The sequence below is a fragment of the Ammodytes marinus genome (genome assembly GCF_949987685.1).
Source record: "Ammodytes marinus genome assembly, chromosome: 3".
Classification (NCBI taxonomy): Eukaryota; Metazoa; Chordata; class Actinopteri; order Uranoscopiformes; family Ammodytidae; genus Ammodytes; species Ammodytes marinus.
In genome coordinates, this window is record NC_137232.1 from 1,183 (window position 1) to 73,271 (window position 72,089).

A 72,089-nucleotide genomic window follows, 5' to 3' on the forward strand; every position below is an offset into this window, starting at 1 on the left:
GACCACATAATTATCACGGCTTACAAGAAAAACAACAATATACAGGATATACTCATCAAAGCCAAATTAGTACCGTTGACTCAGAAGATTGAGGCGGCCCGCACGGAGTTTTATAAATTTGAACCCTGGGCCTACAACAGACACACCAACCAGGTGTTTACAACCCAAAAAAATACAAACACTAAAACTAAAAACTGCATATATCTGATAAGCTGTCTCACGTGCTCGATGCAATATGTAGGTGAAACTGGTAATACACTACTTACACGGTTCACTCAACATAGATACAACATCAGCCGGAAAAAAGACACTCACCTGCCCTTAGTCAGCCATTTCATTGAGCACGGGTGGAATAATCTGACCACTACAATCCTAGAGGCAAATCCCAATTGGTCCAAGAAACAGAGGCAATATCTGGAAAGACAATGGATTCACAAGTTGGACACCCGTCTCCCCTTAGGCCTCAATGAGAAATAACTCTATAACATAATAACATAATATAATAATATAATAATAATCATATAAAATATGATAATATATAGGGGAAGGTGGGGTGATTTGTGCATTTTGGAAGTTGCAAAACCCCTTGTTTCTAGAAAACCGTGGAAGAAATTGGAAATGTGACCACATATTTAAGAAGAGCCATCCATTTGACTCATCCTGTAAAGAAGGGAGACACAAGGAATAAGATATAAGCACATTTAAGCTCAAAAAACTGTGTTTTGCCTTTCAAAGTAAAATTTCCATGATCAAGGTTTTTTGATTATTGTGTCTGAACAATTATAGACACGTTTGAAAACATTTGACACATGTTTTAGTGCTTTGGTATGCTACACTTTGAGTCTATATAGTTAGCACAATGTCAACCCTAAATTGCTGCATCATGCCTATTATCCAAAATTCTGGGGATGGGGTGATTTGTGCGCAAGGGCCTGGGTGAGTTATAAGTAAGTAAGTAAGTAAAATGTATTTATAAAAGCACATTTATGACAGTTTGCACTGTCCAAAGTGCTGTACATAGTGCATTCAGTAGGTAAACAATGAAGGTAAAATAACAATAACCAAAATAAAAGACGTAAAGCCCATACATCCACATAAACACAGATAGTAGTGCAGAGGTAAGTAAGTAGTGCAGAGGTTAATGGGGAGGAAACACCAGGGTGTACATATGGGTTTTGAGCCTTGATTTAAAGGCAGAAATGTAGGGGGAATCACATTTGTCAGGTGGCAGTTGGTTCCACAAGCACGGAGCAACTAGTGCAAAGTACATTTCTGAGAGTTGTGCCAGTGGCATGGCTGTATACGCTGGTCACCAAAAGAAAGTGATAGTCTACAGTAGCTCAGGAGAGAGTGACATCTCAATTCCACTTAACGACACCACTGATGAGAGTTCAGATGGCCAGAAAGATGATGATGGTGACTTTACGTGGGGTGATTTGTGCGACAAGACAACTTTTTTTCCGAAAGCTATATTTCTTAAACAGTTTATTCCAGATCCAAAGTTTTTATTGCCAGGGATGCACAACATCCTGAAATATATGTACATATTTGAGTTGGAGACATAACTGTCAAGGCCTCACTTTAAAATCACTTTGAGTAAAAAGTTGCACAAATCACCCCACCTTCCCCTATATAAAAAAAACATTATAATCATCATTCCTACTCTAATACCACCAGGCCTTGATAGGAGATAGATATCATTACATACATAGACTCTAGCGAGTACACTAACCAGTGGACAGTCTTTGGCTGTCTGTTGTCCTCTCTTAACCTAACCCTAACCCTAACCCTAACCCTAACCCTAACCCTAACCCTAACCCTAACCCTTGCCAAGCAGAACTCAGCATGCTAAACTAGTTATATATAGTATTTGCATTAAAATATTAAGTCAATTTTATCATCAGCTTTCAGTGAAATTTTATTGCTTCTTTCTGCAGCTCTCACTGAAATAAGGCTAATTTTCAACTTTGTTCAAATGTGCTGTAACTTTTGTTCCAAATGGTTTTCAAGAGTCTTTCATGGCTTGCCAAGCAGAACTCAGCATGCTAAACTAGTTATATATAGTATTTGCATTGAAATATTAAGTCAATTTTATCATCAGCTTTCAGTGAAATTTTATTGCTTCTTTCTGCAACTCTCACTGAAATAAGGCTAATTTTCAACTTTGTTCAAATGTAGTGTAACTTTTGTTCCAAATGGTTTTCAAGAGTCTTTCATGGCTTGCCAAGCAGAACTCAGCATGCTAAACTAGTTATATATAGTATTTGCATTGAAATCTTAAGTCAATTTTATCATCAGCTTTCAGTGAAATTTTATTGCTTCTTTCTGCAGCTCTCACTGAAATAAGGCTAATTTTCAACTTTGTTCAAATGTGCTGTAACTTTTGTTCCAAATGGTTTTCAAGAGTCTTTCATGGCTTGCCAAGCAGAACTCAGCATGCTAAACTAGTTATATATAGTATTTGCATTGAAATATTAAGTCAATTTTATCATCAGCTTTCAGTGAAATTTTATTGCTTCTTTCTGCAGCTCTCACTGAAATAAGGCTAATTTTCAACTTTGTTCAAATGTGCTGTAACTTTTGTTCCAAATGGTTTTCAAGAGTCTTTCATGGCTTGCCAAGCAGAACTCAGCATGCTAAACTAGTTATATATAGTATTTGCATTGAAATATTAAGTCAATTTTATCATCAGCTTTCAGTGAAATTTTATTGCTTCTTTCTGCAGCTCTCACTGAAATAAGGCTAATTTTCAACTTTGTTCAAATGTGCTGTAACTTTTGTTCCAAATGGTTTTCAAGAGTTTTTCATGGCTTGCCAAGCAGAACTCAGCATGCTAAACTAGTTATATATAGTATTTGCATTGAAATATTAAGTCAATTTTATCATCAGCTTTCAGTGAAATTTTATTGCTTCTTTCTGCAGCTCTCACTGAAATAAGGCTAATTATCAACTTTGTTCAAATGTGCTGTAACTTTTGTTCCAAATGGTTTTCAAGAGTCTTTCATGGCTTGCCAAGCAGAACTCAGCATGCTAAACTAGTTATATATAGTATTTGCATTGAAATATTAAGTCAATTTTATCATCAGCTTTCAGTGAAATTTTATTGCTTCTTTCTGCAGCTCTCACTGAAATAAGGCTAATTTTCAACTTTGTTCAAATGTGCTGTAACTTTTGTTCCAAATGGTTTTCAAGAGTCTTTCATGGCTTGCCAAGCAGAACTCAGCATGCTAAACTAGTTAAATATAGTATTTGCATTGAAATCTTAAGTCAATTTTATCATCAGCTTTCAGTGAAATTTTATTGCTTCTTTCTGCAGCTCTCACTGAAATAAGGCTAATTATCAACTTTGTTCAAATGTGCTGTAACTTTTGTTCCAAATGGTTTTCAAGAGTCTTTCATGGCTTGCCAAGCAGAACTCAGCATGCTAAACTAGTTATATATAGTATTTGCATTGAAATATTAAGTCAATTTTATCATCAGCTTTCAGTGAAATTTTATTGCTTCTTTCTGCAGCTCTCACTGAAATAAGGCTAATTTTCAACTTTGTTCAAATGTGCTGTAACTTTTGTCCCAAATGGTTTTCAAGAGTCTTTCATGGCTTGCCAAGCAGAACTCAGCATGCTAAACTAGTTATATATAGTATTTGCATTGAAATATTAAGTCAATTTTATCATCAGCTTTCAGTGAAATTTTATTGCTTCTTTCTGCAGCTCTCACTGAAATAAGGCTAATTTTCAACTTTGTTCAAATGTGCTGTAACTTTTGTTCCAAATGGTTTTCAAGAGTTTTTCATGGCTTGCCAAGCAGAACTCAGCATGCTAAACTAGTTATATATAGTATTTGCATTGAAATCTTAAGTCAATTTTATCATCAGCTTTCAGTGAAATTTTATTGCTTCTTTCTGCAGCTCTCACTGAAATAAGGCTAATTTTCAACTTTGATCAAATGTGCTGTAACTTTTGTTCCAAATGGTTTTCAAGAGTTTTTCATGGCTTGCCAAGCAGAACTCAGCATGCTAAACTAGTTATATATAGTATTTGCATTGAAATATTAAGTCAATTTTATCATCAGCTTTCAGTGAAATTTTATTGCTTCTTTCTGCAACTCTCACTGAAATAAGGCTAATTTTCAACTTTGTTCAAATGTAGTGTAACTTTTGTTCCAAATGGTTTTCAAGAGTCTTTCATGGCTTGCCAAGCAGAACTCAGCATGCTAAACTAGTTATATATAGTATTTGCATTGAAATCTTAAGTCAATTTTATCATCAGCTTTCAGTGAAATTTTATTGCTTCTTTCTGCAGCTCTCACTGAAATAAGGCTAATTTTCAACTTTGTTCAAATGTGCTGTAACTTTTGTTCCAAATGGTTTTCAAGAGTCTTTCATGGCTTGCCAAGCAGAACTCAGCATGCTAAACTAGTTATATATAGTATTTGCATTGAAATATTAAGTCAATTTTATCATCAGCTTTCAGTGAAATTTTATTGCTTCTTTCTGCAGCTCTCACTGAAATAAGGCTAATTTTCAACTTTGTTCAAATGTGCTGTAACTTTTGTTCCAAATGGTTTTCAAGAGTCTTTCATGGCTTGCCAAGCAGAACTCAGCATGCTAAACTAGTTATATATAGTATTTGCATTGAAATATTAAGTCAATTTTATCATCAGCTTTCAGTGAAATTTTATTGCTTCTTTCTGCAGCTCTCACTGAAATAAGGCTAATTTTCAACTTTGTTCAAATGTGCTGTAACTTTTGTTCCAAATGGTTTTCAAGAGTCTTTCATGGCTTGCCAAGCAGAACCCAGCATGCTAAACTAGTTATATATAGTATTTGCATTGAAATATTAAGTCAATTTTATCATCAGCTTTCAGTGAAATTTTATTGCTTCTTTCTGCAGCTCTCACTGAAATAAGGCTAATTTTCAACTTTGTTCAAATGTGCTGTAACTTTTGTTCCAAATGGTTTTCAAGAGTCTTTCATGGCTTGCCAAGCAGAACTCAGCATGCTAAACTAGTTATATATAGTATTTGCATTGAAATATTAAGTCAATTTTATCATCAGCTTTCAGTAAAATTTTATTGCTTCTTTCTGCAGCTCTCACTGAAATAAGGCTAATTTTCAACTTTGTTCAAATGTGCTGTAACTTTTGTTCCAAATGGTTTTCAAGAGTCTTTCATGGCTTGCCAAGCAGAACTCAGCATGCTAAACTAGTTATATATAGTATTTGCATTGAAATATTAAGTCAATTTTATCATCAGCTTTCAGTGAAATTTTATTGCTTCTTTCTGCAGCTCTCACTGAAATAAGGCTAATTTTCAACTTTGTTCAAATGTGCTGTAACTTTTGTTCCAAATGGTTTTCAAGAGTCTTTCATGGCTTGCCAAGCAGAACTCAGCATGCTAAACTAGTTATATATAGTATTTGCATTGAAATATTAAGTCAATTTTATCATCAGCTTTCAGTGAAATTTTATTGCTTCTTTCAGCAGCTCTCACTGAAATAAGGCTAATTTTCAACTTTGTTCAAATGTGCTGTAACTTTTGTTCCAAATGGTTTTCAAGAGTCTTTCATGGCTTGCCAAGCAGAACTCAGCATGCTAAACTAGTTATATATAGTATTTGCATTGAAATCTTAAGTCAATTTTATCATCAGCTTTCAGTGAAATTTTATTGCTTCTTTCTGCAGCTCTCACTGAAATAAGGCTAATTATCAACTTTGTTCAAATGTGCTGTAACTTTTGTTCCAAATGGTTTTCAAGAGTCTTTCATGGCTTGCCAAGCAGAACTCAGCATGCTAAACTAGTTATATATAGTATTTGCATTGAAATATTAAGTCAATTTTATCATCAGCTTTCAGTGAAATTTTATTGCTTCTTTCTGCAGCTCTCACTGAAATAAGGCTAATTTTCAACTTTGTTCAAATGTGCTGTAACTTTTGTCCCAAATGGTTTTCAAGAGTCTTTCATGGCTTGCCAAGCAGAACTCAGCATGCTAAACTAGTTATATATAGTATTTGCATTGAAATATTAAGTCAATTTTATCATCAGCTTTCAGTGAAATTTTATTGCTTCTTTCTGCAGCTCTCACTGAAATAAGGCTAATTTTCAACTTTGTTCAAATGTGCTGTAACTTTTGTTCCAAATGGTTTTCAAGAGTTTTTCATGGCTTGCCAAGCAGAACTCAGCATGCTAAACTAGTTATATATAGTATTTGCATTGAAATCTTAAGTCAATTTTATCATCAGCTTTCAGTGAAATTTTATTGCTTCTTTCTGCAGCTCTCACTGAAATAAGGCTAATTTTCAACTTTGATCAAATGTGCTGTAACTTTTGTTCCAAATGGTTTTCAAGAGTTTTTCATGGCTTGCCAAGCAGAACTCAGCATGCTAAACTAGTTATATATAGTATTTGCATTGAAATATTAAGTCAATTTTATCATCAGCTTTCAGTGAAATTTTATTGCTTCTTTCTGCAACTCTCACTGAAATAAGGCTAATTTTCAACTTTGTTCAAATGTAGTGTAACTTTTGTTCCAAATGGTTTTCAAGAGTCTTTCATGGCTTGCCAAGCAGAACTCAGCATGCTAAACTAGTTATATATAGTATTTGCATTGAAATCTTAAGTCAATTTTATCATCAGCTTTCAGTGAAATTTTATTGCTTCTTTCTGCAGCTCTCACTGAAATAAGGCTAATTTTCAACTTTGTTCAAATGTGCTGTAACTTTTGTTCCAAATGGTTTTCAAGAGTCTTTCATGGCTTGCCAAGCAGAACTCAGCATGCTAAACTAGTTATATATAGTATTTGCATTGAAATATTAAGTCAATTTTATCATCAGCTTTCAGTGAAATTTTATTGCTTCTTTCTGCAGCTCTCACTGAAATAAGGCTAATTTTCAACTTTGTTCAAATGTGCTGTAACTTTTGTTCCAAATGGTTTTCAAGAGTCTTTCATGGCTTGCCAAGCAGAACTCAGCATGCTAAACTAGTTATATATAGTATTTGCATTGAAATATTAAGTCAATTTTATCATCAGCTTTCAGTGAAATTTTATTGCTTCTTTCTGCAGCTCTCACTGAAATAAGGCTAATTTTCAACTTTGTTCAAATGTGCTGTAACTTTTGTTCCAAATGGTTTTCAAGAGTCTTTCATGGCTTGCCAAGCAGAACCCAGCATGCTAAACTAGTTATATATAGTATTTGCATTGAAATATTAAGTCAATTTTATCATCAGCTTTCAGTGAAATTTTATTGCTTCTTTCTGCAGCTCTCACTGAAATAAGGCTAATTTTCAACTTTGTTCAAATGTGCTGTAACTTTTGTTCCAAATGGTTTTCAAGAGTCTTTCATGGCTTGCCAAGCAGAACTCAGCATGCTAAACTAGTTATATATAGTATTTGCATTGAAATATTAAGTCAATTTTATCATCAGCTTTCAGTAAAATTTTATTGCTTCTTTCTGCAGCTCTCACTGAAATAAGGCTAATTTTCAACTTTGTTCAAATGTGCTGTAACTTTTGTTCCAAATGGTTTTCAAGAGTCTTTCATGGCTTGCCAAGCAGAACTCAGCATGCTAAACTAGTTATATATAGTATTTGCATTGAAATATTAAGTCAATTTTATCATCAGCTTTCAGTGAAATTTTATTGCTTCTTTCTGCAGCTCTCACTGAAATAAGGCTAATTTTCAACTTTGTTCAAATGTGCTGTAACTTTTGTTCCAAATGGTTTTCAAGAGTCTTTCATGGCTTGCCAAGCAGAACTCAGCATGCTAAACTAGTTATATATAGTATTTGCATTGAAATATTAAGTCAATTTTATCATCAGCTTTCAGTGAAATTTTATTGCTTCTTTCAGCAGCTCTCACTGAAATAAGGCTAATTTTCAACTTTGTTCAAATGTGCTGTAACTTTTGTTCCAAATGGTTTTCAAGAGTCTTTCATGGCTTGCCAAGCAGAACTCAGCATGCTAAACTAGTTATATATAGTATTTGCATTGAAATCTTAAGTCAATTTTATCATCAGCTTTCAGTGAAATTGAAACACTTGTACATAGTGTTTGTATTGAAATATTAAGAACTTTTTGGAAGCAGTTTTCATTTGCCTTTGAAAAAAAAAAGTTCCCCACAACATTCATCTCAAAAAAATTCTTCCTTCAGAAAAAAAAAATTCGTAAAAAAATTCTTCCTATGTTATAAAAAAATCTTCCTCTCAAAATGTAATCTTTCACCAAAAAGAAACATTTTGCCCAAACTTTTTTTCCAAATGGTTTTCAAGAGTCTTTCACAGATTGCCAAGCTGAACTCAGGATGCCAAACAAGTTGTACATAGTGTTTGTATTGAAATATTAAGAACACATATGCCATTGAAAAGAAAAAAGTTCCCCACAACAGTCACCTCAAAAAAATTCATCCTTGAGAAAAAAAAAAATTCGTAAAAAAAATTCTTCCTTTGTTAAAAAAAATCTTCCTCTCAAAATATAATCTTCCACCAAAAAGAAAAATTTTGCTCAAACTTTTTTTCCAAATGGTTGTCTAGAGTCTTTCACAGCTTGCCAAGCTGAACTCAGGATGCCAAACAAGTTGTACATAGTGTTTGTATTGAAATATTAAGAACATTTTGGAAGCAGTTTTCATTTGCCTTTGAAAAAAAAAAAGTTCCCCACAACAGTCACATCAAAAAAATTCTTCCTTCAGAAAAAAAAAATCGTAAAAAAATTCTTCCTATGTTAAAAAAAATCTTCCTCTCAAAATGTAATCTTCCACCAAAAAGAAAAATTTTGCCCAAACTTTTTATCCAAATGGTTTTCAAGTCTTTCACAGATTGCCAAGCTGAACTCAGGATGCCAAACAAGTTGTACATAGTGTTTGTATTGAAATATTAAGAAAACATATGCCATTGAAAAGGAAAAAGTTCCCCACAACAGTCACCTCAAAAAAATTCTTCCTTCAGAAAAAAAAAAAAACGTAAAAAAATTCTTCCTATGTTAAAAAAAATCTTCATCTCAAAATATAATCTTCCACCAAAAAGAAAAATTTTGCTCAAATTTTTTTTCCAAATGGTTGTCTAGAGTCTTTCACAGCTTTCCAAGCTGAACTCAGGATGCCAAACATTGCAAAAAAAGAAGAACATTTCGGTAGCAGTTTTCATATGCCATTGAAAAAAAAAAAAAGTTCACCACAACAGTCACCTCAAAAAAATTCTTCCTTCAGAAAAAAAAAAAAACGTAAAAAAATTCTTCCTATGTTAAAAAAAATGTTCCTCTCAAAATATAATCTTCTACCAAAAAGGAAAATTTTGCCCAAACTTTTTTTCCAAATGGTTTTCAAGAGTGTTTCACAGCTTGCCAAGCTGAACTCAGGGTGCCAAACATTGCAATAAGAAGAACATTTCGGTAGCAGTTTTCATATGCCATTGAAAAAAAAAAAAGTTCACCACAACAGTCACCTCAAAAAAATTCTTCCTTCAGAAAAAAAAAATCGTAAAAAAATTCTTCCTATGTTAAAAAAAATGTTCATCTCAAAATATAATCTTCCACCAAAAAGAAAAATTTTGCTCAAATTTTTTTTCCAAATGGTTTTCAAGAGTGTTTCACAGCTTGCCAAGCTGAACTCAGGATGCCAAACATTGCAAAAAAAGAAGAACATTTCGGTAGCAGTTTTCATATGCCATTGAAAAAAAAAAAAGTTCACCACAACAGTCACCTCAAAAAAATTCTTCCTTCAGAAAAAAAAAAATCGTAAAAAAATTCTTCCTATGTTAAAAAAAATCTTCATCTCAAAATATAATCTTCCACCAAAAAGGAAAATTTTGCCCAAACTTTTTTTCCAAATGGTTTTCAAGAGTGTTTCACAGCTTGCCAAGCTGAACTCAGGATGCCAAACATTGCAATAAGAAGAACATTTCGGTAGCAGTTTTCATATGCCATTGAAAAAAAAAAAAGTTCACCACAACAGTCACCTCAAAAAAATTCTTCCTTCAGAAAAAAAAAATCGTAAAAAAATTCTTCCTATGTTAAAAAAAATTTTCCTCTCAAAATATAATCTTCCACCAAAAAGGAAAATTTTGCCCAAACTTTTTTTCCAAATGGTTTTCAAGAGTGTTTCACAGCTTGCCAAGCTGAACTCAGGATGCCAAACATTGCAAAAAAAGAAGAACATTTCGGTAGCAGTTTTCATATGCCATTGAAAAAAAAAAAAAGTTCACCACAACAGTCACCTCAAAAAAATTCTTCCTTCAGAAAAAAAAAATTCGTAAAAAAATTCTTCCTATGTTAAAAAAAATGTTCCTCTCAAAATATAATCTTCCACCAAAAAGGAAAATTTTGCCCAAACTTTTTTTCCAAATGGTTTTCAAGAGTGTTTCACAGCTTGCCAAGCTGAACTCAGGGTGCCAAACATTGCAATAAGAAGAACATTTCGGTAGCAGTTTTCATATGCCATTGAAAAAAAAAAAAGTTCACCACAACAGTCACCTCAAAAAAATTCTTCCTTCAGAAAAAAAAAATCGTAAAAAAATTCTTCCTATGTTAAAAAAAATGTTCATCTCAAAATATAATCTTCCACCAAAAAGAAAAATTTTGCTCAAACTTTTTTTCAGCTTTCAGTGAAATTTTATTGCTTCTTTCTGCAGCTCTCACTGAAATAAGGCTAATTTTCAACTTTGTTCAAATGTGCTGTAACTCTTGTTCCAAATGGTTTTCAAGAGTCTTTCATGGCTTGCCAAGCAGAACTCAGCATGCTAAACTAGTTATATATAGTATTTGCATTGAAATATTAAGTCAATTTTATCATCAGCTTTCAGTGAAATTTTATTGCTTCTTTCTGCAGCTCTCACTGAAATAAGGCTAATTTTCAACTTTGTTCAAATGTGCTGTAACTTTTGTTCCAAATGGTTTTCAAGAGTCTTTCATGGCTTGCCAAGCAGAACTCAGCATGTTAAACTAGTTATATATAGTATTTGCATTGAAATATTAAGTCAATTTTATCATCAGCTCTCAGTGAAATTTTATTGCTTCTTTCTGCAGCTCTCACTGAAATAAGGCTAATTTTCAACTTTGTTCAAATGTGCTGTAACTTTTGTTCCAAATGGTTTTCAAGAGTCTTTCATGGCTTGCCAAGCAGAACTCAGCATGCTAAACTAGTTATATATAGTATTTGCATTGAAATCTTAAGTCAATTTTATCATCAGCTTTCAGTGAAATTTTATTGCTTCTTTCTGCAGCTCTCACTGAAATAAGGCTAATTTTCAACTTTGTTCAAATGTGCTGTAACTTTTGTTCCAAATGGTTTTCAAGAGTCTTTCATGGCTTGCCAAGCAGAACTCAGCATGCTAAACTAGTTATATATAGTATTTGCATTGAAATCTTAAGTCAACTTTATCATCAGCTTTCAGTGAAATTTTATTGCTTCTTTCTGCAGCTCTCACTGAAATAAGGCTAATTTTCAACTTTGTTCAAATGTGCTGTAACTTTTGTTCCAAATGGTTTTCAAGAGTCTTTCATGGCTTGCCAAGCAGAACTCAGCATGCTAAACTAGTTATATATAGTATTTGCATTGAAATCTTAAGTCAATTTTATCATCAGCTTTCAGTGAAATTTTATTGCTTCTTTCTGCAGCTCTCACTGAAATAAGGCTAATTTTCAACTTTGTTCAAATGTGCTGTAACTTTTGTTCCAAATGGTTTTCAAGAGTCTTTCATGGCTTGCCAAGCAGAACTCAGCATGCTAAACTAGTTATATATAGTATTTGCATTGAAATCTTAAGTCAATTTTATCATCAGCTTTCAGTGAAATTTTATTGCTTCTTTCTGCAGCTCTCACTGAAATAAGGCTAATTTTCAACTTTGTTCAAATGTGCTGTAACTTTTGTTCCAAATGGTTTTCAAGAGTCTTTCATGGCTTGCCAAGCAGAACTCAGCATGCTAAACTAGTTATATATAGTATTTGCATTGAAATATTAAGTCAATTTTATCATCAGCTTTCAGTGAAATTTTATTGCTTCTTTCTGCAGCTCTCACTGAAATAAGGCTAATTTTCAACTTTGTTCAAATGTGCTGTAACTTTTGTTCCAAATGGTTTTCAAGAGTCTTTCATGGCTTGCCAAGCAGAACTCAGCATGCTAAACTAGTTATATATAGTATTTGCATTGAAATCTTAAGTCAATTTTATCATCAGCTTTCAGTGAAATTTTATTGCTTCTTTCTGCAGCTCTCACTGAAATAAGGCTAATTTTCAACTTTGTTCAAATGTGCTGTAACTTTTGTTCCAAATGGTTTTCAAGAGTCTTTCATGGCTTGCCAAGCAGAACTCAGCATGCTAAACTAGTTATATATAGTATTTGCATTGAAATATTAAGTCAATTTTATCATCAGCTCTCAGTGAAATTTTATTGCTTCTTTCTGCAGCTCTCACTGAAATAAGGCTAATTTTCAACTTTGTTCAAATGTGCTGTAACTTTTGTTCCAAATGGTTTTCAAGAGTCTTTCATGGCTTGCCAAGCAGAACTCAGCATGCTAAACTAGTTATATATAGTATTTGCATTGAAATCTTAAGTCAATTTTATCATCAGCTTTCAGTGAAATTTTATTGCTTCTTTCTGCAGCTCTCACTGAAATAAGGCTAATTTTCAACTTTGTTCAAATGTGCTGTAACTTTTGTTCCAAATGGTTTTCAAGAGTCTTTCATGGCTTGCCAAGCAGAACTCAGCATGCTAAACTAGTTATATATAGTATTTGCATTGAAATATTAAGTCAATTTTATCATCAGCTTTCAGTGAAATTTTATTGCTTCTTTCTGCAGCTCTCACTGAAATAAGGCTAATTTTCAACTTTGTTCAAATGTGCTGTAACTTTTGTTCCAAATGGTTTTCAAGAGTCTTTCATGGCTTGCCAAGCAGAACTCAGCATGCTAAACTAGTTATATATAGTATTTGCATTGAAATCTTAAGTCAATTTTATCATCAGCTTTCAGTGAAATTTTATTGCTTCTTTCTGCAGCTCTCACTGAAATAAGGCTAATTTTCAACTTTGTTCAAATGTGCTGTAACTTTTGTTCCAAATGGTTTTCAAGAGTCTTTCATGGCTTGCCAAGCAGAACTCAGCATGCTAAACTAGTTATATATAGTATTTGCATTGAAATATTAAGTCAATTTTATCATCAGCTTTCAGTGAAATTTTATTGCTTCTTTCTGCAGCTCTCACTGAAATAAGGCTAATTTTCAACTTTGTTCAAATGTGCTGTAACTTTTGTTCCAAATGGTTTTCAAGAGTCTTTCATGGCTTGCCAAGCAGAACTCAGCATGCTAAACTAGTTATATATAGTATTTGCATTGAAATCTTAAGTCAATTTTATCATCAGCTTTCAGTGAAATTTTATTGCTTCTTTCTGCAGCTCTCACTGAAATAAGGCTAATTTTCAACTTTGTTCAAATGTGCTGTAACTTTTGTTCCAAATGGTTTTCAAGAGTCTTTCATGGCTTGCCAAGCAGAACTCAGCATGCTAAACTAGTTATATATAGTATTTGCATTGAAATATTAAGTCAATTTTATCATCAGCTCTCAGTGAAATTTTATTGCTTCTTTCTGCAGCTCTCACTGAAATAAGGCTAATTTTCAACTTTGTTCAAATGTGCTGTAACTTTTGTTCCAAATGGTTTTCAAGAGTCTTTCATGGCTTGCCAAGCAGAACTCAGCATGCTAAACTAGTTATATATAGTATTTGCATTGAAATATTAAGTCAATTTTATCATCAGCTTTCAGTGAAATTTTATTGCTTCTTTCTGCAGCTCTCACTGAAATTAGGCTAATTTTCAACTTTGTTCAAATGTGCTGTAACTTTTGTTCCAAATGGTTTTCAAGAGTCTTTCATGGCTTGCCAAGCAGAACTCAGCATGCTAAACTAGTTATATATAGTATTTGCATTGAAATCTTAAGTCAATTTTATCATCAGCTTTCAGTGAAATTTTATTGCTTCTTTCTGCAGCTCTCACTGAAATAAGGCTAATTTTCAACTTTGTTCAAATGTGCTGTAACTTTTGTTCCAAATGGTTTTCAAGAGTCTTTCATGGCTTGCCAAGCAGAACTCAGCATGCTAAACTAGTTATATATAGTATTTGCATTGAAATATTAAGTCAATTTTATCATCAGCTCTCAGTGAAATTTTATTGCTTCTTTCTGCAGCTCTCACTGAAATAAGGCTAATTTTCAACTTTGTTCAAATGTGCTGTAACTTTTGTTCCAAATGGTTTTCAAGAGTCTTTCATGGCTTGCCAAGCAGAACTCAGCATGCTAAACTAGTTATATATAGTATTTGCATTGAAATCTTAAGTCAATTTTATCATCAGCTTTCAGTGAAATTTTATTGCTTCTTTCTGCAGCTCTCACTGAAATAAGGCTAATTTTCAACTTTGTTCAAATGTGCTGTAACTTTTGTTCCAAATGGTTTTCAAGAGTCTTTCATGGCTTGCCAAGCAGAACTCAGCATGCTAAACTAGTTATATATAGTATTTGCATTGAAATCTTAAGTCAATTTTATCATCAGCTTTCAGTGAAATTTTAATGCTTCTTTCTGCAGCTCTCACTGAAATAAGGCTAATTTTCAACTTTGTTCAAATGTGCTGTAACTTTTGTTCCAAATGGTTTTCAAGAGTCTTTCACAGATTGCCAAGCTGAACTCAGGATGCCAAACAAGTTGTACATAGTGTTTGTATTGAAATATTAAGAACACATATGCCATTGAAAAGAAAAAAGTTCCCCACAACAGTCACCTCAAAAAAATTCATCCTTGAGAAAAAAAAAAATTCGTAAAAAAAATTCTTCCTTTGTTAAAAAAAACCTTCCTCTCAAAATATAATCTTCCACCAAAAAGAAAAATTTTGCTCAAACTTTTTTTCCAAATGGTTATCAAGAGTCTTTCACAGCTTTCCAAGCTGAACTCAGGATGCCAAACAAGTTGTACATAGTGTTTGTATTGAAATATTAAGAACATTTTGGAAGCAGTTTTCATTTGCCTTTGAAAAAAAAAAAGTTCCCTACAACAGTCACATCAAAAAATTCTTCCTTCAGAAAAAAAAAATCGTAAAAAAATTCTTCCTATGTTAAAAAAATGTTCCTCTCAAAATATAGTATTCCACCAAAAAGAAAAATTTCCTAACTTTTTTTCCAAATGGTTTTCAAGAGTCTTTCACAGCTTGCCAAGCTGAATTCTGGATGCCAAACAAGTTGTACATAGTGTTTGTATTGAAATATTAAGAACAAATATAAAATTGAAAAAAAAAAGTTCCCCACAACAGTCACCTCAAAAAAATTCTTCCTTCAGAAAAAAAAAAATTCGTAAAAAAATTCTTCCTATGTTAAAAAAAATCTTCATCCCAAAATATAATCTTCCACCAAAAAGAAAAATTTTGCTCAAATTTTTTTTCCAAATGGTTTTCTAGAGTATTTCACAGGTTGCCAAGCTGAACACAGGATGCCAAACATTGCAAAAAAAGAAGAACATTTCGGTAGCAGTTTTCATATGCCATTGAAAAAAAAAAAAAGTTCACCACAACAGTCACCTCAAAAAAATTCTTCCTTCAGAAAAAAAAAAATCGTAAAAAAATTCTTCCTATGTTAAAAAAAATCTTCCTCTCAAAATATAATCTTCCACCAAAAAGAAAAATGTTGCTAAAACTTTTTTTCCAAATGGTTTTCAAGAGTATTTCACAGCTTGCCAAGCTGAACTCAGGATTCCAAACATTGCAATAAGAAGAACATTTCGATAGCAGTTTTCATATGCCATTGAAAAAAAAAAGTTCCCCACAAAAGTCACCTCAAATAAATTCTTCCTTCAGAAAAAAAAAATTCGTAAAAAAATTCTTCCTATGTTAAAAAAAATCTTCCTCTCAAAATATAATCTTCCACCAAAAAGAAAAATGTTGCTAAAACTTTTTTTCCAAATTTTTTTCAAGAGTATTTCACAGCTTGCCAAGCTGAACTCAGGATTCCAAACATTGCAATAAGAAGAACATTTCGATAGCAGTTTTCATATGCCATTGAAAAAAAAAAGTTCCCCACAAAAGTCACCTCAAAAAAATTCTTCCTTCAGAAAAAAAAAATTCGTAAAAAAATTCTTCCTATGTTAAAAAAAATCTTCATCTCAAAATATAATCTTCCACCAAAAAGGAAAATTTTGCCCAAACTTTTTTTCCAAATAGTTTTCAAGAGTGTTTCACAGCTTGCCAAGCTGAACTCAGGATGCCAAACATTGCAATAAGAAGAACATTTCGGTAGCAGTTTTCATATGCCATTGAAAAAAAAAAAAGTTCACCACAACAGTCACCTCAAAAAAATTCTTCCTTCAGAAAAAAAAAATCGTAAAAAAATTCTTCCTATGTTAAAAAAAATGTTCCTCTCAAAATATAATCTTCCACCAAAAAGGAAAATTTTGCCCAAACTTTTTTTCCAAATGGTTTTCAAGAGTGTTTCACAGCTTGCCAAGCTGAACTCAGGATGCCAAACATTGCAATAAGAAGAACATTTCGGTAGCAGTTTTCATATGCCATTGAAAAAAAAAAAAGTTCACCACAACAGTCACCTCAAAAAAATTCTTCCTTCAGAAAAAAAAAATCGTAAAAAAATTCTTCCTATGTTAAAAAAACTGTTCCTCTCAAAATATAATCTTCCACCAAAAAGGAAAATTTTGCCCAAACTTTTTTTCCAAATGGTTTTCAAGAGTTTTTCACAGCTTGCCAAGCTGAACTCAGGATGCCAAACATTGCAATGAGAAGAATGTTTCGATAGCAGTTTTCATATGCCATTGAAAAAAAAAAGTTCCCCACAAAAGTCACCTCAAAAAAATTCTTCCTTCAGAAAAAAAAAATTCGCAAAAAAATTCTTCCTATGTTAAAAAAAATCTTCATCTCAAAATATAATCTTCTACCAAAAAGGAAAATTTTGCCCAAACTTTTTTTCCAAATGGTTTTCAAGAGTGTTTCACAGCTTGCCAAGCTGAACTCAGGATGCCAAACATTGCAATAAGAAGAACATTTCGGTAGCAGTTTTCATATGCCATTGAAAAAAAAAAAAGTTCACCACAACAGTCACCTCAAAAAAATTCTTCCTTCAGAAAAAAAAAATCGTAAAAAAATTCTTCCTATGTTAAAAAAAATGTTCCTCTCAAAATATAATCTTCCACCAAAAAGGAAAATTTCGCCCAAACTTTTTTTCCAAATGGATTTCAAGAGTGTTTCACAGCTTGCCAAGCTGAACTCAGGATGCCAAACATTGCAATAAGAAGAACATTTCGGTAGCAGTTTTCATATGCCATTGAAAAAAAAAAAAGTTCACCACAACAGTCACCTCAAAAAATTCTTCCTTCAGAAAAAAAAAATCATAAAAAAATTCTTCCTATGTTAAAAAAAATGTTCCTCTCAAAATATAATCTTCCACCAAAAAGGAAAATTTTGCCCAAACTTTTTTTCCAAATGGTTTTCAAGAGTGTTTCACAGCTTGCCAAGCTGAACTCAGGATGCCAAACATTGCAATAAGAAGAACGTTTCAATAGCAGTTTTCATATGCCATTGAAAAAAAAAAGTTCCCCACAACAGTCACCTCAAAAAAATTCTTCCTTCAGAAAAAAAAAAATTCGTAAAAAAAATTCTTCCTATGTTAAAAAAAATCTTCGTCTCAAAATATAGTCTTCCACCAAAAAGAAAAATTTTGCTCAAACTTTTTTTCCAAATGGTTTTCAAGAGTATTTCACAGCTTGCCAAGCTGAACTCAGGATTCCAAACAAGTTGTACTTTCAATTATTTGCATTGAAATATAAAGCAGATTTCAGAAGCAGTTTTCATTTGCCTTCAAAAAAAGAATTCCCACTGTCAACCGAAAAAAAATTCTTCCTCCAAAAAAAACCAATGTCGATAAAAAAAATCTTCCTGTGATAAAAGAAATCTTCCTCTCAAAATATAATCTTCCACCAAAAAGAAAAATTTTGCTCAAACTTTTTTTCAGCTTTCAGTGAAATTTTATTGCTTCTTTCTGCAGCTCTCACTGAAATAAGGCTAATTTTCAACTTTGTTCAAATGTGCTGTAACTTTTGTTCCAAATGGTTTTCAAGAGTCTTTCATGGCTTGCCAAGCAGAACTCAGCATGCTAAACTAGTTATATATAGTATTTGCATTGAAATATTAAGTCAATTTTATCATCAGCTTTCAGTGAAATTTTATTGCTTCTTTCTGCAGCTCTCACTGAAATAAGGCTAATTTTCAACTTTGTTCAAATGTGCTGTAACTTTTGTTCCAAATGGTTTTCAAGAGTCTTTCATGGCTTGCCAAGCAGAACTCAGCATGCTAAACTAGTTATATATAGTATTTGCATTGAAATCTTAAGTCAATTTTATCATCAGCTTTCAGTGAAATTTTATTGCTTCTTTCTGCAGCTCTCACTGAAATAAGGCTAATTTTCAACTTTGTTCAAATGTGCTGTAACTTTTGTTCCAAATGGTTTTCAAGAGTCTTTCATGGCTTGCCAAGCAGAACTCAGCATGCTAAACTAGTTATATATAGTATTTGCATTGAAATCTTAAGTCAATTTTATCATCAGCTTTCAGTGAAATTTTATTGCTTCTTTCTGCAGCTCTCACTGAAATAAGGCTAATTTTCAACTTTGTTCAAATGTGCTGTAACTTTTGTTCCAAATGGTTTTCAAGAGTCTTTCATGGCTTGCCAAGCAGAACTCAGCATGCTAAACTAGTTATATATAGTATTTGCATTGAAATATTAAGTCAATTTTATCATCAGCTTTCAGTGAAATTTTATTGCTTCTTTCTGCAGCTCTCAATGAAATAAGGCTAATTTTCAACTTTGTTCAAATGTGCTGTAACTTTTGTTCCAAATGGTTTTCAAGAGTCTTTCATGGCTTGCCAAGCAGAACTCAGCATGCTAAACTAGTTATATATAGTATTTGTATTGAAATATTAAGTCAATTTTATCATCAGCTTTCAGTGAAATTTTATTGCTTCTTTCTGCAGCTCTCACTGAAATAAGGCTAATTTTCAACTTTGTTCAAATGTGCTGTAACTTTTGTTCCAAATGGTCTTCAAGAGTCTTTCATGGCTTGCCAAGCAGAACTCAGCATGCTAAACTAGTTATATATAGTATTTGCATTGAAATATTAAGTCAATTTTATCATCAGCTCTCAGTGAAATTTTATTGCTTCTTTCTGCAGCTCTCACTGAAATAAGGCTAATTTTCAACTTTGTTCAAATGTGCTGTAACTTTTGTTCCAAATGGTTTTCAAGAGTCTTTCATGGCTTGCCAAGCAGAACTCAGCATGCTAAACTAGTTATATATAGTATTTGCATTGAAATCTTAAGTCAATTTTATCATCAGCTTTCAGTGAAATTTTATTGCTTCTTTCTGCAGCTCTCACTGAAATAAGGCTAATTTTCAACTTTGTTCAAATGTGCTGTAACTTTTGTTCCAAATGGTTTTCAAGAGTCTTTCATGGCTTGCCAAGCAGAACTCAGCATGCTAAACTAGTTATATATAGTATTTGCATTGAAATCTTAAGTCAATTTTATCATCAGCTTTCAGTGAAATTTTATTGCTTCTTTCTGCAGCTCTCACTGAAATAAGGCTAATTTTCAACTTTGTTCAAATGTGCTGTAACTTTTGTTCCAAATGGTTTTCAAGAGTCTTTCATGGCTTGCCAAGCAGAACTCAGCATGCTAAACTAGTTATATATAGTATTTGCATTGAAATCTTAAGTCAATTTTATCATCAGCTTTCAGTGAAATTTTATTGCTTCTTTCTGCAGCTCTCACTGAAATAAGGCTAATTTTCAACTTTGTTCAAATGTGCTGTAACTTTTGTTCCAAATGGTTTTCAAGAGTCTTTCATGGCTTGCCAAGCAGAACTCAGCATGCTAAACTAGTTATATATAGTATTTGCATTGAAATATTAAGTCAATTTTATCATCAGCTTTCAGTGAAATTTTATTGCTTCTTTCTGCAGCTCTCACTGAAATAAGGCTAATTTTCAACTTTGTTCAAATGTGCTGTAACTTTTGTTCCAAATGGTTTTCAAGAGTCTTTCATGGCTTGCCAAGCAGAACTCAGCATGCTAAACTAGTTATATATAGTATTTGCATTGAAATCTTAAGTCAATATTATCATCAGCTTTCAGTGAAATTTTATTGCTTCTTTCTGCAGCTCTCACTGAAATAAGGCTAATTTTCAACTTTGTTCAAATGTGCTGTAACTTTTGTTCCAAATGGTTTTCAAGAGTCTTTCATGGCTTGCCAAGCAGAACTCAGCATGCTAAACTAGTTATATATAGTATTTGCATTGAAATATTAAGTCAATTTTATCATCAGCTCTCAGTGAAATTTTATTGCTTCTTTCTGCAGCTCTCACTGAAATAAGGCTAATTTTCAACTTTGTTCAAATGTGCTGTAACTTTTGTTCCAAATGGTTTTCAAGAGTCTTTCATGGCTTGCCAAGCAGAACTCAGCATGCTAAACTAGTTATATATAGTATTTGCATTGAAATATTAAGTCAATTTTATCATCAGCTTTCAGTGAAATTTTATTGCTTCTTTCTGCAGCTCTCACTGAAATAAGGCTAATTTTCAACTTTGTTCAAATGTGCTGTAACTTTTGTTCCAAATGGTTTTCAAGAGTCTTTCATGGCTTGCCAAGCAGAACTCAGCATGCTAAACTAGTTATATATAGTATTTGCATTGAAATCTTAAGTCAATTTTATCATCAGCTTTCAGTGAAATTTTATTGCTTCTTTCTGCAGCTCTCACTGAAATAAGGCTAATTTTCAACTTTGTTCAAATGTGCTGTAACTTTTGTTCCAAATGGTTTTCAAGAGTCTTTCATGGCTTGCCAAGCAGAACTCAGCATGCTAAACTAGTTATATATAGTATTTGCATTGAAATATTAAGTCAATTTTATCATCAGCTCTCAGTGAAATTTTATTGCTTCTTTCTGCAGCTCTCACTGAAATAAGGCTAATTTTCAACTTTGTTCAAATGTGCTGTAACTTTTGTTCCAAATGGTTTTCAAGAGTCTTTCATGGCTTGCCAAGCAGAACTCAGCATGCTAAACTAGTTATATATAGTATTTGCATTGAAATCTTAAGTCAATTTTATCATCAGCTTTCAGTGAAATTTTATTGCTTCTTTCTGCAGCTCTCACTGAAATAAGGCTAATTTTCAACTTTGTTCAAATGTGCTGTAACTTTTGTTCCAAATGGTTTTCAAGAGTCTTTCATGGCTTGCCAAGCAGAACTCAGCATGCTAAACTAGTTATATATAGTATTTGCATTGAAATCTTAAGTCAATTTTATCATCAGCTTTCAGTGAAATTTTAATGCTTCTTTCTGCAGCTCTCACTGAAATAAGGCTAATTTTCAACTTTGTTCAAATGTGCTGTAACTTTTGTTCCAAATGGTTTTCAAGAGTCTTTCACAGATTGCCAAGCTGAACTCAGGATGCCAAACAAGTTGTACATAGTGTTTGTATTGAAATATTAAGAACACATATGCCATTGAAAAGAAAAAAGTTCCCCACAACAGTCACCTCAAAAAAATTCATCCTTGAGAAAAAAAAAAATTCGTAAAAAAAATTCTTCCTTTGTTAAAAAAAACCTTCCTCTCAAAATATAATCTTCCACCAAAAAGAAAAATTTTGCTCAAACTTTTTTTCCAAATGGTTATCAAGAGTCTTTCACAGCTTTCCAAGCTGAACTCAGGATGCCAAACAAGTTGTACATAGTGTTTGTATTGAAATATTAAGAACATTTTGGAAGCAGTTTTCATTTGCCTTTGAAAAAAAAAAAGTTCCCTACAACAGTCACATCAAAAAAATTCTTCCTTCAGAAAAAAAAAATCGTAAAAAAATTCTTCCTATGTTAAAAAAATGTTCCTCTCAAAATATAGTATTCCACCAAAAAGAAAAATTTCCTAACTTTTTTTCCAAATGGTTTTCAAGAGTCTTTCACAGCTTGCCAAGCTGAATTCTGGATGCCAAACAAGTTGTACATAGTGTTTGTATTGAAATATTAAGAACAAATATAACATTGAAAAAAAAAAGTTCCCCACAACAGTCACCTCAAAAAAATTCTTCCTTCAGAAAAAAAAAAATTCGTAAAAAAATTCTTCCTATGTTAAAAAAAATCTTCATCCCAAAATATAATCTTCCACCAAAAAGAAAAATTTTGCTCAAATTTTTTTTCCAAATGGTTTTCTAGAGTATTTCACAGGTTGCCAAGCTGAACACAGGATGCCAAACATTGCAAAAAAAGAAGAACATTTCGGTAGCAGTTTTCATATGCCATTGAAAAAAAAAAAAAGTTCACCACAACAGTCACCTCAAAAAAATTCTTCCTTCAGAAAAAAAAAAATCGTAAAAAAATTCTTCCTATGTTAAAAAAAATCTTCCTCTCAAAATATAATCTTCCACCAAAAAGAAAAATGTTGCTAAAACTTTTTTTCCAAATGGTTTTCAAGAGTATTTCACAGCTTGCCAAGCTGAACTCAGGATTCCAAACATTGCAATAAGAAGAACATTTCGATAGCAGTTTTCATATGCCATTGAAAAAAAAAAGTTCCCCACAAAAGTCACCTCAAATAAATTCTTCCTTCAGAAAAAAAAAATTCGTAAAAAAATTCTTCCTATGTTAAAAAAAATCTTCCTCTCAAAATATAATCTTCCACCAAAAAGAAAAATGTTGCTAAAACTTTTTTTCCAAATTTTTTTCAAGAGTATTTCACAGCTTGCCAAGCTGAACTCAGGATTCCAAACATTGCAATAAGAAGAACATTTCGATAGCAGTTTTCATATGCCATTGAAAAAAAAAAGTTCCCCACAAAAGTCACCTCAAAAAAATTCTTCCTTCAGAAAAAAAAAATTCGTAAAAAAATTCTTCCTATGTTAAAAAAAATCTTCATCTCAAAATATAATCTTCCACCAAAAAGGAAAATTTTGCCCAAACTTTTTTTCCAAATAGTTTTCAAGAGTGTTTCACAGCTTGCCAAGCTGAACTCAGGATGCCAAACATTGCAATAAGAAGAACATTTCGGTAGCAGTTTTCATATGCCATTGAAAAAAAAAAAAGTTCACCACAACAGTCACCTCAAAAAAATTCTTCCTTCAGAAAAAAAAAATCGTAAAAAAATTCTTCCTATGTTAAAAAAAATGTTCCTCTCAAAATATAATCTTCCACCAAAAAGGAAAATTTTGCCCAAACTTTTTTTCCAAATGGTTTTCAAGAGTGTTTCACAGCTTGCCAAGCTGAACTCAGGATGCCAAACATTGCAATAAGAAGAACATTTCGGTAGCAGTTTTCATATGCCATTGAAAAAAAAAAAAGTTCACCACAACAGTCACCTCAAAAAAATTCTTCCTTCAGAAAAAAAAAATCGTAAAAAAATTCTTCCTATGTTAAAAAAACTGTTCCTCTCAAAATATAATCTTCCACCAAAAAGGAAAATTTTGCCCAAACTTTTTTTCCAAATGGTTTTCAAGAGTTTTTCACAGCTTGCCAAGCTGAACTCAGGATGCCAAACATTGCAATGAGAAGAATGTTTCGATAGCAGTTTTCATATGCCATTGAAAAAAAAAAGTTCCCCACAAAAGTCACCTCAAAAAAATTCTTCCTTCAGAAAAAAAAAATTCGCAAAAAAATTCTTCCTATGTTAAAAAAAATCTTCATCTCAAAATATAATCTTCTACCAAAAAGGAAAATTTTGCCCAAACTTTTTTTCCAAATGGTTTTCAAGAGTGTTTCACAGCTTGCCAAGCTGAACTCAGGATGCCAAACATTGCAATAAGAAGAACATTTCGGTAGCAGTTTTCATATGCCATTGAAAAAAAAAAAAAGTTCACCACAACAGTCACCTCAAAAAAATTCTTCCTTCAGAAAAAAAAAATCGTAAAAAAATTCTTCCTATGTTAAAAAAAATGTTCCTCTCAAAATATAATCTTCCACCAAAAAGGAAAATTTCGCCCAAACTTTTTTTCCAAATGGATTTCAAGAGTGTTTCACAGCTTGCCAAGCTGAACTCAGGATGCCAAACATTGCAATAAGAAGAACATTTCGGTAGCAGTTTTCATATGCCATTGAAAAAAAAAAAAGTTCACCACAACAGTCACCTCAAAAAATTCTTCCTTCAGAAAAAAAAAATCATAAAAAAATTCTTCCTATGTTAAAAAAAATGTTCCTCTCAAAATATAATCTTCCACCAAAAAGGAAAATTTTGCCCAAACTTTTTTTCCAAATGGTTTTCAAGAGTGTTTCACAGCTTGCCAAGCTGAACTCAGGATGCCAAACATTGCAATAAGAAGAACGTTTCAATAGCAGTTTTCATATGCCATTGAAAAAAAAAAGTTCCCCACAACAGTCACCTCAAAAAAATTCTTCCTTCAGAAAAAAAAAAATTCGTAAAAAAAATTCTTCCTATGTTAAAAAAAATCTTCGTCTCAAAATATAGTCTTCCACCAAAAAGAAAAATTTTGCTCAAACTTTTTTTCCAAATGGTTTTCAAGAGTATTTCACAGCTTGCCAAGCTGAACTCAGGATTCCAAACAAGTTGTACTTTCAATTATTTGCATTGAAATATAAAGCAGATTTCAGAAGCAGTTTTCATTTGCCTTCAAAAAAAGAATTCCCACTGTCAACCGAAAAAAAATTCTTCCTCCAAAAAAAACCAATGTCGATAAAAAAAATCTTCCTGTGATAAAAGAAATCTTCCTCTCAAAATATAATCTTCCACCAAAAAGAAAAATTTTGCTCAAACTTTTTTTCAGCTTTCAGTGAAATTTTATTGCTTCTTTCTGCAGCTCTCACTGAAATAAGGCTAATTTTCAACTTTGTTCAAATGTGCTGTAACTTTTGTTCCAAATGGTTTTCAAGAGTCTTTCATGGCTTGCCAAGCAGAACTCAGCATGCTAAACTAGTTATATATAGTATTTGCATTGAAATATTAAGTCAATTTTATCATCAGCTTTCAGTGAAATTTTATTGCTTCTTTCTGCAGCTCTCACTGAAATAAGGCTAATTTTCAACTTTGTTCAAATGTGCTGTAACTTTTGTTCCAAATGGTTTTCAAGAGTCTTTCATGGCTTGCCAAGCAGAACTCAGCATGCTAAACTAGTTATATATAGTATTTGCATTGAAATCTTAAGTCAATTTTATCATCAGCTTTCAGTGAAATTTTATTGCTTCTTTCTGCAGCTCTCACTGAAATAAGGCTAATTTTCAACTTTGTTCAAATGTGCTGTAACTTTTGTTCCAAATGGTTTTCAAGAGTCTTTCATGGCTTGCCAAGCAGAACTCAGCATGCTAAACTAGTTATATATAGTATTTGCATTGAAATCTTAAGTCAATTTTATCATCAGCTTTCAGTGAAATTTTATTGCTTCTTTCTGCAGCTCTCACTGAAATAAGGCTAATTTTCAACTTTGTTCAAATGTGCTGTAACTTTTGTTCCAAATGGTTTTCAAGAGTCTTTCATGGCTTGCCAAGCAGAACTCAGCATGCTAAACTAGTTATATATAGTATTTGCATTGAAATATTAAGTCAATTTTATCATCAGCTTTCAGTGAAATTTTATTGCTTCTTTCTGCAGCTCTCAATGAAATAAGGCTAATTTTCAACTTTGTTCAAATGTGCTGTAACTTTTGTTCCAAATGGTTTTCAAGAGTCTTTCATGGCTTGCCAAGCAGAACTCAGCATGCTAAACTAGTTATATATAGTATTTGTATTGAAATATTAAGTCAATTTTATCATCAGCTTTCAGTGAAATTTTATTGCTTCTTTCTGCAGCTCTCACTGAAATAAGGCTAATTTTCAACTTTGTTCAAATGTGCTGTAACTTTTGTTCCAAATGGTCTTCAAGAGTCTTTCATGGCTTGCCAAGCAGAACTCAGCATGCTAAACTAGTTATATATAGTATTTGCATTGAAATATTAAGTCAATTTTATCATCAGCTCTCAGTGAAATTTTATTGCTTCTTTCTGCAGCTCTCACTGAAATAAGGCTAATTTTCAACTTTGTTCAAATGTGCTGTAACTTTTGTTCCAAATGGTTTTCAAGAGTCTTTCATGGCTTGCCAAGCAGAACTCAGCATGCTAAACTAGTTATATATAGTATTTGCATTGAAATCTTAAGTCAATTTTATCATCAGCTTTCAGTGAAATTTTATTGCTTCTTTCTGCAGCTCTCACTGAAATAAGGCTAATTTTCAACTTTGTTCAAATGTGCTGTAACTTTTGTTCCAAATGGTTTTCAAGAGTCTTTCATGGCTTGCCAAGCAGAACTCAGCATGCTAAACTAGTTATATATAGTATTTGCATTGAAATCTTAAGTCAATTTTATCATCAGCTTTCAGTGAAATTTTATTGCTTCTTTCTGCAGCTCTCACTGAAATAAGGCTAATTTTCAACTTTGTTCAAATGTGCTGTAACTTTTGTTCCAAATGGTTTTCAAGAGTATTTCATGGCTTGCCAAGCAGAACTCAGCATGCTAAACTAGTTATATATAGTATTTGCATTGAAATCTTAAGTCAATTTTATCATCAGCTTTCAGTGAAATTTTATTGCTTCTTTCTGCAGCTCTCACTGAAATAAGGCTAATTTTCAACTTTGTTCAAATGTGCTGTAACTTTTGTTCCAAATGGTTTTCAAGAGTCTTTCATGGCTTGCCAAGCAGAACTCAGCATATTAAACTAGTTATATATAGTATTTGCATTGAAATATTAAGTCAATTTTATCATCAGCTCTCAGTGAAATTTTATTGCTTCTTTCTGCAGCTCTCACTGAAATAAGGCTAATTTTCAACTTTGTTCAAATGTGCTGTAACTTTTGTTCCAAATGGTTTTCAAGAGTCTTTCATGGCTTGCCAAGCAGAACTCAGCATGCTAAACTAGTTATATATAGTATTTGCATTGAAATATTAAGTCAATTTTATCATCAGCTCTCAGTGAAATTTTATTGCTTCTTTCTGCAGCTCTCACTGAAATAAGGCTAATTTTCAACTTTGTTCAAATGTGCTGTAACTTTTGTTCCAAATGGTTTTCAAGAGTCTTTCATGGCTTGCCAAGCAGAACTCAGCATGCTAAACTAGTTATATATAGTATTTGCATTGAAATATTAAGTCAATTTTATCATCAGCTTTCAGTGAAATTTTATTGCTTCTTTCTGCAGCTCTCAATGAAATAAGGCTAATTTTCAACTTTGTTCAAATGTGCTGTAACTTTTGTTCCAAATGGTTTTCAAGAGTCTTTCATGGCTTGCCAAGCAGAACTCAGCATGCTAAACTAGTTATATATAGTATTTGTATTGAAATATTAAGTCAATTTTATCATCAGCTTTCAGTGAAATTTTATTGCTTCTTTCTGCAGCTCTCACTGAAATAAGGCTAATTTTCAACTTTGTTCAAATGTGCTGTAACTTTTGTTCCAAATGGTTTTCAAGAGTCTTTCATGGCTTGCCAAGCAGAACTCAGCATGCTAAACTAGTTATATATAGTATTTGCATTGAAATCTTAAGTCAATTTTATCATCAGCTTTCAGTGAAATTTTATTGCTTCTTTCTGCAGCTCTCACTGAAATAAGGCTAATTTTCAACTTTGTTCAAATGTGCTGTAACTTTTGTTCCAAATGGTTTTCAAGAGTATTTCATGGCTTGCCAAGCAGAACTCAGCATGCTAAACTAGTTATATATAGTATTTGCATTGAAATCTTAAGTCAATTTTATCATCAGCTTTCAGTGAAATTTTATTGCTTCTTTCTGCAGCTCTCACTGAAATAAGGCTAATTTTCAACTTTGTTCAAATGTGCTGTAACTTTTGTTCCAAATGGTTTTCAAGAGTCTTTCATGGCTTGCCAAGCAGAACTCAGCATATTAAACTAGTTATATATAGTATTTGCATTGAAATATTAAGTCAATTTTATCATCAGCTCTCAGTGAAATTTTATTGCTTCTTTCTGCAGCTCTCACTGAAATAAGGCTAATTTTCAACTTTGTTCAAATGTGCTGTAACTTTTGTTCCAAATGGTTTTCAAGAGTCTTTCATGGCTTGCCAAGCAGAACTCAGCATGCTAAACTAGTTATATATAGTATTTGCATTGAAATATTAAGTCAATTTTATCATCAGCTCTCAGTGAAATTTTATTGCTTCTTTCTGCAGCTCTCACTGAAATAAGGCTAATTTTCAACTTTGTTCAAATGTGCTGTAACTTTTGTTCCAAATGGTTTTCAAGAGTCTTTCATGGCTTGCCAAGCAGAACTCAGCATGCTAAACTAGTTATATATAGTATTTGCATTGAAATCTTAAGTCAATTTTATCATCAGCTTTCAGTGAAATTTTATTGCTTCTTTCTGCAGCTCTCACTGAAATAAGGCTAATTTTCAACTTTGTTCAAATGTGCTGTAACTTTTGTTCCAAATGGTTTTCAAGAGTCTTTCATGGCTTGCCAAGCAGAACTCAGCATGCTAAACTAGTTATATATAGTATTTGCATTGAAATATTAAGTCAATTTTATCATCAGCTTTCAGTGAAATTTTATTGCTTCTTTCTGCAGCTCTCAATGAAATAAGGCTAATTTTCAACTTTGTTCAAATGTGCTGTAACTTTTGTTCCAAATGGTTTTCAAGAGTCTTTCATGGCTTGCCAAGCAGAACTCAGCATGCTAAACTAGTTATATATAGTATTTGTATTGAAATATTAAGTCAATTTTATCATCAGCTTTCAGTGAAATTTTATTGCTTCTTTCTGCAGCTCTCACTGAAATAAGGCTAATTTTCAACTTTGTTCAAATGTGCTGTAACTTTTGTTCCAAATGGTTTTCAAGAGTCTTTCATGGCTTGCCAAGCAGAACTCAGCATGCTAAACTAGTTATATATAGTATTTGCATTGAAATCTTAAGTCAATTTTATCATCAGCTTTCAGTGAAATTTTATTGCTTCTTTCTGCAGCTCTCACTGAAATAAGGCTAATTTTCAACTTTGTTCAAATGTGCTGTAACTTTTGTTCCAAATGGTTTTCAAGAGTATTTCATGGCTTGCCAAGCAGAACTCAGCATGCTAAACTAGTTATATATAGTATTTGCATTGAAATCTTAAGTCAATTTTATCATCAGCTTTCAGTGAAATTTTATTGCTTCTTTCTGCAGCTCTCACTGAAATAAGGCTAATTTTCAACTTTGTTCAAATGTGCTGTAACTTTTGTTCCAAATGGTTTTCAAGAGTCTTTCATGGCTTGCCAAGCAGAACTCAGCATGCTAAACTAGTTATATATAGTATTTGCATTGAAATCTTAAGTCAATTTTATCATCAGCTTTCAGTGAAATTTTAATGCTTCTTTCTGCAGCTCTCACTGAAATAAGGCTAATTTTCAACTTTGTTCAAATGTGCTGTAACTTTTGTTCCAAATGGTTTTCAAGAGTCTTTCATGGATTGCCAAGCTGAACTCAGGATGCCAAACAAGTTGTACATAGTGTTTGTATTGAAATATTAAGAACACATATGCCATTGAAAAGAAAAAAGTTCCCCACAACAGTCACCTCAAAAAAATTCATCCTTGAGAAAAAAAAAAATTCGTAAAAAAAATTCTTCCTTTGTTAAAAAAAACCTTCCTCTCAAAATATAATCTTCCACCAAAAAGAAAAATTTTGCTCAAACTTTTTTTCCAAATGGTTATCAAGAGTCTTTCACAGCTTTCCAAGCTGAACTCAGGATGCCAAACAAGTTGTACATAGTGTTTGTATTGAAATATTAAGAACATTTTGGAAGCAGTTTTCATTTGCCTTTGAAAAAAAAAAAGTTCCCTACAACAGTCACATCAAAAAAATTCTTCCTTCAGAAAAAAAAAATCGTAAAAAAATTCTTCCTATGTTAAAAAAATGTTCCTCTCAAAATATAGTATTCCACCAAAAAGAAAAATTTCCTAACTTTTTTTCCAAATGGTTTTCAAGAGTCTTTCACAGCTTGCCAAGCTGAATTCTGGATGCCAAACAAGTTGTACATAGTGTTTGTATTGAAATATTAAGAACAAATATAACATTGAAAAAAAAAAGTTCCCCACAACAGTCACCTCAAAAAAATTCTTCATTCAGAAAAAAAAAAATTCGTAAAAAAATTCTTCCTATGTTAAAAAAAATCTTCATCCCAAAATATAATCTTCCACCAAAAAGAAAAATTTTGCTCAAATTTTTTTTCCAAATGGTTTTCTAGAGTATTTCACAGGTTGCCAAGCTGAACACAGGATGCCAAACATTGCAAAAAAAGAAGAACATTTCGGTAGCAGTTTTCATATGCCATTGAAAAAAAAAAAAAGTTCACCACAACAGTCACCTCAAAAAAATTCTTCCTTCAGAAAAAAAAAAATCGTAAAAAAATTCTTCCTATGTTAAAAAAAATCTTCCTCTCAAAATATAATCTTCCACCAAAAAGAAAAATGTTGCTAAAACTTTTTTTCCAAATGGTTTTCAAGAGTATTTCACAGCTTGCCAAGCTGAACTCAGGATTCCAAACATTGCAATAAGAAGAACATTTCGATAGCAGTTTTCATATGCCATTGAAAAAAAAAAGTTCCCCACAAAAGTCACCTCAAATAAATTCTTCCTTCAGAAAAAAAAAATTCGTAAAAAAATTCTTCCTATGTTAAAAAAAATCTTCCTCTCAAAATATAATCTTCCACCAAAAAGAAAAATGTTGCTAAAACTTTTTTTCCAAATTTTTTTCAAGAGTATTTCACAGCTTGCCAAGCTGAACTCAGGATTCCAAACATTGCAATAAGAAGAACATTTCGATAGCAGTTTTCATATGCCATTGAAAAAAAAAAGTTCCCCACAAAAGTCACCTCAAAAAAATTCTTCCTTCAGAAAAAAAAAATTCGTAAAAAAATTCTTCCTATGTTAAAAAAAATCTTCATCTCAAAATATAATCTTCCACCAAAAAGGAAAATTTTGCCCAAACTTTTTTTCCAAATAGTTTTCAAGAGTGTTTCACAGCTTGCCAAGCTGAACTCAGGATGCCAAACATTGCAATAAGAAGAACATTTCGGTAGCAGTTTTCATATGCCATTGAAAAAAAAAAAAGTTCACCACAACATTTACCTCAAAAAAATTCTTCCTTCAGAAAAAAAAAATCGTAAAAAAATTCTTCCTATGTTAAAAAAAATGTTCCTCTCAAAATATAATCTTCCACCAAAAAGGAAAATTTTGCCCAAACTTTTTTTCCAAATGGTTTTCAAGAGTGTTTCACAGCTTGCCAAGCTGAACTCAGGATGCCAAACATTGCAATAAGAAGAACATTTCGGTAGCAGTTTTCATATGCCATTGAAAAAAAAAAAAGTTCACCACAACAGTCACCTCAAAAAAATTCTTCCTTCAGAAAAAAAAAATCGTAAAAAAATTCTTCCTATGTTAAAAAAACTGTTCCTCTCAAAATATAATCTTCCACCAAAAAGGAAAATTTTGCCCAAACTTTTTTTCCAAATGGTTTTCAAGAGTTTTTCACAGCTTGCCAAGCTGAACTCAGGATGCCAAACATTGCAATGAGAAGAATGTTTCGATAGCAGTTTTCATATGCCATTGAAAAAAAAAAGTTCCCCACAAAAGTCACCTCAAAAAAATTCTTCCTTCAGAAAAAAAAAATTCGCAAAAAAATTCTTCCTATGTTAAAAAAAATCTTCATCTCAAAATATAATCTTCTACCAAAAAGGAAAATTTTGCCCAAACTTTTTTTCCAAATGGTTTTCAAGAGTGTTTCACAGCTTGCCAAGCTGAACTCAGGATGCCAAACATTGCAATAAGAAGAACATTTCGGTAGCAGTTTTCATATGCCATTGAAAAAAAAAAAAGTTCACCACAACAGTCATCTCAAAAAAATTCTTCCTTCAGAAAAAAAAAATCGTAAAAAAATTCTTCCTATGTTAAAAAAAATGTTCCTCTCAAAATATAATCTTCCACCAAAAAGGAAAATTTCGCCCAAACTTTTTTTCCAAATGGATTTCAAGAGTGTTTCACAGCTTGCCAAGCTGAACTCAGGATGCCAAACATTGCAATAAGAAGAACATTTCGGTAGCAGTTTTCATATGCCATTGAAAAAAAAAAAAGTTCACCACAACAGTCACCTCAAAAAATTCTTCCTTCAGAAAAAAAAAATCATAAAAAAATTCTTCCTATGTTAAAAAAAATGTTCCTCTCAAAATATAATCTTCCACCAAAAAGGAAAATTTTGCCCAAACTTTTTTTCCAAATGGTTTTCAAGAGTGTTTCACAGCTTGCCAAGCTGAACTCAGGATGCCAAACATTGCAATAAGAAGAACGTTTCAATAGCAGTTTTCATATGCCATTGAAAAAAAAAAGTTCCCCACAACAGTCACCTCAAAAAAATTCTTCCTTCAGAAAAAAAAAAATTCGTAAAAAAAATTCTTCCTATGTTAAAAAAAATCTTCGTCTCAAAATATAGTCTTCCACCAAAAAGAAAAATTTTGCTCAAACTTTTTTTCCAAATGGTTTTCAAGAGTATTTCACAGCTTGCCAAGCTGAACTCAGGATTCCAAACAAGTTGTACTTTCAATTATTTGCATTGAAATATAAAGCAGATTTCAGAAGCAGTTTTCATTTGCCTTCAAAAAAAGAATTCCCACTGTCAACCGAAAAAAAATTCTTCCTCCAAAAAAAACCAATGTCGATAAAAAAAATCTTCCTGTGATAAAAGAAATCTTCCTCTCAAAATATAATCTTCCACCAAAAAGAAAAATTTTGCTCAAACTTTTTTTCAGCTTTCAGTGAAATTTTATTGCTTCTTTCTGCAGCTCTCACTGAAATAAGGCTAATTTTCAACTTTGTTCAAATGTGCTGTAACTTTTGTTCCAAATGGTTTTCAAGAGTCTTTCATGGCTTGCCAAGCAGAACTCAGCATGCTAAACTAGTTATATATAGTATTTGCATTGAAATATTAAGTCAATTTTATCATCAGCTTTCAGTGAAATTTTATTGCTTCTTTCTGCAGCTCTCACTGAAATAAGGCTAATTTTCAACTTTGTTCAAATGTGCTGTAACTTTTGTTCCAAATGGTTTTCAAGAGTCTTTCATGGCTTGCCAAGCAGAACTCAGCATGCTAAACTAGTTATATATAGTATTTGCATTGAAATCTTAAGTCAATTTTATCATCAGCTTTCAGTGAAATTTTATTGCTTCTTTCTGCAGCTCTCACTGAAATAAGGCTAATTTTCAACTTTGTTCAAATGTGCTGTAACTTTTGTTCCAAATGGTTTTCAAGAGTCTTTCATGGCTTGCCAAGCAGAACTCAGCATGCTAAACTAGTTATATATAGTATTTGCATTGAAATATTAAGTCAATTTTATCATCAGCTTTCAGTGAAATTTTATTGCTTCTTTCTGCAGCTCTCAATGAAATAAGGCTAATTTTCAACTTTGTTCAAATGTGCTGTAACTTTTGTTCCAAATGGTTTTCAAGAGTCTTTCATGGCTTGCCAAGCAGAACTCAGCATGCTAAACTAGTTATATATAGTATTTGTATTGAAATATTAAGTCAATTTTATCATCAGCTTTCAGTGAAATTTTATTGCTTCTTTCTGCAGCTCTCACTGAAATAAGGCTAATTTTCAACTTTGTTCAAATGTGCTGTAACTTTTGTTCCAAATGGTCTTCAAGAGTCTTTCATGGCTTGCCAAGCAGAACTCAGCATGCTAAACTAGTTATATATAGTATTTGCATTGAAATATTAAGTCAATTTTATCATCAGCTCTCAGTGAAATTTTATTGCTTCTTTCTGCAGCTCTCACTGAAATAAGGCTAATTTTCAACTTTGTTCAAATGTGCTGTAACTTTTGTTCCAAATGGTTTTCAAGAGTCTTTCATGGCTTGCCAAGCAGAACTCAGCATGCTAAACTAGTTATATATAGTATTTGCATTGAAATCTTAAGTCAATTTTATCATCAGCTTTCAGTGAAATTTTATTGCTTCTTTCTGCAGCTCTCACTGAAATAAGGCTAATTTTCAACTTTGTTCAAATGTGCTGTAACTTTTGTTCCAAATGGTTTTCAAGAGTCTTTCATGGCTTGCCAAGCAGAACTCAGCATGCTAAACTAGTTATATATAGTATTTGCATTGAAATCTTAAGTCAATTTTATCATCAGCTTTCAGTGAAATTTTATTGCTTCTTTCTGCAGCTCTCACTGAAATAAGGCTAATTTTCAACTTTGTTCAAATGTGCTGTAACTTTTGTTCCAAATGGTTTTCAAGAGTATTTCATGGCTTGCCAAGCAGAACTCAGCATGCTAAACTAGTTATATATAGTATTTGCATTGAAATCTTAAGTTAATTTTATCATCAGCTTTCAGTGAAATTTTATTGCTTCTTTCTGCAGCTCTCACTGAAATAAGGCTAATTTTCAACTTTGTTCAAATGTGCTGTAACTTTTGTTCCAAATGGTTTTCAAGAGTCTTTCATGGCTTGCCAAGCAGAACTCAGCATATTAAACTAGTTATATATAGTATTTGCATTGAAATATTAAGTCAATTTTATCATCAGCTCTCAGTGAAATTTTATTGCTTCTTTCTGCAGCTCTCACTGAAATAAGGCTAATTTTCAACTTTGTTCAAATGTGCTGTAACTTTTGTTCCAAATGGTTTTCAAGAGTCTTTCATGGCTTGCCAAGCAGAACTCAGCATGCTAAACTAGTTATATATAGTATTTGCATTGAAATATTAAGTCAATTTTATCATCAGCTCTCAGTGAAATTTTATTGCTTCTTTCTGCAGCTCTCACTGAAATAAGGCTAATTTTCAACTTTGTTCAAATGTGCTGTAACTTTTGTTCCAAATGGTTTTCAAGAGTCTTTCATGGCTTGCCAAGCAGAACTCAGCATGCTAAACTAGTTATATATAGTATTTGCATTGAAATCTTAAGTCAATTTTATCATCAGCTTTCAGTGAAATTTTATTGCTTCTTTCTGCAGCTCTCACTGAAATAAGGCTAATTTTCAACTTTGTTCAAATGTGCTGTAACTTTTGTTCCAAATGGTTTTCAAGAGTCTTTCATGGCTTGCCAAGCAGAACTCAGCATGCTAAACTAGTTATATATAGTATTTGCATTGAAATATTAAGTCAATTTTATCATCAGCTTTCAGTGAAATTTTATTGCTTCTTTCTGCAGCTCTCAATGAAATAAGGCTAATTTTCAACTTTGTTCAAATGTGCTGTAACTTTTGTTCCAAATGGTTTTCAAGAGTCTTTCATGGCTTGCCAAGCAGAACTCAGCATGCTAAACTAGTTATATATAGTATTTGCATTGAAATATTAAGTCAATTTTATCATCAGCTTTCAGTGAAATTTTATTGCTTCTTTCTGCAGCTCTCACTGAAATAAGGCTAATTTTCAACTTTGTTCAAATGTGCTGTAACTTTTGTTCCAAATGGTTTTCAAGAGTCTTTCATGGCTTGCCAAGCAGAACTCAGCATGCTAAACTAGTTATATATAGTATTTGCATTGAAATCTTAAGTCAATTTTATCATCAGCTTTCAGTGAAATTTTATTGCTTCTTTCTGCAGCTCTCACTGAAATAAGGCTAATTTTCAACTTTGTTCAAATGTGCTGTAACTTTTGTTCCAAATGGTTTTCAAGAGTATTTCATGGCTTGCCAAGCAGAACTCAGCATGCTAAACTAGTTATATATAGTATTTGCATTGAAATCTTAAGTCAATTTTATCATCAGCTTTCAGTGAAATTTTATTGCTTCTTTCTGCAGCTCTCACTGAAATAAGGCTAACTTTCAACTTTGTTCAAATGTGCTGTAACTTTTGTTCCAAATGGTTTTCAAGAGTCTTTCATGGCTTGCCAAGCAGAACTCAGCATATTAAACTAGTTATATATAGTATTTGCATTGAAATATTAAGTCAATTTTATCATCAGCTCTCAGTGAAATTTTATTGCTTCTTTCTGCAGCTCTCACTGAAATAAGGCTAATTTTCAACTTTGTTCAAATGTGCTGTAACTTTTGTTCCAAATGGTTTTCAAGAGTCTTTCATGGCTTGCCAAGCAGAACTCAGCATGCTAAACTAGTTATATATAGTATTTGCATTGAAATATTAAGTCAATTTTATCATCAGCTTTCAGTGAAATTTTATTGCTTCTTTCTGCAGCTCTCACTGAAATAAGGCTAATTTTCAACTTTGTTCAAATGTGCTGTAACTTTTGTTCCAAATGGTTTTCAAGAGTCTTTCATGGCTTGCCAAGCAGAACTCAGCATGCTAAACTAGTTATATATAGTATTTGCATTGAAATCTTAAGTCAATTTTATCATCAGCTTTCAGTGAAATTGAAACACTTGTACACTTGTACATAGTGTTTGTATTGAAATATTAAGAACTTTTTGGAAGCAGTTTTCATTTACCTTTGAAAAAAAAAAGTTCCCCACAACATTCATCTCAAAAAAATTCTTCCTTCAGAAAAAAAAAATTCGTAAAAAAATTCTTCCTATGTTAAAAAAAATCTTCCTCTCAAAATGTAATCTTCCACCAAAAAGAAAAATTTTGCCCAAACTTTTTTTCCAAATGGTTTTCAAGAGTCTTTCACAGATTGCCAAGCTGAACTCAGGATGCCAAACAAGTTGTACATATTGTTTGTATTGAAATATTAAGAACACATATGCCATTGAAAAGAAAAAAGTTCCCCACAACAGTCACCTCAAAAAAATTCATCCTTGAGAAAAAAAAAATTCGTAAAAAAAATTCTTCCTTTGTTAAAAAAAATCTTCCTCTCAAAATATAATCTTCCACCAAAAAGAAAAATTTTGCTCTAACTTTTTTTCCAAATGGTTTTCAAGAGTCTTTCACAGCTTTCCAAGCTGAACTCAGGATGCCAAACAAGTTGTACATAGTGTTTGTATTGAAATATTAAGAACATTTTGGAAGCAGTTTTCATTTGCCTTTGAAAAAAAAAAAAAGTTCCCTACAACAGTCACATCAAAAAAATTCTTCCTTCAGAAAAAAAAAATCGTAAAAAAATTCTTCCTATGTTAAAAAAAATCTTTCTCTCAAAATGTAATCTTCCACCAAAAAGAAAAATTTTGCCCAAACTTTTTATCCAAATGGTTTTCAAGTCTTTCACAGATTGCCAAGCTGAACTCAGGATGCCAAACAAGTTGTACATAGTGTTTGTATTGAAATATTAAGAAAACATATGCCATTGAAAAGAAAAAAGTTCCCCACAACAGTCACCTCAAAAAAATTCTTCCTTCAGAAAAAAAAAAATTCGTAAAAAAATTCTCCTATGTTAAAAAAAATCTTCATCTCAAAATATAATCTTCCACCAAAAAGAAAAATTTTGCTCAAATTTTTTTTCCAAATGGTTTTCTAGAGTCTTTTACAGCTTGCCAAGCTGAACTCAGGATGCCAAACATTGCAAAAAAAGAAGAACATTTCGGTAGCAGTTTTAATATGCCATTGAAAAAAAAAAAAGTTCACCACAACAGTCACCTCAAAAAAATTCTTCCTTCAGAAAAAAAAAAATCGTAAAAAAATTCTTCCTATGTTAAAAAAAATCTTCCTCTCAAAATATAATCTTCCACCAAAAAGGAAAATTTTGCCCAAACTTTTTTTCCAAATGGTTTTCAAGAGTGTTTCACAGCTTGCCAAGCTGAACTCAGGATTCCAAACATTGCAATAAGAAGAACATTTCGGTAGCAGTTTTCATATGCCATTGAAAAAAAAAAAGTTCACCACAACAGTCACCTCAAAAAAATTCTTCCTTCAGAAAAAAAAAATTCGTAAAAAAATTCTTCCTATGTTAAAAAAAATCTTCATCTCAAAATATAATCTTCCACCAAAAAGGAAAATTTTGCCCAAACTTTTTTTCCAAATGGTTTTCAAGAGTGTTTCACAGCTTGCCAAGCTGAACTCAGGATGCCAAACATTGCAATAAGAAGAACATTTCGGTAGCAGTTTTCATATGCCATTGAAAAAAAAAAAAGTTCACCACAACAGTCACCTCAAAAAAATTCTTCCTTCAGAAAAAAAAAATTCGTAAAAAAATTCTTCCTATGTTAAAAAAAATCTTCATCTCAAAATATAATCTTCCACCAAAAAGGAAAATTTTGCCCAAACTTTTTTTCCAAATGGTTTTCAAGAGTGTTTCACAGCTTGCCAAGCTGAACTCAGGATGCCAAACATTGCAATAAGAAGAACATTTCGGTAGCAGTTTTCATATGCCATTGAAAAAAAAAAAAGTTCACCACAACAGTCACCTCAAAAAAATTCTTCCTTCAGAAAAAAAAAATCGTAAAAAAATTCTTCCTATGTTAAAAAAAATGTTCCTCTCAAAATATAATCTTCCACCAAAAAGGAAAATTTTGCCCAAACTTTTTTTCCAAATGGTTTTCAAGAGTGTTTCACAGCTTGCCAAGCTGAACTCAGGATGCCAAACATTACAATAAGAAGAACGTTTCGATAGCAGTTTTCATATGCCATTGAAAAAAAAAAGTTCCCCACAGTCACCTCAAAAAAATTCTTCCTTCAGAAAAAAAAAATTCGTAAAAAAAATTCTTCCTATGTTAAAAAAAATCTTCGTCTCAAAATATAGTTAGTCTTCCACCAAAAAGAAAAATTTTGCTCAAACTTTTTTTCCAAATGGTTTTCAAGAGTATTTCACAGCTTGCCAAGCTGAACTCAGGATTCCAAACATTGCAATAAGAAGAACATTTCGGTAGCAGTTTTCATATGCCATTGAAAATAAAAAGTTCCCCACAACAGTCACCTCAAAAAAATTCTTCTTTCAGAAAAAAAAAATTCGTAAAAAAATTCTTCCTCTGTTAAAAAAAATCTTCATCTCAAAATATAATCTTCCACCAAAAAGAAAAATTTTGCTCAAATTTTTTTTCCAAATGGTTTTCTAGAGTCTTTCACAGCTTGCCAAGCTGAACTCAGGATGCCAAACATTGCAATAAGAAGAACATTTCGGTAGCAGTTTTCATATGCCATTGAAAAAAAAAAAAGCTCACCACAACAGTCACCTCAAAAAAATTCTTCCTTCAGAAAAAAAAAATCGTAAAAAAATTCTTCTTATGTTAAAAAAAATGTTCCTCTCAAAATATAATCTTCCACCAAAAAGGAAAATTTTGCCCAAACTTTTTTTCCAAATTGTTTTCAAGAGTGTTTCACAGCTTGCCAAGCTGAACTCAGGATGCCAAACATTGCAATAAGAAGAACATTTCGGTAGCAGTTTTCATATGCCATTGAAAAAAAAAAAAGTTCACCACAACAGTCACCTCAAAAAAATTCTTCCTTCAGAAAAAAAAAATCGTAAAAAAATTCTTTATGTTAAAAAAAATCTTCGTCTCAAAATATAGTCTTCCACCAAAAAGAAAAATTTTGCTCAAACTTTTTTTCCAAATGGTTTTCAAGAGTATTTCACAGCTTGCCAAGCTGAACTCAGGATTCCAAACATTGCAATAAAAAGAACATTTCGGTAGCAGTTTTCATATGCCATTGAAAAAAAAAAGTTCCCCACAAAAGTCACCTCAAAAAAATTCTTCTTTCAGAAAAAAAAAATTCGTAAAAAAATTCTTCCTATGTTAAAAAAAATGTTCCTCTCAAAATATAATCTTCCACCAAAAAGGGAAATTTTACCCAAACTTTTTTTCCAAATGGTTTTCAAGAGTGTTTCACAGCTTGCCAAGCTGAACTCAGGATGCCAAACATTGCAATAAGAAGAATGTTTCGATAGCAGTTTTCATATGCCATTGAAAAAAAAAAGTTCCCCACAACAGTCACCTCAAAAAAATTCTTCCTTCAGAAAAAAAAAAATTCGTAAAAAAAATTCTTCCTATGTTCAAAAAAATCTTCGTCTCAAAATATAGTCTTCCACCAAAAAGAAAAATTTTGCTCAAACTTTTTTTCCAAATGGTTTTCAAGAGTATTTCACAGCTTGCCAAGCTGAACTCAGGATTCCAAACAAGTTGTACTTTCAATTATTTGCATTGAAATATAAAGCAGATTTCAGAAGCAGTTTTCATTTGCCTTCAAAAAAAGAATTCCCACTGTCAACCGAAAAAAAATTCTTCCTCCAAAACAAACCAATGTCGATAAAAAAAATCTTCCTGTGATAAAAGAAATCTTCCTCTCAAAATATAATCTTCCACCAAAAAGAAAAATTTTGCTCAAACTTTTTTTCAGCTTTCAGTGAAATTTTATTGCTTCTTTCTGCAGCTCTCACTGAAATAAGGCTAATTTTCAACTTTGTTCAAATGTGCTGTAACTTTTGTTCCAAATGGTTTTCAAGAGTCTTTCATGGCTTGCCAAGCAGAACTCAGCATGCTAAACTAGTTATATATAGTATTTGCATTGAAATCTTAAGTCAATTTTATCATCAGCTCTCAGTGAAATTTTATTGCTTCTTTCTGCAGCTCTCACTGAAATAAGGCTAATTTTCAACTTTGCTCAAATGTGCTGTAACTTTTGTTCCAAATGGTTTTCAAGAGTCTTTCATGGCTTGCCAAGCAGAACTCAGCATGCTAAACTAGTTATATATAGTATTTGCATTGAAATATTAAGTCAATTTTATCATCAGCTTTCAGTGAAATTTTATTGCTTCTTTCTGCAGCTCTCACTGAAATAAGGCTAATTTTCAACTTTGTTCAAATGTGCTGTAACTTTTGTTCCAAATGGTTTTCAAGAGTCTTTCATGGCTTGCCAAGCAGAACTCAGCATGCTAAACTAGTTATATATAGTATTTGCATTGAAATATTAAGTCAATTTTATCATCAGCTTTCAGTGAAATTTTATTGCTTCTTTCTGCAGCTCTCATTGAAATAAGGCTAATTTTCAACTTTGTTCAAATGTGCTGTAACTTTTGTTCCAAATGGTTTTCAAGAGTCTTTCATGGCTTGCCAAGCAGAACTCAGCATGCTAAACTAGTTATATATAGTATTTGCATTGAAATCTTAAGTCAATTTTATCATCAGCTCTCAGTGAAATTTTATTGCTTCTTTCTGCAGCTCTCACTGAAATAAGGCTAATTTTCAACTTTGTTCAAATGTGCTGTAACTTTTGTTCCAAATGGTTTTCAAGAGTTTTTCATGGCTTGCCAAGCAGAACTCAGCATGCTAAACTAGTTATATATAGTATTTGCATTGAAATATTAAGTCAATTTTATCATCAGCTTTCAGTGAAATTTTATTGCTTCTTTCTGCAGCTCTCACTGAAATAAGGCTAATTTTCAACTTTGTTCAAATGTGCTGTAACTTTTGTTCCAAATGGTTTTCAAGAGTCTTTCATGGCTTGCCAAGCAGAACTCAGCATGCTAAACTAGTTATATATAGTATTTGCATTGAAATATTAAGTCAATTTTATCATCAGCTTTCAGTGAAATTTTATTGCTTCTTTCTGCAGCTCTCACTGAAATAAGGCTAATTTTCAACTTTGTTCAAATGTGCTGTAACTTTTGTTCCAAATGGTTTTCAAGAGTCTTTCATGGCTTGCCAAGCAGAACTCAGCATGCTAAACTAGTTAAATATAGTATTTGCATTGAAATATTAAGTCAATTTTATCATCAGCTTTCAGTGAAATTTTATTGCTTCTTTCTGCAGCTCTCATTGAAATAAGGCTAATTTTCAACTTTGTTCAAATGTGCTGTAACTTTTGTTCCAAATGGTTTTCAAGAGTCTTTCATGGCTTGCCAAGCAGAACTCAGCATGCTAAACTAGTTATATATAGTATTTGCATTGAAATCTTAAGTCAATTTTATCATCAGCTCTCAGTGAAATTTTATTGCTTCTTTCTGCAGCTCTCACTGAAATAAGGCTAATTTTCAACTTTGTTCAAATGTGCTGTAACTTTTGTTCCAAATGGTTTTCAAGAGTTTTTCATGGCTTGCCAAGCATAACTCAGCATGCTAAACTATTTATATATAGTATTTGCATTGAAATATTAAGTCAATTTTATCATCAGCTTTCAGTGAAATTTTATTGCTTCTTTCTGCAGCTCTCACTGAAATAAGGCTAATTTTCAACTTTGTTCAAATGTGCTGTAACTTTTGTTCCAAATGGTTTTCAAGAGTCTTTCATGGCTTGCCAAGCAGAACTCAGCATGCTAAACTAGTTATATATAGTATTTGCATTGAAATATTAAGTCAATTTTATCATCAGCTTTCAGTGAAATTTTATTGCTTCTTTCTGCAGCTCTCACTGAAATAAGGCTAATTTTCAACTTTGTTCAAATGTGCTGTAACTTTTGTTCCAAATGGTTTTCAAGAGTCTTTCATGGCTTGCCAAGCAGAACTCAGCATGCTAAACTAGTTATATATAGTATTTGCATTGAAATCTTAAGTCAATTTTATCATCAGCTTTCAGTGAAATTTTATTGCTTCTTTCTGCAGCTCTCACTGAAATAAGGCTAATTTTCAACTTTGTTCAAATGTGCTGTAACTTTTGTTCCAAATGGTTTTCAAGAGTCTTTCATGGCTTGCCAAGCAGAACTCAGCATGCTAAACTAGTTATATATAGTATTTGCATTGAAATATTAAGTCAATTTTATCATCAGCTTTCAGTGAAATTTTATTGCTTCTTTCTGCAGCTCTCACTGAAATAAGGCTAATTTTCAACTTTGTTCAAATGTGCTGTAACTTTTGTTCCAAATGGTTTTCAAGAGTCTTTCATGGCTTGCCAAGCAGAACTCAGCATGCTAAACTAGTTATATATAGTATTTGCATTGAAATCTTAAGTCAATTTTATCATCAGCTTTCAGTGAAATTTTATTGCTTCTTTCTGCAGCTCTCACTGAAATAAGGCTAATTTTCAACTTTGTTCAAATGTGCTGTAACTTTTGTTCCAAATGGTTTTCAAGAGTATTTCATGGCTTGCCAAGCAGAACTCAGCATGCTAAACTAGTTATATATAGTATTTGCATTGAAATCTTAAGTCAATTTTATCATCAGCTTTCAGTGAAATTTTATTGCTTCTTTCTGCAGCTCTCACTGAAATAAGGCTAACTTTCAACTTTGTTCAAATGTGCTGTAACTTTTGTTCCAAATGGTTTTCAAGAGTCTTTCATGGCTTGCCAAGCAGAACTCAGCATATTAAACTAGTTATATATAGTATTTGCATTGAAATATTAAGTCAATTTTATCATCAGCTCTCAGTGAAATTTTATTGCTTCTTTCTGCAGCTCTCACTGAAATAAGGCTAATTTTCAACTTTGTTCAAATGTGCTGTAACTTTTGTTCCAAATGGTTTTCAAGAGTCTTTCATGGCTTGCCAAGCAGAACTCAGCATGCTAAACTAGTTATATATAGTATTTGCATTGAAATATTAAGTCAATTTTATCATCAGCTTTCAGTGAAATTTTATTGCTTCTTTCTGCAGCTCTCACTGAAATAAGGCTAATTTTCAACTTTGTTCAAATGTGCTGTAACTTTTGTTCCAAATGGTTTTCAAGAGTCTTTCATGGCTTGCCAAGCAGAACTCAGCATGCTAAACTAGTTATATATAGTATTTGCATTGAAATCTTAAGTCAATTTTATCATCAGCTTTCAGTGAAATTGAAACACTTGTACACTTGTACATAGTGTTTGTATTGAAATATTAAGAACTTTTTGGAAGCAGTTTTCATTTACCTTTGAAAAAAAAAAGTTCCCCACAACATTCATCTCAAAAAAATTCTTCCTTCAGAAAAAAAAAATTCGTAAAAAAATTCTTCCTATGTTAAAAAAAATCTTCCTCTCAAAATGTAATCTTCCACCAAAAAGAAAAATTTTGCCCAAACTTTTTTTCCAAATGGTTTTCAAGAGTCTTTCACAGATTGCCAAGCTGAACTCAGGATGCCAAACAAGTTGTACATATTGTTTGTATTGAAATATTAAGAACACATATGCCATTGAAAAGAAAAAAGTTCCCCACAACAGTCACCTCAAAAAAATTCATCCTTGAGAAAAAAAAAATTCGTAAAAAAAATTCTTCCTTTGTTAAAAAAAATCTTCCTCTCAAAATATAATCTTCCACCAAAAAGAAAAATTTTGCTCTAACTTTTTTTCCAAATGGTTTTCAAGAGTCTTTCACAGCTTTCCAAGCTGAACTCAGGATGCCAAACAAGTTGTACATAGTGTTTGTATTGAAATATTAAGAACATTTTGGAAGCAGTTTTCATTTGCCTTTGAAAAAAAAAAAAAGTTCCCTACAACAGTCACATCAAAAAAATTCTTCCTTCAGAAAAAAAAAATCGTAAAAAAATTCTTCCTATGTTAAAAAAAATCTTTCTCTCAAAATGTAATCTTCCACCAAAAAGAAAAATTTTGCCCAAACTTTTTATCCAAATGGTTTTCAAGTCTTTCACAGATTGCCAAGCTGAACTCAGGATGCCAAACAAGTTGTACATAGTGTTTGTATTGAAATATTAAGAAAACATATGCCATTGAAAAGAAAAAAGTTCCCCACAACAGTCACCTCAAAAAAATTCTTCCTTCAGAAAAAAAAAAATTCGTAAAAAAATTCTCCTATGTTAAAAAAAATCTTCATCTCAAAATATAATCTTCCACCAAAAAGAAAAATTTTGCTCAAATTTTTTTTCCAAATGGTTTTCTAGAGTCTTTTACAGCTTGCCAAGCTGAACTCAGGATGCCAAACATTGCAAAAAAAGAAGAACATTTCGGTAGCAGTTTTCATATGCCATTGAAAAAAAAAAAAGTTCACCACAACAGTCACCTCAAAAAAATTCTTCCTTCAGAAAAAAAAAAATCGTAAAAAAATTCTTCCTATGTTAAAAAAAATCTTCCTCTCAAAATATAATCTTCCACCAAAAAGGAAAATTTTGCCCAAACTTTTTTTCCAAATGGTTTTCAAGAGTGTTTCACAGCTTGCCAAGCTGAACTCAGGATTCCAAACATTGCAATAAGAAGAACATTTCGGTAGCAGTTTTCATATGCCATTGAAAAAAAAAAAGTTCACCACAACAGTCACCTCAAAAAAATTCTTCCTTCAGAAAAAAAAAATTCGTAAAAAAATTCTTCCTATGTTAAAAAAAATCTTCATCTCAAAATATAATCTTCCACCAAAAAGGAAAATTTTGCCCAAACTTTTTTTCCAAATGGTTTTCAAGAGTGTTTCACAGCTTGCCAAGCTGAACTCAGGATGCCAAACATTACAATAAGAAGAACGTTTCGATAGCAGTTTTCATATGCCATTGAAAAAAAAAAGTTCCCCACACAGTCACCTCAAAAAAATTCTTCCTTCAGAAAAAAAAAATTCGTAAAAAAAATTCTTCCTATGTTAAAAAAAATCTTCGTCTCAAAATATAGTTAGTCTTCCACCAAAAAGAAAAATTTTGCTCAAACTTTTTTTCCAAATGGTTTTCAAGAGTATTTCACAGCTTGCCAAGCTGAACTCAGGATTCCAAACATTGCAATAAGAAGAACATTTCGGTAGCAGTTTTCATATGCCATTGAAAATAAAAAGTTCCCCACAACAGTCACCTCAAAAAAATTCTTCTTTCAGAAAAAAAAAATTCGTAAAAAAATTCTTCCTCTGTTAAAAAAAATCTTCATCTCAAAATATAATCTTCCACCAAAAAGAAAAATTTTGCTCAAATTTTTTTTCCAAATGGTTTTCTAGAGTCTTTCACAGCTTGCCAAGCTGAACTCAGGATGCCAAACATTGCAATAAGAAGAACATTTCGGTAGCAGTTTTCATATGCCATTGAAAAAAAAAAAAGCTCACCACAACAGTCACCTCAAAAAAATTCTTCCTTCAGAAAAAAAAAATCGTAAAAAAATTCTTCCTATGTTAAAAAAAATGTTCCTCTCAAAATATAATCTTCCACCAAAAAGGAAAATTTTGCCCAAACTTTTTTTCCAAATTGTTTTCAAGAGTGTTTCACAGCTTGCCAAGCTGAACTCAGGATGCCAAACATTGCAATAAGAAGAACATTTCGGTAGCAGTTTTCATATGCCATTGAAAAAAAAAAAAGTTCACCACAACAGTCACCTCAAAAAAATTCTTCCTTCAGAAAAAAAAAATCGTAAAAAAATTCTTTATGTTAAAAAAAATCTTCGTCTCAAAATATAGTCTTCCACCAAAAAGAAAAATTTTGCTCAAACTTTTTTTCCAAATGGTTTTCAAGAGTATTTCACAGCTTGCCAAGCTGAACTCAGGATTCCAAACATTGCAATAAAAAGAACATTTCGGTAGCAGTTTTCATATGCCATTGAAAAAAAAAAGTTCCCCACAAAAGTCACCTCAAAAAAATTCTTCTTTCAGAAAAAAAAAATTCGTAAAAAAATTCTTCCTATGTTAAAAAAAATGTTCCTCTCAAAATATAATCTTCCACCAAAAAGGGAAATTTTACCCAAACTTTTTTTCCAAATGGTTTTCAAGAGTGTTTCACAGCTTGCCAAGCTGAACTCAGGATGCCAAACATTGCAATAAGAAGAATGTTTCGATAGCAGTTTTCATATGCCATTGAAAAAAAAAAGTTCCCCACAACAGTCACCTCAAAAAAATTCTTCCTTCAGAAAAAAAAAAATTCGTAAAAAAAATTCTTCCTATGTTAAAAAAAATCTTCGTCTCAAAATATAGTCTTCCACCAAAAAGAAAAATTTTGCTCAAACTTTTTTTCCAAATGGTTTTCAAGAGTATTTCACAGCTTGCCAAGCTGAACTCAGGATTCCAAACAAGTTGTACTTTCAATTATTTGCATTGAAATATAAAGCAGATTTCAGAAGCAGTTTTCATTTGCCTTCAAAAAAAGAATCCCCACTGTCAACCGAAAAAAAATTCTTCCTCCAAAACAAACCAATGTCGATAAAAAAAATCTTCCTGTGATAAAAGAAATCTTCCTCTCAAAATATAATCTTCCACCAAAAAGAAAAATTTTGCTCAAACTTTTTTTCAGCTTTCAGTGAAATTTTATTGCTTCTTTCTGCAGCTCTCACTGAAATAAGGCTAATTTTCAACTTTGTTCAAATGTGCTGTAACTTTTGTTCCAAATGGTTTTCAAGAGTCTTTCATGGCTTGCCAAGCAGAACTCAGCATGCTAAACTAGTTATATATAGTATTTGCATTGAAATCTTAAGTCAATTTTATCATCAGCTCTCAGTGAAATTTTATTGCTTCTTTCTGCAGCTCTCACTGAAATAAGGCTAATTTTCAACTTTGCTCAAATGTGCTGTAACTTTTGTTCCAAATGGTTTTCAAGAGTCTTTCATGGCTTGCCAAGCAGAACTCAGCATGCTAAACTAGTTATATATAGTATTTGCATTGAAATATTAAGTCAATTTTATCATCAGCTTTCAGTGAAATTTTATTGCTTCTTTCTGCAGCTCTCACTGAAATAAGGCTAATTTTCAACTTTGTTCAAATGTGCTGTAACTTTTGTTCCAAATGGTTTTCAAGAGTCTTTCATGGCTTGCCAAGCAGAACTCAGCATGCTAAACTAGTTATATATAGTATTTGCATTGAAATATTAAGTCAATTTTATCATCAGCTTTCAGTGAAATTTTATTGCTTCTTTCTGCAGCTCTCATTGAAATAAGGCTAATTTTCAACTTTGTTCAAATGTGCTGTAACTTTTGTTCCAAATGGTTTTCAAGAGTCTTTCATGGCTTGCCAAGCAGAACTCAGCATGCTAAACTAGTTATATATAGTATTTGCATTGAAATCTTAAGTCAATTTTATCATCAGCTCTCAGTGAAATTTTATTGCTTCTTTCTGCAGCTCTCACTGAAATAAGGCTAATTTTCAACTTTGTTCAAATGTGCTGTAACTTTTGTTCCAAATGGTTTTCAAGAGTTTTTCATGGCTTGCCAAGCAGAACTCAGCATGCTAAACTAGTTATATATAGTATTTGCATTGAAATATTAAGTCAATTTTATCATCAGCTTTCAGTGAAATTTTATTGCTTCTTTCTGCAGCTCTCACTGAAATAAGGCTAATTTTCAACTTTGTTCAAATGTGCTGTAACTTTTGTTCCAAATGGTTTTCAAGAGTCTTTCATGGCTTGCCAAGCAGAACTCAGCATGCTAAACTAGTTATATATAGTATTTGCATTGAAATATTAAGTCAATTTTATCATCAGCTTTCAGTGAAATTTTATTGCTTCTTTCTGCAGCTCTCACTGAAATAAGGCTAATTTTCAACTTTGTTCAAATGTGCTGTAACTTTTGTTCCAAATGGTTTTCAAGAGTCTTTCATGGCTTGCCAAGCAGAACTCAGCATGCTAAACTAGTTAAATATAGTATTTGCATTGAAATATTAAGTCAATTTTATCATCAGCTTTCAGTGAAATTTTATTGCTTCTTTCTGCAGCTCTCATTGAAATAAGGCTAATTTTCAACTTTGTTCAAATGTGCTGTAACTTTTGTTCCAAATGGTTTTCAAGAGTCTTTCATGGCTTGCCAAGCAGAACTCAGCATGCTAAACTAGTTATATATAGTATTTGCATTGAAATCTTAAGTCAATTTTATCATCAGCTCTCAGTGAAATTTTATTGCTTCTTTCTGCAGCTCTCACTGAAATAAGGCTAATTTTCAACTTTGTTCAAATGTGCTGTAACTTTTGTTCCAAATGGTTTTCAAGAGTTTTTCATGGCTTGCCAAGCATAACTCAGCATGCTAAACTATTTATATATAGTATTTGCATTGAAATATTAAGTCAATTTTATCATCAGCTTTCAGTGAAATTTTATTGCTTCTTTCTGCAGCTCTCACTGAAATAAGGCTAATTTTCAACTTTGTTCAAATGTGCTGTAACTTTTGTTCCAAATGGTTTTCAAGAGTCTTTCATGGCTTGCCAAGCAGAACTCAGCATGCTAAACTAGTTATATATAGTATTTGCATTGAAATATTAAGTCAATTTTATCATCAGCTTTCAGTGAAATTTTATTGCTTCTTTCTGCAGCTCTCACTGAAATAAGGCTAATTTTCAACTTTGTTCAAATGTGCTGTAACTTTTGTTCCAAATGGTTTTCAAGAGTCTTTCATGGCTTGCCAAGCAGAACTCAGCATGCTAAACTAGTTATATATAGTATTTGCATTGAAATCTTAAGTCAATTTTATCATCAGCTTTCAGTGAAATTGAAACACTTGTACACTTGTACATAGTGTTTGTATTGAAATATTAAGAACTTTTTGGAAGCATTTTTCATTTGCCTTTGAAAAAAAAAAGTTCCCCACAACATTCATCTCAAAAAAATTCTTCCTTCAGAAAAAAAAAATTCGTAAAAAAATTCTTCCTATGTTATAAAAAAATCTTCCTCTCAAAATGTAATCTTTCACCAAAAAGAAAAATTTTGCCCAAACTTTTTTTCCAAATGGTTTTCAAGAGTCTTTCACAGATTGCCAAGCTGAACTCAGGATGCTAAACAAGTTGTACATAGTGTTTGTATTGAAATATTAAGAACACATATGCCATTGAAAAGAAAAAAGTTCCCCACAACAGTCACCTCAAAAAAATTCATCCTTGAGAAAAAAAAAAATTCGTAAAAAAAATTCTTCCTTTGTTAAAAAAAATCTTCCTCTCAAAATATAATCTTCCACCAAAAAGAAAAATTTTGCTCAAACTTTTTTTCCAAATGGTTGTCTAGAGTCTTTCACAGCTTGCCCAGCTGAACTCAGGATGCCAAACAAGTTGTACATAGTGTTTGTATTGAAATATTAAGAACATTTCGGTAGCAGTTTTCATATGCCATTGAAAAAAAAAAAAAGTTCACCACAACAGTCACCTCAAAAAAATTCTTCCTTCAGAAAAAAAAAATTCGTAAAAAAATACTTCCTATGTTAAAAAAAATGTTCCTCTCAAAATATAATCTTCCACCAAAAAGGAAAATTTTGCCCAAACTTTTTTTCCAAATGGTTTTCAAGAGTGTTTCACAGCTTGCCAAGCTGAACTCAGGGTGCCAAACATTGCAATGAGAAGAACATTTCGGTAGCAAATTTCATATGCCATTGAAAAAAAAAAAAGTTCACCACAACAGTCACCTCAAAAAAATTCTTCCTTCAGAAAAAAAAAATCGTAAAAAAATTCTTCCTATGTTAAAAAAAATCTTCATCTCAAAATATAATCTTCCACCAAAAAGGAAAATTTTGCCCAAACTTTTTTTCCAAATGGTTTTCAAGAGTGTTTCACAGCTTGCCAAGCTGAACTCAGGATGCCAAACATTGCAATAAGAAGAACATTTCGGTAGCAGTTTTCATATGTCATTGAAAAAAAAAAAAGTTCACCACAACAGTCACCTCAAAAAAATTCTTCCTTCAGAAAAAAAAAATCGTAAAAAAATTCTTCCTATGTTAAAAAAAATCTTCCTCTCAAAATGTAATCTTCCACCAAAAAGAAAAATTTTGCCCAAACTTTTTATCCAAATGGTTTTCAAGTCTTTCACAGATTGCCAAGCTGAACTCAGGATGCCAAACAAGTTGTACATAGTGTTTGTATTGAAATATTAAGAAAACATATGCCATTGAAAAGAAAAAAGTTCACCACAACAGTCACCTCAAAAAAATTCTTCCTTCAGAAAAAAAAAAAAACGTAAAAAAATTCTTCCTATGTTAAAAAAAATCTTCATCTCAAAATATAATCTTCCACCAAAAAGAAAAATTTTGCTCAAATTTTTTTTCCAAATGGTTGTCTAGAGTCTTTCACAGCTTGCCAAGCTGAACTCAGGATGCCAAACATTGCAAAAAAAGAAGAACATTTCGGTAGCAGTTTTCATATGCCATTGAAAAAAAAAAAAAGTTCACCACAACAGTCACCTCAAAAAAATTCTTCCTTCAGAAAAAAAAAATTCGTAAAAAAATACTTCCTATGTTAAAAAAAATGTTCCTCTCAAAATATAATCTTCCACCAAAAAGGAAAATTTTGCCCAAACTTTTTTTCCAAATGGTTTTCAAGAGTGTTTCACAGCTTGCCAAGCTGAACTCAGGGTGCCAAACATTGCAATAAGAAGAACATTTCGGTAGCAGTTTTCATATGCCATTGAAAAAAAAAAAAGTTCACCACAACAGTCACCTCAAAAAAATTCTTCCTTCAGAAAAAAAAAATCGTAAAAAAATTCTTCCTATGTTAAAAAAAATCTTCATCTCAAAATATAATCTTCCACCAAAAAGGAAAATTTTGCCCAAACTTTTTTTCCAAATGGTTTTCAAGAGTGTTTCACAGCTTGCCAAGCTGAACTCAGGATGCCAAACATTGCAATAAGAAGAACATTTCGGTAGCAGTTTTCATATGTCATTGAAAAAAAAAAAAGTTCACCACAACAGTCACCTCAAAAAAATTCTTCCTTCAGAAAAAAAAAATCGTAAAAAAATTCTTCCTATGTTAAAAAAAATGTTCCTCTCAAAATATAATCTTCCACCAAAAGGGAAAATTTTGCACAAACTTTTTTTCAAATGGTTTTCAAGAGTGTTTCACAGCTTGCCAAGCTGAACTCAGGATGCCAAACATTGCAATAAGAAGAACGTTTCGATAGCAGTTTTCATATGCCATTGAAAAAAAAAAGTTCCCCACAACAGTCACCTCAAAAAAATTCTTCCTTCAGAAAAAAAAAAATTCGTAAAAAAAATTCTTCCTATGTTAAAAAAAATCTTCGTCTCAAAATATAGTCTTCCACCAAAAAGAAAAATTTTGCTCAAACTTTTTTTCCAAATGGTTTTCAAGAGTATTTCACAGCTTGCCAAGCTGAACTCAGGATTCCAATTATTGCAATAAGAAGAACATTTCGGTAGCAGTTTTCATGTGCCATTGAAAAAAAAAAGTTCCCCACAACAGTCACCTCAAAAAAATTCTTCTTTCAGAAAAAAAAAATTCGTAAAAAAATTCTTCCTATGTTAAAAAAAATCTTCCTCTCAAAATATAATCTTCCACCAAAAAGGAAAATTTTGCCCAAACTTTTTTTCCAAATGGTTTTCAAGAGTGTTTCACAGCTTGCCAAGCTGAACTCAGGATGCCAAACATTGCAATAAGAAGAACATTTCGGTAGCAGTTTTCATATGCCATTGAAAAAAAAAAAAGTTCACAACAGTCACCTCAAAAAAATTCTTCCTTCAGAAAAAAAAAATCGTAAAAAAATTCTTCCTATGTTAAAAAAAATGTTCCTCTCAAAATATAATCTTCCACCAAAAAGGAAAATTTTGCGCAAACTTTTTTTCCAAATGGTTTTCAAGAGTGTTTCACAGCTTGCCAAGCTGAACTCAGGATGCCAAACATTGCAATAAGAAGAACATTTCGGTAGCAGTTTTCATATGCCATTGAAAAAAAAAAAAGTTCACAACAGTCACCTCAAAAAAATTCTTCCTTCAGAAAAAAAAAAATTCGTAAAAAAAATTCTTCCTATGTTAAAAAAAATCTTCGTCTCAAAATATAGTCTTCCACCAAAAAGAAAAATTTTGCTCAAACTTTTTTTCCAAATGGTTTTCAAGAGTATTTCACAGCTTGCCAAGCTGAACTCAGGATTCCAAACAAGTTGTACTTTCAATTATTTGCATTGAAATATAAAGCAGATTTCAGAAGCAGTTTTCATTTGCCTTCAAAAAAAGAATTCCCACTGTCAACCGAAAAAAAATTCTTCCTCCAAAAAAAACCATTGTCGATAAAAAAAATCTTCCTGTGATAAAAGAAATCTTCCTCTCAAAATATAATCTTCCACCAAAAAGAAAAATTTTGCTCAAACTTTTTTTCAGCTTTCAGTGAAATTTTATTGCTTCTTTCTGCAGCTCTCACTGAAATAAGGCTAATTTTCAACTTTGTTCAAATGTGCTGTAACTTTTGTTCCAAATGGTTTTCAAGAGTCTTTCATGGCTTGCCAAGCAGAACTCAGCATGCTAAACTAGTTATATATAGTATTTGCATTGAAATCTTAAGTCAATTTTATCATCAGCTTTCAGTGAAATTTTATTGCTTCTTTTTGCAGCTCTCACTGAAATAAGCCTAATTTTCAACTTTGTTCAAATGTGCTGTAACTTTTGTTCCAAATGGTTTTCAAGAGTCTTTCATGGCTTGCCAAGCAGAACTCAGCATGCTAAACTAGTTATATATAGTATTTGCATTGAAATCTTAAGTCAATTTTATCATCAGCTTTCAGTGAAATTTTATTGCTTCTTTCTGCAGCTCTCACTGAAATAAGGCTAATTTTCAACTTTGTTCAAATGTGCTGTAACTTTTGTTCCAAATGGTTTTCAAGAGTCTTTCATGGCTTGCCAAGCAGAACTCAGCATGCTAAACTAGTTATATATTGTATTTGCATTGAAATCTTAAGTTAATTTTATCATCAGCTTTCAGTGAAATTTTATTGCTTCTTTCTGCAGCTCTCACTGAAATAAGGCTAATTTTCAACTTTGTTCAAATGTGCTGTAACTTTTGTTCCAAATGGTTTTCAAGAGTCTTTCATGGCTTGCCAAGCAGAACTCAGCATGCTAAACTAGTTATATATAGTATTTGCATTGAAATATTAAGTCAATTTTATCATCAGCTTTCAGTGAAATTTTATTGCTTCTTTTTGCAGCTCTCACTGAAATAAGGCTAATTTTCAACTTTGTTCAAATGTGCTGTAACTTTTGTTCCAAATGGTTTTTTAAGAGTTTTTCATGGCTTGCCAAGCAGAACTCAGCATGTTAAACTAGTTATATATAGTATTTGCATTGAAATATTAAGTCAATTTTATCATCAGCTTTCAGTGAAATTTTATTGCTTCTTTCTGCAGCTCTCACTGAAATAAGGCTAATTTTCAACTTTGTTCAAATGTGCTGTAACTTTTGTTCCAAATGGTTTTCAAGAGTCTTTCATGGCTTGCCAAGCAGAACTCAGCATGCTAAACTAGTTATATATAGTATTTGCATTGAAATATTAAGTCAATTTTATCATCAGCTTTCAGTGAAATTTTATTGCTTCTTTCTGCAGCTCTCACTGAAATAAGGCTAATTTTCAACTTTGTTCAAATGTGCTGTAACTTTTGTTCCAAATGGTTTTCAAGAGTCTTTCATGGCTTGCCAAGCAGAACTCAGCATGATAAACTAGTTATATATAGTATTTGCATTGAAATATTAAGTCAATTTTATCATCAGCTTTCAGTGAAATTTTATTGCTTCTTTTTGCAGCTCTCACTGAAATAAGGCTAATTTTCAACTTTGTTCAAATGTGCTGTAACTTTTGTTCCAAATGGTTTTCAAGAGTCTTTCATGGCTTGCCAAGCAGAACTCAGCATGCTAAACTAGTTATATATAGTATTTGCATTGAAATATTAAGTCAATTTTATCATCAGCTTTAAGTGAAATTTTATTGCTTCTTTCTGCAGCTCTCACTGAAATAAGGCTAATTTTCAACTTTGTTCAAATGTGCTGTAACTTTTGTTCCAAATGGTTTTCAAGAGTCTTTCATGGCTTGCCAAGCAGAACTCAGCATGCTAAACTAGTTATATATAGTATTTGCATTGAAATCTTAAGTCAATTTTATCATCAGCTTTCAGTGAAATTTTATTGCTTCTTTCTGCAGCTCTCACTGAAATAAGGCTAATTTTCAACTTTGTTCAAATGTGCTGTAACTTTTGTTCCAAATGGTTTTCAAGAGTCTTTCATGGCTTGCCAAGCAGAACTCAGCATGCTAAACTAGTTATATATAGTATTTGCATTGAAATATTAAGTCAATTTTATCATCAGCTTTCAGTGAAATTTTATTGCTTCTTTTTGCAGCTCTCACTGAAATAAGGCTAATTTTCAACTTTGTTCAAATGTGCTGTAACTTTTGTTCCAAATGGTTTTTTAAGAGTTTTTCATGGCTTGCCAAGCAGAACTCAGCATGTTAAACTAGTTATATATAGTATTTGCATTGAAATATTAAGTCAATTTTATCATCAGCTTTCAGTGAAATTTTATTGCTTCTTTCTGCAGCTCTCACTGAAATAAGGCTAATTTTCAACTTTGTTCAAATGTGCTGTAACTTTTGTTCCAAATGGTTTTCAAGAGTCTTTCATGGCTTGCCAAGCAGAACTCAGCATGATAAACTAGTTATATATAGTATTTGCATTGAAATATTAAGTCAATTTTATCATCAGCTTTCAGTGAAATTTTATTGCTTCTTTTTGCAGCTCTCACTGAAATAAGGCTAATTTTCAACTTTGTTCAAATGTGCTGTAACTTTTGTTCCAAATGGTTTTCAAGAGTCTTTCATGGCTTGCCAAGCAGAACTCAGCATGCTAAACTAGTTATATATAGTATTTGCATTGAAATATTAAGTCAATTTTATCATCAGCTTTAAGTGAAATTTTATTGCTTCTTTCTGCAGCTCTCACTGAAATAAGGCTAATTTTCAACTTTGTTCAAATGTGCTGTAACTTTTGTTCCAAATGGTTTTCAAGAGTCTTTCATGGCTTGCCAAGCAGAACTCAGCATGCTAAACTAGTTATATATAGTATTTGCATTGAAATCTTAAGTCAATTTTATCATCAGCTTTCAGTGAAATTTTATTGCTTCTTTCTGCAGCTCTCACTGAAATAAGCCTAATTTTCAACTTTGTTCAAATGTGCTGTAACTTTTGTTCCAAATGGTTTTCAAGAGTCTTTCATGGCTTGCCAAGCAGAACTCAGCATGCTAAACTAGTTATATATAGTATTTGCATTGAAATATTAAGTCAATTTTATCATCAGCTTTCAGTGAAATTTTATTGCTTCTTTTTGCAGCTCTCACTGAAATAAGGCTAATTTTCAACTTTGTTCAAATGTGCTGTAACTTTTGTTCCAAATGGTTTTCAAGAGTCTTTCATGGCTTGCCAAGCAGAACTCAGCATGCTAAACTAGTTATATATAGTATTTGCATTGAAATCTTAAGTCAATTTTATCATCAGCTTTCAGTGAAATTGAAACACTTGTACACTTGTACATAGTGTTTGTATTGAAATATTAAGAACTTTTTGGAAGCAGTTTTCATTTGCCTTTGAAAAAAAAAAGTTCCCCACAACATTCATCTCAAAAAAATTCTTCCTTCAGAAAAAAAAAATTCGTAAAAAAATTCTTCCTATGTTATAAAAAAATCTTCCTCTCAAAATGTAATCTTTCACCAAAAAGAAAAATTTTGCCCAAACTTTTTTTCCAAATGGTTTTCAAGAGTCTTTCACAGATTGCCAAGCTGAACTCAGGATGCCAAACAAGTTGTACATAGTGTTTGTATTGAAATATTAAGAACACATATGCCATTGAAAAGAAAAAAGTTCCCCACAACAGTCACCTCAAAAAAATTCATCCTTGAGAAAAAAAAAATTCGTAAAAAAAATTCTTCCTTTGTTAAAAAAAATCTTCCTCTCAAAATATAATCTTCCACCAAAAAGAAAAATTTTGCTCAAACTTTTTTTCCAAATGGTTGTCTAGAGTCTTTCACAGCTTGCCAAGCTGAACTCAGGATGCCAAACAAGTTGTACATAGTGTTTGTATTGAAATATTAAGAACATTTTGGAAGCAGTTTTCATTTGCCTTTGAAAAAAAAAAAAGTTCCCTACAACAGTCACATCAAAAAAATTCTTCCTTCAGAAAAAAAAAATCGTAAAAAAATTCTTCCTATGTTAAAAAAAATCTTCATCTCAAAATATAATCTTCCACCAAAAAGAAAAATTTTGCTCAAATTTTTTTTCCAAATGGTTGTCTAGAGTCTTTCACAGCTTGCCAAGCTGAACTCAGGATGCCAAACATTGCAAAAAAAGAAGAACATTTCGGTAGCAGTTTTCATATGCCATTGAAAAAAAAAAAAGTTCACCACAACAGTCACCTCAAAAAAATTCTTCCTTCAGAAAAAAAAAATTCGTAAAAAAATTCTTCCTATGTTAAAAAAAATGTTCCTCTCAAAATATAATCTTCCACCAAAAAGGAAAATTTTGCCCAAACTTTTTTTCCAAATGGTTTTCAAGAGTGTTTCACAGCTTGCCAAGCTGAACTCAGGGTGCCAAACATTGCAATAAGAACATTTCGGTAGCAGTTTTCATATGCCATTGAAAAAAAAAAAAGTTCACCACAACAGTCACCTCAAAAAAATTCTTCCTTCAGAAAAAAAAATTCGTAAAAAAATTCTTCCTATGTTAAAAAAAATGTTCATCTCAAAATATAATCTTCCACCAAAAAGAAAAATTTTGCTCAAATTTTTTTTCCAAATGGTTTTCAAGAGTGTTTCACAGCTTGCCAAGCTGAACTCAGGATGCCAAACATTGCAAAAAAAGAAGAACATTTCGGTAGCAGTTTTCATATGCCATTGAAAAAAAAAAAAGTTCACCACAACAGTCACCTCAAAAAAATTCTTCCTTCAGAAAAAAAAAAATCGTAAAAAAATTCTTCCTATGTTAAAAAAAATCTTCATCTCAAAATATAATCTTCCACCAAAAAGGAAAATTTTGCCCAAACTTTTTTTCCAAATGGTTTTCAAGAGTGTTTCACAGCTTGCCAAGCTGAACTCAGGATGCCAAACATTGCAATAAGAAGAACATTTCGGTAGCAGTTTTCATATGCCATTGAAAAAAAAAAAAGTTCACCACAACAGTCACCTCAAAAAAATTCTTCCTTCAGAAAAAAAAAATCGTAAAAAAATTCTTCCTATGTTAAAAAAAATGTTCCTCTCAAAATATAATCTTCCACCAAAAAGGAAAATTTTGCCCAAACTTTTTTTCCAAATGGTTTTCAAGAGTGTTTCACAGCTTGCCAAGCTGAACTCAGGGTGCCAAACATTGCAATAAGAACATTTCGGTAGCAGTTTTCATATGCCATTGAAAAAAAAAAAAGTTCACCACAACAGTCACCTCAAAAAAATTCTTCCTTCAGAAAAAAAAAATCGTAAAAAAATTCTTCCTATGTTAAAAAAAATGTTCATCTCAAAATATAATCTTCCACCAAAAAGAAAAATTTTGCTCAAATTTTTTTTCCAAATGGTTTTCAAGAGTGTTTCACAGCTTGCCAAGCTGAACTCAGGATGCCAAACATTGCAAAAAAAGAAGAACATTTCGGTAGCAGTTTTCATATGCCTTTGAAAAAAAAAAAAGTTCACCACAACAGTCACCTCAAAAAAATTCTTCCTTCAGAAAAAAAAAATCGTAAAAAAATTCTTCCTATGTTAAAAAAAATGTTCCTCTCAAAATATAATCTTCCACCAAAAAGGAAAATTTTGCCCAAACTTTTTTTCCAAATGGTTTTCAAGAGTGTTTCACAGCTTGCCAAGCTGAACTCAGGATGCCAAACATTGCAATAAGAACATTTCGGTAGCAGTTTTCATATGCCATTGAAAAAAAAAAAAGTTCACCACAACAGTCACCTCAAAAAAATTCTTCCTTCAGAAAAAAAAAATCGTAAAAAAATTCTTCCTATGTTAAAAAAAATGTTCCTCTCAAAATATAATCTTCCACCAAAAAGGAAAATTTTGCCCAAACTTTTTTTCCAAATGGTTTTCAAGAGTGTTTCACAGCTTGCCAAGCTGAACTCAGGATGCCAAACATTGCAATAAGAAGAACATTTCGGTAGCAGTTTTCATATGCCATTGAAAAAAAAAAAAGTTCACCACAACAGTCACCTCAAAAAAATTCTTCCTTCAGAAAAAAAAAATTCGTAAAAAAATTCTTCCTATGTTAAAAAAAATGTTCCTCTCAAAATATAATCTTCCACCAAAAAGGAAAATTTTGCCCAAACTTTTTTTCCAAATGGTTTTCAAGAGTGTTTCACAGCTTGCCAAGCTGAACTCAGGATGCCAAACATTGCAATAAGAAGAACATTTCGGTAGCAGTTTTCATATGCCATTGAAAAAAAAAAAAGTTCACCACAACAGTCACCTCAAAAAAATTCTTCCTTCAGAAAAAAAAAATTCGTAAAAAAAATTCTTCCTATGTTAAAAAAAATGTTCCTCTCAAAATATAATCTTCAACCAAAAAGGAAAATTTTGCCCAAACTTTTTTTCCAAATGGTTTTCAAGAGTGTTTCACAGCTTGCCAAGCTGAACTCAGGATGCCAAACATTGCAATAAGAAGAACGTTTCGATAGCAGTTTTCATATGCCATTGAAAAAAAAAAGTTCCCCACAACAGTCACCTCAAAAAAATTCTTCCTTCAGAAAAAAAAAAATTCGTAAAAAAAATTCTTCCTATGTTAAAAAAAATCTTCGTCTCAAAATATAGTCTTCCACCAAAAAGAAAAATTTTGCTCAAACTTTTTATCCAAATGGTTTTCAAGAGTATTTCACAGCTTGCCAAGCTGAACTCAGGATTCCAAACAAGTTGTACTTTCAATTATTTGCATTGAAATATAAAGCAGATTTCAGAAGCAGTTTTCATTTGCCTTCAAAAAAAGAATTCCCACTGTCAACCGAAAAAAAATTCTTCCTCCAAAACAAACCAATGTCGATAAAAAAAATCTTCCTGTGATAAAAGAAATCTTCCTCTCAAAATATAATCTTCCACCAAAAAGAAAAATTTTGCTCAAACTTTTTTTCAGCTTTCAGTGAAATTTTATTGCTTCTTTCTGCAGCTCTCACTGAAATAAGGCTAATTTTCAACTTTGTTCAAATGTGCTGTAACTTTTGTTCCAAATGGTTTTCAAGAGTCTTTCATGGCTTGCCAAGCAGAACTCAGCATGCTAAACTAGTTATATATAGTATTTGCATTGAAATATTAAGTCAATTTTATCATCAGCTTTCAGTGAAATTTTATTGCTTCTTTCTGCAGCTCTCACTGAAATAAGGCTAATTTTCAACTTTGTTCAAATGTGCTGTAACTTTTGTTCCAAATGGTTTTCAAGAGTCTTTCATGGCTTGCCAAGCAGAACTCAGCATGCTAAACTAGTTATATATAGTATTTGTATTGAAATATTAAGTCAATTTTATCATCAGCTTTCAGTGAAATTTTATTGCTTCTTTCTGCAGCTCTCACTGAAATAAGGCTAATTTTCAACTTTGTTCAAATGTGCTGTAACTTTTGTTCCAAATGGTCTTCAAGAGTCTTTCATGGCTTGCCAAGCAGAACTCAGCATGCTAAACTAGTTATATATAGTATTTGCATTGAAATATTAAGTCAATTTTATCATCAGCTCTCAGTGAAATTTTATTGCTTCTTTCTGCAGCTCTCACTGAAATAAGGCTAATTTTCAACTTTGTTCAAATGTGCTGTAACTTTTGTTCCAAATGGATTTCAAGAGTCTTTCATGGCTTGCCAAGCAGAACTCAGCATGCTAAACTAGTTATATATAGTATTTGCATTGAAATATTAAGTCAATTTTATCATCAGCTTTCAGTGAAATTTTATTGCTTCTTTCTGCAGCTCTCACTGAAATAAGGCTAATTTTCAACTTTGTTCAAATGTGCTGTAACTTTTGTTCCAAATGGTTTTCAAGAGTCTTTCATGGCTTGCCAAGCAGAACTCAGCATGCTAAACTAGTTATATATAGTATTTGCATTGAAATATTAAGTCAATTTTATCATCAGCTTTCAGTGAAATTTTATTGCTTCTTTCTGCAGCTCTCACTGAAATAAGGCTAATTTTCAACTTTGTTCAAATGTGCTGTAACTTTTGTTCCAAATGGTTTTCAAGAGTCTTTCATGGCTTGCCAAGCAGAACTCAGCATGCTAAACTAGTTATATATAGTATTTGCATTGAAATATTAAGTCAATTTTATCATCAGCTTTCAGTGAAATTTTATTGCTTCTTTCTGCAGCTCTCACTGAAATAAGGCTAATTTTCAACTTTGTTCAAATGTGCTGTAACTTTTGTTCCAAATGGTTTTCAAGAGTCTTTCATGGCTTGCCAAGCAGAACTCAGCATGTTAAACTAGTTATATATAGTATTTGCATTGAAATATTAAGTCAATTTTATCATCAGCTTTCAGTGAAATTTTATTGCTTCTTTCTGCAGCTCTCACTGAAATAAGGCTAATTTTCAACTTTGTTCAAATGTGCTGTAACTTTTGTTCCAAATGGTTTTCAAGAGTCTTTCATGGCTTGCCAAGCAGAACTCAGCATGCTAAACTAGTTATATATAGTATTTGCATTGAAATATTAAGTCAATTTTATCATCAGCTTTCAGTGAAATTGTATTGCTTCTTTCTGCAGCTCTCACTGAAATAAGGCTAATTTTCAACTTTGTTCAAATGTGCTGTAACTTTTGTTCCAAATGGTTTTCAAGAGTCTTTCATGGCTTGCCAAGCAGAACTCAGCATGCTAAACTAGTTATATATAGTATTTGCATTGAAATCTTAAGTCAATTTTATCATCAGCTTTCAGTGAAATTTTATTGCTTCTTTCTGCAGCTCTCACTGAAATAAGGCTAATTTTCAACTTTGTTCAAATGTGCTGTAACTTTTGTTCCAAATGGTTTTCAAGAGTCTTTCATGGCTTGCCAAGCAGAACTCAGCATGCTAAACTAGTTATATATAGTATTTGCATTGAAATATTAAGTCAATTTTATCATCAGCTCTCAGTGAAATTTTATTGCTTCTTTCTGCAGCTCTCACTGAAATAAGGCTAATTTTCAACTTTGTTCAAATGTGCTGTAACTTTTGTTCCAAATGGTTTTCAAGAGTTTTTCATGGCTTGCCAAGCAGAACTCAGCATGCTAAACTAGTTATATATAGTATTTGCATTGAAATATTAAGTCAATTTTATCATCAGCTTTCAGTGAAATTTTATTGCTTCTTTCTGCAGCTCTCACTGAAATAAGGCTAATTTTCAACTTTGTTCAAATGTGCTGTAACTTTTGTTCCAAATGGTTTTCAAGAGTCTTTCATGGCTTGCCAAGCAGAACTCAGCATGCTAAACTAGTTATATATAGTATTTGCATTGAAATATTAAGTCAATTTTATCATCAGCTTTCAGTGAAATTTTATTGCTTCTTTCTGCAGCTCTCACTGAAATAAGGCTAATTTTCAACTTTGTTCAAATGTGCTGTAACTTTTGTTCCAAATGGTTTTCAAGAGTCTTTCATGGCTTGCCAAGCAGAACTCAGCATGCTAAACTAGTTATATATAGTATTTGCATTGAAATATTAAGTCAATTTTATCATCAGCTTTCAGTGAAATTGTATTGCTTCTTTCTGCAGCTCTCACTGAAATAAGGCTAATTTTCAACTTTGTTCAAATGTGCTGTAACTTTTGTTCCAAATGGTTTTCAAGAGTCTTTCATGGCTTGCCAAGCAGAACTCAGCATGTTAAACTAGTTATATATAGTATTTGCATTGAAATATTAAGTCAATTTTATCATCAGCTTTCAGTGAAATTTTATTGCTTCTTTCTGCAGCTCTCACTGAAATAAGGCTAATTTTCAACTTTGTTCAAATGTGCAGTAACTTTTGTTCCAAATGGTTTTCAAGAGTCTTTCATGGCTTGCCAAGCAGAACTCAGCATGCTAAACTAGTTATATATAGTATTTGCATTGAAATATTAAGTCAATTTTATCATCAGCTTTCAGTGAAATTGTATTGCTTCTTTCTGCAGCTCTCACTGAAATAAGGCTAATTTTCAACTTTGTTCAAATGTGCTGTAACTTTTGTTCCAAATGGTTTTCAAGAGTCTTTCATGGCTTGCCAAGCAGAACTCAGCATGCTAAACTAGTTATATATAGTATTTGCATTGAAATCTTAAGTCAATTTTATCATCAGCTTTCAGTGAAATTTTATTGCTTCTTTCTGCAGCTCTCACTGAAATAAGGCTAATTTTCAACTTTGTTCAAATGTGCTGTAACTTTTGTTCCAAATGGTTTTCAAGAGTCTTTCATGGCTTGCCAAGCAGAACTCAGCATGCTAAACTAGTTATATATAGTATTTGCATTGAAATATTGAGTCAATTTTATCATCAGCTTTCAGTGAAATTTTATTGCTTCTTTCTGCAGCTCTCATTGAAATAAGGCTAATTTTCAACTTTGTTCAAATGTGCTGTAACTTTTGTTCCAAATGGTTTTCAAGAGTCTTTCATGGCTTGCCAAGCAGAACTCAGCATGCTAAACTAGTTATATATAGTATTTGCATTGAAATCTTAAGTCAATTTTATCATCAGCTCTCAGTGAAATTTTATTGCTTCTTTCTGCAGCTCTCACTGAAATAAGGCTAATTTTCAACTTTGTTCAAATGTGCTGTAACTTTTGTTCCAAATGGTTTTCAAGAGTTTTTCATGGCTTGCCAAGCAGAACTCAGCATGCTAAACTAGTTATATATAGTATTTGCATTGAAATATTAAGTCAATTTTATCATCAGCTTTCAGTGAAATTTTATTGCTTCTTTCTGCAGCTCTCACTGAAATAAGGCTAATTTTCAACTTTGTTCAAATGTGCTGTAACTTTTGTTCCAAATGGTTTTCAAGAGTCTTTCATGGCTTGCCAAGCAGAACTCAGCATGCTAAACTAGTTATATATAGTATTTGCATTGAAATATTAAGTCAATTTTATCATCAGCTTTCAGTGAAATTTTATTGCTTCTTTCTGCAGCTCTCACTGAAATAAGGCTAATTTTCAACTTTGTTCAAATGTGCTGTAACTTTTGTTCCAAATGGTTTTCAAGAGTCTTTCATGGCTTGCCAAGCAGAACTCAGCATGCTAAACTAGTTATATATAGTATTTGCATTGAAATATTAAGTCAATTTTATCATCAGCTTTCAGTGAAATTTTATTGCTTCTTTCTGCAGCTCTCACTGAAATAAGGCTAATTTTCAACTTTGTTCAAATGTGCTGTAACTTTTGTTCCAAATGGTTTTCAAGAGTCTTTCATGGCTTGCCAAGCAGAACTCAGCATGCTAAACTAGTTATATATAGTATTTGCATTGAAATCTTAAGTCAATTTTATCATCAGCTTTCAGTGAAATTTTATTGCTTCTTTCTGCAGCTCTCACTGAAATAAGGCTAATTTTCAACTTTGTTCAAATGTGCTGTAACTTTTGTTCCAAATGGTTTTCAAGAGTCTTTCATGGCTTGCCAAGCAGAACTCAGCATGCTAAACTAGTTATATATAGTATTTGCATTGAAATATTAAGTCAATTTTATCATCAGCTTTCAGTGAAATTTTATTGCTTCTTTCTGCAGCTCTCACTGAAATAAGGCTAATTTTCAACTTTGTTCAAATGTGCTGTAACTTTTGTTCCAAATGGTTTTCAAGAGTCTTTCATGGCTTGCCAAGCAGAACTCAGCATGCTAAACTAGTTATATATAGTATTTGCATTGAAATCTTAAGTCAATTTTATCATCAGCTTTCAGTGAAATTTTATTGCTTCTTTCTGCAGCTCTCACTGAAATAAGGCTAATTTTCAACTTTGTTCAAATGTGCTGTAACTTTTGTTCCAAATGGTTTTCAAGAGTCTTTCATGGCTTGCCAAGCAGAACTCAGCATGCTAAACTAGTTATATATAGTATTTGCATTGAAATATTAAGTCAATTTTATCATCAGCTTTCAGTGAAATTTTATTGCTTCTTTCTGCAGCTCTCAATGAAATAAGGCTAATTTTCAACTTTGTTCAAATGTGCTGTAACTTTTGTTCCAAATGGTTTTCAAGAGTCTTTCATGGCTTGCCAAGCAGAACTCAGCATGCTAAACTAGTTATATATAGTATTTGTATTGAAATATTAAGTCAATTTTATCATCAGCTTTCAGTGAAATTTTATTGCTTCTTTCTGCAGCTCTCACTGAAATAAGGCTAATTTTCAACTTTGTTCAAATGTGCTGTAACTTTTGTTCCAAATGGTCTTCAAGAGTCTTTCATGGCTTGCCAAGCAGAACTCAGCATGCTAAACTAGTTATATATAGTATTTGCATTGAAATATTAAGTCAATCTTATCATCAGCTCTCAGTGAAATTTTATTGCTTCTTTCTGCAGCTCTCACTGAAATAAGGCTAATTTTCAACTTTGTTCAAATGTGCTGTAACTTTTGTTCCAAATGGTTTTCAAGAGTCTTTCATGGCTTGCCAAGCAGAACTCAGCATGCTAAACTAGTTATATATAGTATTTGCATTGAAATCTTAAGTCAATTTTATCATCAGCTTTCAGTGAAATTTTATTGCTTCTTTCTGCAGCTCTCACTGAAATAAGGCTAATTTTCAACTTTGTTCAAATGTGCTGTAACTTTTGTTCCAAATGGTTTTCAAGAGTCTTTCATGGCTTGCCAAGCAGAACTCAGCATGCTAAACTAGTTATATATAGTATTTGCATTGAAATCTTAAGTCAATTTTATCATCAGCTTTCAGTGAAATTTTATTGCTTCTTTCTGCAGCTCTCACTGAAATAAGGCTAATTTTCAACTTTGTTCAAATGTGCTGTAACTTTTGTTCCAAATGGTTTTCAAGAGTCTTTCATGGCTTGCCAAGCAGAACTCAGCATGCTAAACTAGTTATATATAGTATTTGCATTGAAATATTAAGTCAATTTTATCATCAGCTCTCAGTGAAATTTTATTGCTTCTTTCTGCAGCTCTCACTGAAATAAGGCTAATTTTCAACTTTGTTCAAATGTGCTGTAACTTTTGTTCCAAATGGTTTTCAAGAGTCTTTCATGGCTTGCCAAGCAGAACTCAGCATGCTAAACTAGTTATATATAGTATTTGCATTGAAATCTTAAGTCAATTTTATCATCAGCTTTCAGTGAAATTTTATTGCTTCTTTCTGCAGCTCTCACTGAAATAAGGCTAATTTTCAACTTTGTTCAAATGTGCTGTAACTTTTGTTCCAAATGGTTTTCAAGAGTCTTTCATGGCTTGCCAAGCAGAACTCAGCATGCTAAACTAGTTATATATAGTATTTGCATTGAAATATTAAGTCAATTTTATCATCAGCTTTCAGTGAAATTTTATTGCTTCTTTCTGCAGCTCTCAATGAAATAAGGCTAATTTTCAACTTTGTTCAAATGTGCTGTAACTTTTGTTCCAAATGGTTTTCAAGAGTCTTTCATGGCTTGCCAAGCAGAACTCAGCATGCTAAACTAGTTATATATAGTATTTGTATTGAAATATTAAGTCAATTTTATCATCAGCTTTCAGTGAAATTTTATTGCTTCTTTCTGCAGCTCTCACTGAAATAAGGCTAATTTTCAACTTTGTTCAAATGTGCTGTAACTTTTGTTCCAAATGGTTTTCAAGAGTCTTTCATGGCTTGCCAAGCAGAACTCAGCATGCTAAACTAGTTATATATAGTATTTGCATTGAAATCTTAAGTCAATTTTATCATCAGCTTTCAGTGAAATTTTATTGCTTCTTTCTGCAGCTCTCACTGAAATAAGGCTAATTTTCAACTTTGTTCAAATGTGCTGTAACTTTTGTTCCAAATGGTTTTCAAGAGTATTTCATGGCTTGCCAAGCAGAACTCAGCATGCTAAACTAGTTATATATAGTATTTGCATTGAAATCTTAAGTCAATTTTATCATCAGCTTTCAGTGAAATTTTATTGCTTCTTTCTGCAGCTCTCACTGAAATAAGGCTAATTTTCAACTTTGTTCAAATGTGCTGTAACTTTTGTTCCAAATGGTTTTCAAGAGTCTTTCATGGCTTGCCAAGCAGAACTCAGCATGCTAAACTAGTTATATATAGTATTTGCATTGAAATATTAAGTCAATTTTATCATCAGCTTTCAGTGAAATTTTATTGCTTCTTTCTGCAGCTCTCACTGAAATAAGGCTAATTTTCAACTTTGTTCAAATGTGCTGTAACTTTTGTTCCAAATGGTTTTCAAGAGTCTTTCATGGCTTGCCAAGCAGAACTCAGCATGCTAAACTAGTTATATATAGTATTTGCATTGAAATCTTAAGTCAATTTTATCATCAGCTTTCAGTGAAATTGAAACACTTGTACACTTGTACATAGTGTTTGTATTGAAATATTAAGAACTTTTTGGAAGCAGTTTTCATTTACCTTTGAAAAAAAAAAGTTCCCCACAACATTCATCTCAAAAAAATTCTTCCTTCAGAAAAAAAAAATTCGTAAAAAAATTCTTCCTATGTTAAAAAAAATCTTCCTCTCAAAATGTAATCTTCCACCAAAAAGAAAAATTTTGCCCAAACTTTTTTTCCAAATGGTTTTCAAGAGTCTTTCACAGATTGCCAAGCTGAACTCAGGATGCCAAACAAGTTGTACATATTGTTTGTATTGAAATATTAAGAACACATATGCCATTGAAAAGAAAAAAGTTCCCCACAACAGTCACCTCAAAAAAATTCATCCTTGAGAAAAAAAAAATTCGTAAAAAAAATTCTTCTTTGGTAAAAAAAATCTTCCTCTCAAAATATAATCTTCCACCAAAAAGAAAAATTTTGCTCTAACTTTTTTTCCAAATGGTTTTCAAGAGTCTTTCACAGCTTTCCAAGCTGAACTCAGGATGCCAAACAAGTTGTACATAGTGTTTGTATTGAAATATTAAGAACATTTTGGAAGCAGTTTTCATTTGCCTTTGAAAAAAAAAAAAAGTTCCCTACAACAGTCACATCAAAAAAATTCTTCCTTCAGAAAAAAAAAATCGTAAAAAAATTCTTCCTATGTTAAAAAAAATCTTTCTCTCAAAATGTAATCTTCCACCAAAAAGAAAAATTTTGCCCAAACTTTTTATCCAAATGGTTTTCAAGTCTTTCACAGATTGCCAAGCTGAACTCAGGATGCCAAACAAGTTGTACATAGTGTTTGTATTGAAATATTAAGAAAACATATGCCATTGAAAAGAAAAAAGTTCCCCACAACAGTCACCTCAAAAAAATTCTTCCTTCAGAAAAAAAAAAATTCGTAAAAAAATTCTCCTATGTTAAAAAAAATCTTCATCTCAAAATATAATCTTCCACCAAAAAGAAAAATTTTGCTCAAATTTTTTTTCCAAATGGTTTTCTAGAGTCTTTTACAGCTTGCCAAGCTGAACTCAGGATGCCAAACATTGCAAAAAAAGAACATTTCGGTAGCAGTTTTCATATGCCATTGAAAAAAAAAAAAGTTCACCACAACAGTCACCTCAAAAAAATTCTTCCTTCAGAAAAAAAAAAATCGTAAAAAAATTCTTCCTATGTTAAAAAAAATCTTCCTCTCAAAATATAATCTTCCACCAAAAAGGAAAATTTTGCCCAAACTTTTTTTCCAAATGGTTTTCAAGAGTGTTTCACAGCTTGCCAAGCTGAACTCAGGATTCCAAACATTGCAATAAGAAGAACATTTCGGTAGCAGTTTTCATATGCCATTGAAAAAAAAAAAGTTCACCACAACAGTCACCTCAAAAAAATTCTTCCTTCAGAAAAAAAAAATTCGTAAAAAAATTCTTCCTATGTTAAAAAAAATCTTCATCTCAAAATATAATCTTCCACCAAAAAGGAAAATTTTGCCCAAACTTTTTTTCCAAATGGTTTTCAAGAGTGTTTCACAGCTTGCCAAGCTGAACTCAGGATGCCAAACATTGCAATAAGAAGAACATTTCGGTAGCAGTTTTCATATGCCATTGAAAAAAAAAAAAGTTCACCACAACAGTCACCTCAAAAAAATTCTTCCTTCAGAAAAAAAAAATTCGTAAAAAAATTCTTCCTATGTTAAAAAAAATCTTCATCTCAAAATATAATCTTCCACCAAAAAGGAAAATTTTGCCCAAACTTTTTTTCCAAATGGTTTTCAAGAGTGTTTCACAGCTTGCCAAGCTGAACTCAGGATGCCAAACATTGCAATAAGAAGAACATTTCGGTAGCAGTTTTCATATGCCATTGAAAAAAAAAAAAGTTCACCACAACAGTCACCTCAAAAAAATTCTTCCTTCAGAAAAAAAAAATCGTAAAAAAATTCTTCCTATGTTAAAAAAAATTTTCCTCTCAAAATATAATCTTCCACCAAAAAGGAAAATTTTGCCCAAACTTTTTTTCCAAATGGTTTTCAAGAGTGTTTCACAGCTTGCCAAGCTGAACTCAGGATGCCAAACATTACAATAAGAAGAACGTTTCGATAGCAGTTTTCATATGCCATTGAAAAAAAAAAGTTCCCCACACAGTCACCTCAAAAAAATTCTTCCTTCAGAAAAAAAAAATTCGTAAAAAAAATTCTTCCTATGTTAAAAAAAATCTTCGTCTCAAAATATAGTTAGTCTTCCACCAAAAAGAAAAATTTTGCTCAAACTTTTTTTCCAAATGGTTTTCAAGAGTATTTCACAGCTTGCCAAGCTGAACTCAGGATTCCAAACATTGCAATAAGAAGAACATTTCGGTAGCAGTTTTCATATGCCATTGAAAATAAAAAGTTCCCCACAACAGTCACCTCAAAAAAATTCTTCTTTCAGAAAAAAAAAATTCGTAAAAAAATTCTTCCTCTGTTAAAAAAAATCTTCATCTCAAAATATAATCTTCCACCAAAAAGAAAAATTTTGCTCAAATTTTTTTTCCAAATGGTTTTCTAGAGTCTTTCACAGCTTGCCAAGCTGAACTCAGGATGCCAAACATTGCAATAAGAAGAACATTTCGGTAGCAGTTTTCATATGCCATTGAAAAAAAAAAAAGTTCACCACAACAGTCACCTCAAAAAAATTCTTCCTTCAGAAAAAAAAAATCGTAAAAAAATTCTTCCTATGTTAAAAAAAATGTTCCTCTCAAAATATAATCTTCCACCAAAAAGGAAAATTTTGCCCAAACTTTTTTTCCAAATTGTTTTCAAGAGTGTTTCACAGCTTGCCAAGCTGAACTCAGGATGCCAAACATTGCAATAAGAACAACATTTCGGTAGCAGTTTTCATATGCCATTGAAAAAAAAAAAATTTCACCACAACAGTCACCTCAAAAAAATTCTTCCTTCAGAAAAAAAAAATCGTAAAAAAATTCTTTATGTTAAAAAAAATCTTCGTCTCAAAATATAGTCTTCCACCAAAAAGAAAAATTTTGCTCAAACTTTTTTTCCAAATGGTTTTCAAGAGTATTTCACAGCTTGCCAAGCTGAACTCAGGATTCCAAACATTGCAATAAAAAGAACATTTCGGTAGCAGTTTTCATATGCCATTGAAAAAAAAAAGTTCCCCACAAAAGTCACCTCAAAAAAATTCTTCTTTCAGAAAAAAAAAATTCGTAAAAAAATTCTTCCTATGTTAAAAAAAATGTTCCTCTCAAAATATAATCTTCCACCAAAAAGGGAAATTTTACCCAAACTTTTTTTCCAAATGGTTTTCAAGAGTGTTTCACAGCTTGCCAAGCTGAACTCAGGATGCCAAACATTGCAATAAGAAGAATGTTTCGATAGCAGTTTTCATATGCCATTGAAAAAAAAAAGTTCCCCACAACAGTCACCTCAAAAAAATTCTTCCTTCAGAAAAAAAAAAATTCGTAAAAAAAATTCTTCCTATGTTAAAAAAAATCTTCGTCTCAAAATATAGTCTTCCACCAAAAAGAAAAATTTTGCTCAAACTTTTTTTCCAAATGGTTTTCAAGAGTATTTCACAGCTTGCCAAGCTGAACTCAGGATTCCAAACAAGTTGTACTTTCAATTATTTGCATTGAAATATAAAGCAGATTTCAGAAGCAGTTTTCATTTGCCTTCAAAAAAAGAATTCCCACTGTCAACCGAAAAAAAATTCTTCCTCCAAAACAAACCAATGTCGATAAAAAAAATCTTCCTGTGATAAAAGAAATCTTCCTCTCAAAATATAATCTTCCACCAAAAAGAAAAATTTTGCTCAAACTTTTTTTCAGCTTTCAGTGAAATTTTATTGCTTCTTTCTGCAGCTCTCACTGAAATAAGGCTAATTTTCAACTTTGTTCAAATGTGCTGTAACTTTTGTTCCAAATGGTTTTCAAGAGTCTTTCATGGCTTGCCAAGCAGAACTCAGCATGCTAAACTAGTTATATATAGTATTTGCATTGAAATCTTAAGTCAATTTTATCATCAGCTCTCAGTGAAATTTTATTGCTTCTTTCTGCAGCTCTCACTGAAATAAGGCTAATTTTCAACTTTGCTCAAATGTGCTGTAACTTTTGTTCCAAATGGTTTTCAAGAGTCTTTCATGGCTTGCCAAGCAGAACTCAGCATGCTAAACTAGTTATATATAGTATTTGCATTGAAATATTAAGTCAATTTTATCATCAGCTTTCAGTGAAATTTTATTGCTTCTTTCTGCAGCTCTCACTGAAATAAGGCTAATTTTCAACTTTGTTCAAATGTGCTGTAACTTTTGTTCCAAATGGTTTTCAAGAGTCTTTCATGGCTTGCCAAGCAGAACTCAGCATGCTAAACTAGTTATATATAGTATTTGCATTGAAATATTAAGTCAATTTTATCATCAGCTTTCAGTGAAATTTTATTGCTTCTTTCTGCAGCTCTCATTGAAATAAGGCTAATTTTCAACTTTGTTCAAATGTGCTGTAACTTTTGTTCCAAATGGTTTTCAAGAGTCTTTCATGGCTTGCCAAGCAGAACTCAGCATGCTAAACTAGTTATATATAGTATTTGCATTGAAATCTTAAGTCAATTTTATCATCAGCTCTCAGTGAAATTTTATTGCTTCTTTCTGCAGCTCTCACTGAAATAAGGCTAATTTTCAACTTTGTTCAAATGTGCTGTAACTTTTGTTCCAAATGGTTTTCAAGAGTTTTTCATGGCTTGCCAAGCATAACTCAGCATGCTAAACTATTTATATATAGTATTTGCATTGAAATATTAAGTCAATTTTATCATCAGCTTTCAGTGAAATTTTATTGCTTCTTTCTGCAGCTCTCACTGAAATAAGGCTAATTTTCAACTTTGTTCAAATGTGCTGTAACTTTTGTTCCAAATGGTTTTCAAGAGTCTTTCATGGCTTGCCAAGCAGAACTCAGCATGCTAAACTAGTTATATATAGTATTTGCATTGAAATATTAAGTCAATTTTATCATCAGCTTTCAGTGAAATTTTATTGCTTCTTTCTGCAGCTCTCACTGAAATAAGGCTAATTTTCAACTTTGTTCAAATGTGCTGTAACTTTTGTTCCAAATGGTTTTCAAGAGTCTTTCATGGCTTGCCAAGCAGAACTCAGCATGCTAAACTAGTTATATATAGTATTTGCATTGAAATCTTAAGTCAATTTTATCATCAGCTTTCAGTGAAATTTTATTGCTTCTTTCTGCAGCTCTCACTGAAATAAGGCTAATTTTCAACTTTGTTCAAATGTGCTGTAACTTTTGTTCCAAATGGTTTTCAAGAGTCTTTCATGGCTTGCCAAGCAGAACTCA